This window comes from Sciurus vulgaris (genome assembly GCF_902686455.1).
Source record: "Sciurus vulgaris genome assembly, chromosome: 2".
In the NCBI taxonomy this organism is placed as follows: Eukaryota; Metazoa; Chordata; class Mammalia; order Rodentia; family Sciuridae; genus Sciurus; species Sciurus vulgaris.
In genome coordinates, this window is record NC_136462.1 from 176,420,995 (window position 1) to 176,492,721 (window position 71,727).

The 71,727-nt window shown below is 46.4% G+C and overlaps 1 protein-coding gene across 3 annotated transcripts; it reads right to left on the bottom strand.

Moving 5' to 3' along the window:
* Positions 1 to 1,336: 1,336 nt before the first annotated feature.
* On the bottom strand, positions 1,337 to 43,201 carry STK35 (serine/threonine kinase 35). 3 transcript variants are annotated; one of them, XR_013762028.1, is made up of 4 exons: positions 42,041 to 43,201; positions 40,848 to 41,448; positions 3,924 to 6,338; positions 1,337 to 2,023 (listed from the first exon to the last, which is right to left on the bottom strand). XR_013762028.1 is itself a non-coding variant. In XM_079128521.1 (4 exons), exons 1-3 carry the CDS (start codon positions 42,344 to 42,346, stop codon positions 27,536 to 27,538), a joined length of 1,620 nt encoding a protein of 539 aa, XP_078984647.1. In that variant the 5' UTR covers positions 42,347 to 43,175; the 3' UTR covers positions 6,203 to 6,338; positions 27,499 to 27,535. The 3 variants fall into 3 exon arrangements, 2 of the variants coding, with proteins under 2 accessions (XP_078984648.1, XP_078984647.1); XM_079128521.1 differs by lacking the exon at positions 1,337 to 2,023 and adding an exon at positions 27,499 to 28,248 and having other exon boundaries at positions 6,203 to 6,338; positions 42,041 to 43,175; XM_079128522.1 differs by having other exon boundaries at positions 1,342 to 6,338.
* Between the last annotated feature and the right edge of the window lie 28,526 nt (positions 43,202 to 71,727).

Consider the following 71,727-nt stretch of genomic DNA (forward strand, 5'->3'; position numbering starts at 1 on the left):
GAGAGAGAGGCACAGATAAAATAGGGGGGGGGGGGGGTAAGGCAAAAATATGCTATTGGTGGAATTTATAATTGTGCAGCCTTTTTGAAAAAGTTTGGCCAAAAATATAAATTATATTAAATTTAATATAAATTATATTAAAGCAATCATGTAAATTTCACAATTCCACTGCTTGGTATACACCTATGGAAATTAAAAACTTAAGCCTACACAAAAACTTGTATACCAATATTCAGAGCAATATTCTTTAGCCAAAGAGTGGAAACAATTCAAACATCCATTAACTGATGAATAGATAAAATGTGGTATATCCACACCGTGGAATAACATTAATGAAATATCAATAACAGAGGCTGTACATTGTATAATTCCATTTATGCAATGCCCAGAACAGGCAAATCCAGACACAAAGTAGATCAGTGCAAGCTTGCCAGTGGCTGCCTGTGCCACACCTGGGAAGTGAGTGCTCATGGGTACAGGTTTCTTTTTGAGATTAAAAAATGTTCTGGAATTGGAGGAGATGGTTACACAACTCCCTGAATTGTATGCTTTGAGGGTGAATTAGATCAATAAATCCGTTAATAAAACTACAACTTGTGGGTTGTCCTCTTCAAGTCCTAGGTTACTGTCCATGATATGGACAGAGGAATCCTTTACAGGAAGCTTCATCCCCAGCAGCCACTGCACCCCAAGCCCTGGTCCTGGTCCTGGAAAAGGGAGCAAGCCTGCGCTCTCTTTTCCTCCAGCTCACACATTCCAAAGTTCTGACTCCTTCCTCTGGTGGTTTTATTTTTCCTGGGTTCACAGTTCTTCTGGAAATGCCTTGAATGGTGGGCTCCACATTCACCATCAGCCCTTATGACAGGTAAGCTTCGCCAAGGCTGCAGGGTGCCAGAAAGTCAGGCCTCGCGTTCCCCAAGCCCCAGGAGAGTCCCAGACCTGCTTGTTCTTTTTTTGGGGGAAAGAAACTAGAAACTAGTTGCAATTGTGGAGAGGCTGCCCGCTGGACCCAGGATTAGGTTGGCCTTCAGCTGTTCCAAAGGCAGCCATTATCACCTCCATGTTATCCGTCCCAGCTGGCAAGCGGCACAGATCCCTGTTCTTCCCAGGTCCCCTGTACTCACCCAGCGTCCCGACTTCTCTGGAGGATCGCTTCTCATCAGCAGAGGGAGCACACATCCCACCTCCCAAGCAGCAGGGTGGAGGGATTGGAAGGGCTGGCTTTTAGCAAATTCCAGTCTCCATTCCTCATGGAATGTGGCTTTTGTCGGCCCGGCTACAGGAAATGGGCTGTGTGCTCCTTTCCCCACCCCTAACCCACCCACAATGGCCTGCCTTGCTCAGACACCTTTGCTCTCAGGAAAGGGGCTACCACCTCACCCTGTCAACAGCTGGGCCCTTGATTGAGCCCATTCTTTTCAGAACACTATCCCCAACCCTGCTGCGGTGACCTTTTTTTCTACATTAAAATTCTTCAGGGGTAGGACTTGTATGGACCTGCAGGGCTGGGGCTGAGAGGGCCTTAGGACTGTCTGGAGGTCCCTGGTGTTCTCTCGGGCCTCGGTCCCAATTCAGAACCCCTCCCCCAAGGAGAGGTGGCACGACTTCGGATCGGCTCCTTCACTTCGAGGTGCCTGTCTTTCAGGCGTGGAACCAAAGAACCTTAGGGCCCCTGGCAGTTTTCTCAAGCATGAGAACACTGAGTGGTGAGCATCCTTTTATTTTGCCACCACCAAACAGGATGGTGGCACTATGACATGCTGGCTTCTCCACCCTCCCAAACAGGTGGCAACAAAAGCACAAAAGGCTCATTTTCAAATCACATATGGCTTCTTTGACCCCATCAAATAACTTTATTCACACAAACGTCCCTTAATTTACAAAGCCTCAGTCATTCATACACATTAGGGGGATCCACAGTGTTCAAAGAACTTAAATATAATGTATTATACCAGCCCAAGTAACCAAGTACAAAACATATTCATATAAAGTTGTTCACACGTAGGTCCTAGATTACCAGCTTCTGTGCAAAAAAAGAAAATAAAGAAAAATAGATTTATTAACTAGTATTTGAAACTAACTTTGTGCCTGGCTTAAAACCTCCCTCATGCCCAAGACTGTCCCACATGAATGTTAAGAAGTCATGAAAACATCCTGCCTGCCCTGAAGATGGAAAGAAGTCCCTGGGACACAACTCTTTAAAGCATCCCCAAATAAGCTCCCTTCCTCCTGTGGTCTCTCCTGGAAAAAAATTTTCTGGGGCGGAAGCTCCCTGGGCAACCAATGGCAGTAGCTTCATCTCTTGGGGATGGCTGTGGATGCTCATATGGGACAGTCCTCCGTTACACCCACTGGTTTCCCTTCAAGAGCATGTCTAGGACAGGGGCCCCCCTGTCCTCAGAGCCTGGGCAGGGCAGGGCCACACTGTGCTACAGTTCAGCACAGGAGGGAGGAAGAGGCAGTATCCCTGGGCTTCGGTCTCCCAAACCTGCCAGTCTGGAGAGCTGATAAAGAAGCTTGGCTGTTCTGAGGTTGCCTGCCAGCAGCTGTCTGTGTATCAGACAGCCTAAGGGAGGTAAAACTAATCAAGGGGAGGGATACCAAGAGACCCATCCCGAGTAGAGCCGCTAGTGCCTCCAGATGTGGGGGGAGGAGTAGGGCATAGGGGCAGGGTGAACGGTGGGAGGCACACTTGGTGGGCAGGGTTGGAAGGGGCCTTATGGCAAGGCAAGGGCAGAGTTAGGGTCCCCTCCTTAGGGAGTGGCAGCCTGACTCTTGCTCTTCCAAGTGTCCAAAAAGATACCCCAAGGCTAAAACCCAGACACCGTCCTTTTTAGTTGTCTTCTAAAAGAGGTAAACAGCCAACAGCATATAGATTCCCACAATGCCAGCTCTTTTCCTTTTCTTAGAAAAAGATTCAAGCAAAAATAATCTTATTGCTCCAAACACTGGTTTTCTAGGGTAGGAGACAAGTGATATGTTAAGGAGCCGAGAATCTTGGAGGAAGGGAATGGTGGAGATGGGGAATGTTTGGGGCAAGGCCCTGGGAAGCAGGGAGTGGTCTTAGCACCACAGGCAGGGAGCAGGGGCAGTGAGGGCCCTTCCCTGACCCCGGGCTTCTCTGCCTGCATCCGCTCTGGGGCCACCACTGGCAGTGCCACAAAGGAGGCCAGGCCTTTCCAGAGTTAGCTCTCCACCCAGTGTGGGCACAGATCTCCTCCAGCTGTAAACAGGGTATTTCTTAAGTAAACATTTGATACACTTCCTCAGAAAGGCAGCCATAGTGGGCAGAGCCCATCAGGATGGGAGGGAAGAGCTCCCATTACCTGTCCCAAAGCCCCCGGAATGAGATGAGCCCAAGGCTGGCAACCTCAGTCCCAGTGCCCAGAAAGGGGTCAGGTGGAATCAGTCTGGAAGGAGCAGCCTGCTGGGTCCTCCTGGCTAGAGGTAAGAGGCAGGGAGGAACCTGCTGGAGAGGTGAGGCAGAAGGTGCACCTGTCTGCAGCAGTTTTTCTGTCCTGGGTTAAAGCTGCTTGGAGTGCCCTGGAGGTGGGTAGGGGACGTGCCTGGCTGCAGCCCTCAGGAAACAGGTGTGGGAGTGCAGAGGGTCATCCTTCCCCCGTGGCTATCTCTGGGCAGGAGGGAATGTGAGTGCAAGTGACAGATGGACAGACAGGGAGAAGGAGAGAAGGAAGCCACACTTTCAGCTGGGCTGGCCGGGGTGCGGGGGGCGGGGCAATATATTAAGGCACTATGACCTGTCCTTGCTGCCTCACACTAGCGGGAAATCCGAGCTCAGACCCATGAGGGCTGGGGCCAGGATGGTCTCCAACAAGCCATCCTTCCCACAGATCCAAGAAGAGAATGACTGAGTGCTGTCTTAAGGTCTGGAAACTCCTAGAACTTGGACAGGTCTAACAAACCTGGTGGTGCTGAGGTGAGGCCCCACGGAGGTCCTGGTGAGCCTGAGGCGTGGGCAGGAGAAGGAGGGAAGCAACAGAAGAGGGTGCCAATCCCTGAGGGGGGCAGGGAGAGGCCCTAAGAGATTGCAGGGCCACCTGGGGCTGACCCAAGGCTGCCCACCACGTGGCTGGGTACCTGTGGCAGACAGAGTGGAGCGGCGGGGGGGCGGGGGAGGGAGGGACAGGCACTTGGGGTTAAAGAGCTGGCCCTCGCTTGAGCTGAGGAGGGAGGTCCTACCACCAAGCTGGAGCTGGCTGGGAGTCCCGGAGGAAAGGTGAGGAAGCAGCACCCCTGCCAAGCTGCCTCCTTGAGACCTACAGGGGAGACTGTGACACCAGGCGGAAGAGCTATGGCCCCGAGACCCTGGACAGAGCTGAGGCTGGGGGAAGCAGAATAGATGGGCAGAAAGCAGGCGCTTCAGGCTGGAGCCCCCACCAGGGGCCTCAGAACACGACTACAGCCAGAGAGCCAGGGTGCCGGGTCTGGAGGCTTGCTTTTCCCATCTGCTCATGTACAGAGACCGCTACCCGCAAAGGAAGGCGGGGCGGGGGGCAGAGAAGGAACACACACTCAGTAGGGAACCCTGCTGCCCGACCCTCCAGCTGCAGTGCAGTGTGCTAGGAGGCTGCCTGAGGAGACAGGGGGAGACGGGACCACACGGCCTTCAGCCCAGGAAGGGAAGGGCCTGTCGACCCCTGCAGCCCTGCCTGCTAAGGGGAGGAAGAACCCTGGGCTGTGTGGCTCCATGCTGTTCTGGTCTCCTACACTCCCAGGGCCAAAGGACTGCTGCTTTGCGGGGAAGTCCCTCTTGGTCACATACCAACTGAAATGCCCTCCAGCTGTCTCTGTATCACTCCTCTGCTGGTTTAGGTACAAAAACAATAAAACAAAAACCCAAACAGGAATGACTCCTGTCCCTCTCCCAGAGGCCCAATCCCATGTGGCTGTTATGGATGTGAGAAGGCCTGGAAAAACTTTGGAGCAGCCCAGAGTGCACCCAGACAGAGGGCCACATGGAGAGGAGGGCCCGGTTAAGAGAAGCAGCCCAAGAGGAAGGGCTGTGAGACACTGTCAGGAGCAGAAGGGCCGCCTGGACAGCGAAGGCTGGGTCGCAGGGGTTACAGCCTGGGGTGCCTGAAGGCGGCAATGGCCCACACCTGCACTTAGCAGGAACAGGGTCTCCCCTGTTCTGCCAGACACCTTCCTGCCCAGGGCAGCTCCATTCTCTTCCCACTGGACACATTTACATTGAGGGTGGGCAAAGTCCCTGGGGTGAGGGAGATGGCGCTTGACAGGGTGTCCTGGATGTGACACTGTGGACCCCAGCATACAGGGCACACCCTTCACTGCAAGACGGTGGTTGCTAGTGCAGGGCGCCCTGTTATCATGGCAATGGTCACAACCGGCTCGTGGGGCCTCAGGCAGTCTCTGTGATGGCCTAGAACTTGCAGCACCCCTGGGAAGACGACGATCGGGAGGCAGCAGTGAGGGGTGACCTCAGCAGTGACAGGTGCCCACAGAAGACCCAGGGTGTCCTGGGCAGAGGTTTGGCACAACAGTTTCCTAACAGAGAAGTGGGCTTGTGGGGCTGGGGTCGGGTGGTCAGTCATCTGCAGCAAGTGGGGATGGTCACATGCTACCTCCTCCCTGGGGACTCCCAGTTATAAAGGACAGAAAAGGGGACTGATTCCCAGCACTGAGAGTCCTGGTGTGGCCTGGGGTTCCCAACAGCTTAAAGAGAACCAAACCCACAGTTTAGGCCTCCTTTCTGGAGTCCTCCTGGCCAAGCCCTAGCTCCCTTTTCCAGGTGGTTCTTCGCCTCTGATCCCATCCGAGGGCCAGGGGCCAGGCCAGGACCAGCCCACCAAGGAATCCAGCAGTTTCTGCATCTGGTAGGGAGGTGGCCCAGAGGCCTCCTTGGGTCTTCATGTCCCAATCCAGGAGAAACCCCAAAATTCTCTCTGGGGAGACAGGTCTTCTCCGAGAAGTGAGATGCTCTAAGCAGAACTGGGAGATGTGTAAAAGAAAGAAGACAGAGGTAAAATGAAGGACAAAACCAAAATCGTTCCCTAACCTTATAAAAACGAACAGTGAAATTTATACATATGCCTTGTCCACACTGAATTTCTTTAAAGAAATGGTGCCTGTCCACAGCATAGCTTTCTGCTCTTCTGAAGTCTTGATGGTTTAAATTAAAAAAGGAAAAAAGAAAAAAAAAAAAAAAAAAGCGAAACTAAAAGGAGGGGAAACCAAACAAAAGCTTCACATTGCCGGAGATCCAGCTGTCGGGAGATCGCCAACCAGCCAAGCCATCACCTGTACCCTCTGCCGTCCTGCCGGAGACACGATGGGACTGTGGGTTCCAAAGGATCGACCTGGAAGACAGAAGGCAAGCAAGGAGTGGACACAGGATCGCTGGGCTGGGGCACCAGCACCCCACCCAACCCACTGCGCTCAAGCAGTTTCCTAAATGCTCCACTGCAGTGCCTCGAGCGACTGAAATGATCCTTCCACGGACAGGCATTCTTATTTCTCAGAAAAGGAAACTGAGATGCCCAAGGTCATGATTAAGGAGAGACCCTGGAAGCAGAGGCCCAGTCAGGCTGGCCCCGATCTGATCAGGGTCCCAGGTCCTATTCCCACCCCAGCTTTCCTGCACTGTGAGGGGACAGATCCCACGGGCCTCACCTGCCTGGTTCTGCTGAGCCCTTCCTTCCCGCCCTCCAGGGCTCACTGCGGCGACCCTGGGCATCAGAGTCCCCTCAAGCTTGTGCTATCCTAATTTTAGACGTAAAACTTTTTAAGAGCACCGACACTGTTAGTATTGGTTGTGATTTGGAAACCACCTTGGTGCCAGGAGTAAGACAAGAAACCTGCCCTTCAGGGAACCCAAATCTAATGGAACCTAGAACCCAAAAGCCTACAAAGAGATTGGTCTTGGGCCACCTCGGGCCAAGCCCCGTGATCAGAGCTAAGGCCGGCCTTGTCCTAGCAGTGGGCTCAGGGCAGCAACGCTCCACAGCCCTGCACGTGGAATCAGCTGGGTTCAAGGGCCTGCTTCTGCACGGAACCACTGGACAGACGCATCTTTCCTGCGTGCATACAACCCCCCAGAGGCTCTCCACGGGCTGAGGCCTGCCCGTGGGTCTGACGCCACTGCCTGCCATCCTCCGCGGCAGCCTTCTTGCCCTCGGAAGAGGCAGCGGGGCGGGGGGATCGGAAAATTTACTACCTCAGCCTCGAGCTCTTCCTCTGAAAACTGGGGGCATTTTTTTGAACTGAGTGGAATGACTGGGCTGTACCCTCCCACAGCAGGTTGACATATTTGATGAGCCCGCCCCTTCCCCGCCAGCCAACTGTTTTCAGCCACACTCTCAACGTGCTAGATTTGAACAGGCCGCGGTTTGTTCAGTCATCTACGGTGCTGCGGGCTGGGCGAGGGCATCAAGTGAGGATACCTCTGCCAAGCCCCACCCACTAGCCAACGTGGGACAGCCTTCTGGAAAGCAGCATGGCAATGTACTTTCAGAGTCTTTAGCCCCATACCCTCCAGTTCTGCTCCTGCAAATCGAGCTTCAGATAACACTAAATAAGGAGAGGACTCTGAAGAGATGTTTGCTGCCGTAACTTATGAGGCAATAACTCAAGTCCAAAAATAAGGGATGATTAAGCAAATGATCCATCAACTTGATATACTGCAGAGGAAATGAGAGAGTTATATGGCATTTTGATTAAACCAGAAGCCCGATTCTGGGTTAAGTGGAAAGCAGCAGGTTACAAAGTTGCAAGGCATGAAGTAAGAATATGGTGGGTCCCCAGCTCATGCTGGAGCTTAGACCCCACGGTGAGGTGATGAGGGAGTGAAAACTCAACAACTCAATTATGGGGTTTAGGGCCTTGAGAAGTGATTAATTTAGATAAGGACATTAGAGTGGACCCCCCCCCCCCCCCCCTGATTGGATCCTGGTGGCTTCAGTAAAAGAGAGGCCAGACAGACACATGCTCCCTCCCTTGCCACAGGATGCCCTGTGCTACCTGAAACTGTCAGCAAGAAGGGCCATCACCTGATGATATGGGCCTCTGATTTGAGACCAAATAAATCTTTTCTTTAAACTTACCCAGTCTGTAGTAATGTGTTATTAGCCACAGAAAGCAGACTGATGCACTGTGACTACATAAACCCCACCCCCCAACACCAGCTGACAGCAGAACCTGGCTAGAACCACACCAAGACTTCTTCCCCAGCCTCTGATTTCCAATGTACAACCCGCATCACTCTCACACTTGACCGTTTGTTTAATGAGGGGAACAGCACACTCTCTCAGACACAGGCTCCTGTCTGGGCTCCTCTGTACAGTGGGCAGTGGAGACTTCTCCACACCTGTCATGTGAGAGGTTAGACGGATAATTCCTGCTCCGCTGCCCCAGGAAGGGGTGACCCAGTGTCTCCTTTGTTTTGGGGTGGCTGAGATGCACCGGGAAAGTATGAAAACTGGAAAGAAAAGAGATTCCTCAGGCCAGCCTCCCACTCTGCTGCTCCCGCTCCCCTGCTAGTTACCCTCAACGAGAGCCCACTTGCAAGTCTCGATGCCAGCTTGGCAGAAGACAAATCATCATGACCGTGCACTCCCCGCCAGCTCAGCAGCCACCTCCAGCCCTGGTTTCAAGGAGCTCTCTCACTAGGTGAGGCAGGTTGACCAGACGAGGACACCTCACCATCCGAGCACTAGGGCCTGTGAAGTAAGACAGAGCTCAGGAAACCGTGCAGTCCGCGGTGGTCTGCTAAGACACTCCTTGGGACCTTTCAACTTCCCTTTCCTCCTCCCCAGGTGAGACCTAAGCAGAGGTCAGCGTTCTTGAAAGGGTGGCTGTCAGCACCCTCAAAAGGTAGGTGGCGTGTGGCGGCTGGAAAGCCGTGCTGGTGAGGTGGTGGGGAATTTCAGAAGCCAGAGGCCCCTTTACACAACAAACTACTGGGACGGAGCGTGGCGACAGAAGGCTAGACCCACAGCACAGCACCCTGCAAGAGTTCCTGAGACACCCGCTGGCAATGAGGCTGTGACTACAGGAACCCTTGCTGGGAAGTGAGGCTGGCAGTTCTCAAGGCCCTCCTGCCGGGAGGCCCCAGGACAGCCCAGGTCTAGGTTTGGCTCTCCCCTGGGAAGAGGACCTTGGCCTCGGGTTCCTCTTACATCTCCCATCACAGAGGATACACCTTTCCCAGGGAGCACGGGGCATGGTAGTTCGATGGAGGTGGAAAGGCCCTTTCAACAGTCGAGGGACCGGTGCAGCCACATGATGCTGGGTTATAGCAGCGGCCCTCCTGGGCACCTTTGGCACCATAAACGGTACAGGTTCCAGCACTCATGCGTCACCCTTCACCCTGGCAGATGCCACAATCTCACCTCAGTGGCTACCAGTCTCAACAGGGCTTAGTTTGTCCCACTCACTGGCGATCCTACTGCTGACCTAGTGTGCTCCTGGTACGCTAAGCCACACCTGCTAAGCACAGTGAAACATGGCGATGTGACAAGCCTGTGAGTGACATCTGTACCTTACTTTGTGATTACTGTGAGGATGAATGTGGGCCAGTCTGACCAAGGGCACAAGCCCAGAGATACAGAACAATACAGGCCACATCCCAGAGCAGTAGGCCCCGTGCTTAATCCAAACTTCTGCAGTTTTGTGGCGCAGAGCCTTCCCACCAGGACTGTGTGTGCTTCGAAGCCAGCGGCCACTGGCTCTAACAGCTCACATCTGAGATCCCTAAGTGCAGAAGGCAATCTGGAAGGATTGTTGGCAGATCCTTATCCTCCTTAATTCGGCTCTTGGACTAAGGTCCCAATATATTCCACCTTCTTATTTCTCTAAAACTATCATACAGCAAACATTTATTGAGCACTTAATATATGTCTTAGTAAGCTGGTACAGGTAACAACCTAGCAAGGCAGCCCACAACCCTCTTACACTGCGTTCCTATCACTGTCCCAAATGGGACCAGCTTTATCTACCACCTCATTTCACCCCAGTAACCCTATGTGGCAGGAGCTGTTGTCACCCCCGCCTGACAGAGTTGAAGAAACTGAAGCTCAGAGAAAGGCTGCAGTTTATAAAAATGGTAGAGAACAGGGTTTAAACTCAGGTCAGTCTCACTCCAAAGTCCCTGCTCTTAATGTGTAACTCTGTCACATCAAATCCCTTCCTAGAGAGACAGGAGCTGGAGGAGAGTTTAAAACCCATTTAATCCCTGCATTTATAAATAGAATTACTTAGAAAAGGGCTCTTGGAAGGCTTGGCTTAGGTGCCTCTGTGCAGGTCTGGGACCCAGGGCACAAGGAGGGACGTGTTGCCAACCAGACGCTGAGCAGTCTTCCAGCAAGTTCCTCTGCCAGCTGAGCAGCTGTCTGGTCTGCCTGAGGGGTCTGGGGAGCCAAAATGCTTCCACTAAGGTCATTAAGGGCTTGAAGCACAGAAGCGGGGTGGCGCTCAGGCAAGCAGGCGACAGGAAGAGGGGGCAGATGGGCCCATGCCCTTCTCCTGCCCTGATTCCTCAACCTGCAGGCATGGCACACCCTGGTGAACCAAGGGTCCTTCCTTACTCTTCGAGTAGGGCCTCCCTGCTTTGTTGATGTCAAAGTGCCATTTCTTTGAAAAGGTGTAGGTGAGAGGTAAGTAGGCATTACTTGAAAGATCGATTCCCCATCCCTGGTTTTGTTAAGTCTTGTAACCCACACACAGGATTTAAAAATCTCTGGGAGCACTAGGCCTATAATCCCAGAGACTCAAGAGGCTGAGTCAGGAGGATGGCAGGTTTGAGGCTAGCTCTGCCAACTTAGCAACACCCTGTCTCAAAATAAATAAAAAGGGCCAGGGATGTAGCTCAGTGGTAAAGGGCCCCTGGTTTCGGTCCCCAGTACTGAAAATTTTCTAGGAGCTACAAGTGCATATGAAACACAGCACCTGCACTCCAGGGCTCTATCAGGGAAAGAGCGCAGGCTTTATGGCAGGCACTTGAGGGTTCAATCCAAGCCTTGCCACTTACTAGCCACTTTCATGATCTAAGCTTCCTTTTCCTAATAGAAAATGCAGATGGTGCTATCTGTCCTTTGGGGTCTGCTGTGAGGAGTAAGGAGTCATGGCACCTGGAAGAATGAGCACTAATCGGAACGACCTCGCTGCCGTCAGTGTTCATGGTCACTTTGGTTCTTATGGTGCGGCAGACTGCACTATCTACAACTTATATTGAGTCCGGGCTCAATTCAGGGAATCTCTGTCCTACGTTCTAGCCATGAGGTATGAATGGAGGAATGGAGGTGGTGGGGAAGGCAGCTCTCAGATCCCCATCTGAGGGATGGGACCTCTGCCACACACTGCCACGAGGGCCCCAGGGACAGCAGGTGGGAGCTGAAGTATTCTCAGCATTTCCCCAGAAAGCTTAAATACAACCTGGCTGCTTATCAGGATCTATTTGCTGAAAGTGTTAGCAGAGTAGCCCCCTCCCCCAGCCCCTGCAGGCTTCAGAGTGGCTCAGAGCAACAGAAGTCCTATCTGCTGGTCAAGCAGACGGGGAACTCGAGCATCTGCGATGCCCAGTGCAAGCACAGGTTCTCTCTGCTCTACACATCCCCTTTTATCTATTAAAAAAATAAAAGCTTTTCCTACAGATGAGGAATTTCAGTCTTGGAGCTCACTTAACAAGTTACCAAAGGCTGGTAAGTTAAGTGGATGACTGGGACTCCAACGTGATCCAGCTTCCTCGACTATGCCCTGCCTCTCACCTGTTTAATCGGTTGGCACACTCACAGATTAAGGTGCAGAATGAACTCGAAGTGTGGTATTGCCAGTGGGAGCCAAGAACTCACCTAAATTCTCTTGCAAACCCGGCTGGTGGCACCGTCTCTGCAGCTAGCAATACCTCTTATAAGCTAGACACCCCACGAGGCTTAATAAGTAGTGCCTTCTTTGCTTAAGCCAAAGTCCACATAGGAATTACCCCCACTGTGCAGACAAGCAAGCTGAGGCTAGAGTTATTAATTCTCAGCATATCGTGATGTGAAGTAAACATGCACCACAGGTGAAGAGAGCAAAGATAATCTGTCAGGGTCACAGAAGAACTCCAACCAAATCATACTTCACCTGGTCAACAGACCAAAGTGTCTGGCCTCTAACACGCAGACATCTACACACCAGCCCTGGGGTTTCAGCAGGCCCAGTACCACTGTCTGTTCCCATGGGTCGGAGGGGCTGAGCGGGGAATCAAGCCTCCTGCCATGCCCCTGAGCTAGCAACTGCAGTGCTCCAAGTAAGGCAACACCCAATGATGCCACAGGCAGCCCACAGCACAGCACGCGGTGTCTTGCTGTCAGGGTAGACAATGAATCGGAGGATGCCACTTTCAGTCTTAAGGTCTACAGAAGGGGCATGGTGTTAGAGAAAAGCGGAAGACAATGCCAGTAATTATGAAATCAGACATGGCAGCAGCTTCACAGTAGACCATGACAACCTGGAAGACCAGGAGGCCCTCACTGGCAGCTTGTCCACAGGTAGATATCCAGGAGCGCATCCGGCCGTGTGAGGAGGATGACTTGGTTCGATGTACAGAATGGCCAAGAGCTGTTCTGTCCAGGGCATGAACCCTGGAGTAGGAAGACCCAAAAGCTACCTGTCCACTCTCTCCATTACCTGCTCTGGCCTTTACCTAGTCAAGGCCTCCAAGCCTCAGTCTTCTCAACTTAAAATGAGGAAACATCTACTTCGCCAGGTGTGAAGACCTGGCAAATTACCAGGCAGTGTGGCAAGAAGTACTTAATACCACGCTGTGTATTCTGATCTTACCGCCCCTTAGACGACAAGCTTTCCTGAGGATGGACAGTCTGCTGCTTCTCTTAGGCCTCTCAGGTTACCAAGCAGTGCTGGATTTTAGAGGGAGCTCAGATACTGAGTGAGTGATAGAAACGGCCGGTCAATACACAGCAATACAAAATTAATCCATGAGCTCCGCGGGATCATTCATTCAACATGAGCATTGCAACAAGAACATGGTTACAAATTCCTGCTCTGGTGGAGTTCCCACTTCATTGCCAAGTGCTCTGCACACTCCCACTGAGCATCCGGGCACAGGCGCAGGGAGGGATGCTCCCCTCACCTCAGAAGGCTGGGCCACCTCTCCACGTGCCAGCAGCTGGTAAGGGTCGGACTGGGTCCAACCCAGCTTCACCATTCAGCTCTCCTCACACCTTCAGACTGGGGCTCACAGGAGCCTACTGTTTGGATTCCAGCTCTCCCCTCCCCCTCCCCTTTCAGCAGGAGGCCCTCCCTCAAAGGGGAAGAAGATCTAACTGTCTGCAAATATACTGTTCATGTGGAGCGGGCCCTTGAAATCCAGGAGTGAACAGTTGGCCTCAGACCATGCATATCCCCTAAGTCAGCCATGGTGACTTAGATCAAGAGGACTGGAGACTGAGGTTGGCACTATGGAGTTTCTGAAAAGCAGACTCTCACCAGACTATAACAGCACAGGTACGATTTGAGACACGGCTCCTAGGTCGCAGCACATTCAAAGACACTAAGGTAACACGCAAGAAAATGATGAAGGCAGGCCCGGTGGCCAGGAGACCTGCTTCAACCCCCATGGCTTGCTCTACCTCTATGGAAACTTCATTTCTTAGGTGCTAACTGAAGGACTTGGGACCAGAGCAGGGATTCTTAACCTGAGATCCTTCTAGGCCCAGGGATGTGGCAGGGGTTCTACAAACCCCTTGAAGGATCATGAAATGTAAGTCACATTCACTTTTCTGGTAAAATATCCCACTATTCAGATTCTGAGGTGGGTCCAGGACACAAAGAGTATGGGAAGCCAGGAGAATCGCTGCAGGCTCCTGTTCTGTGAGGCAAAAACTAACCAGGAAGCAACCTGTGGGCCTGAGGAAGGGCTCCCCACAGCCCAAGACAGCAGGGGTGGGGAGATCAGATCAGCGAGCATTTGGCGGGAGGCAGACTTCAGCTCATCTGTCCCAACAGTGGGGCAATGACGTCCCTCTCCCAGCGAATTTCAAATAACCAATGCGCCACCCCACTTAAAGGGATGGGTGCCATGGAGAAGAGATGGCTCTGTGCCCCATCAGCTGACCACTACACCGAGGACCCACACCCGCAACACGACTGGAAGACCCAGCATACGGCAGGGAGTGACCTGCTAAAAGGGTACTAGCAGAGCTCAACACCAGGACAGTATGTCGCCTTTAGCTCAAGGGTGCCAGGGAGTGCAGTCTGGGGAGTGAACATGTCTATGCCGACTGAAGTGAGTGGTTAGGTGGAAGCTCTCAGGCGAGGAGGCCGAGTCACATCACGGCAGTGCCCATGTCATCAGCACTGCTGACTTCACAGGACTTTACGCCCGATTCCCTGGAGTGCGCTGCCAAAAATGCTGGTACTACAAAGTCTGCCAACTGCATCAGAAGAATCAACGGGCAAGACGGAAGATTCCAGATTTGGAGGTCTCCGTGGTAACAGCGGTAGCACTGAATCACCCCATCTGGGTCTGAGAACCTCGACACACTGAAACCTGGTCTTTCTGGCCTTGAGAAGCCAGAGGCCCTGGGGCACTGGGGCCGCCGTTTCCCTTAAGCACCTCGGCTGGTAAACAGGTCCTGGGTGGAACTCGAGACAGCCGAGAACTTTTTGTCCCTAAAGCAGCCCTGAAAATTGGCAGTTAGTGATGTGGATACCCTAACGATTCCCTTCCTCAACTTATTAAGTGTGGGGTTGAAATAAAAGCCGCCGCGGACGGCCTCCCTGAGTCCCTGCGGAGCCGGGTTCAGCTGTGGTGGCCGTGATTAGCAGAGAAAGGGCTCCAGGGAAGCCTGGGATCCTGAGAGCTACCCGAAGGACCCCGTGCCAGGAGGAAGATGTCGCAGTCCCTGTAATTAGCTAAAGGAGAGGTCACTCTTCCATATGGGGACAAGACAATTTGTGGTTATAAAAGGGAAGACTTAAACCAGGTTGTGACCACAGAGTGGCCCAGGCAAAAGGAGACCATACAGACTTCTGGCCAAAGCCCAGTGCGCCAAGAGGAACTCGGCGGGCACGTGCTAAGGGGTTTGCGCTCTCTTGGGGAACGAAGGGTACCACAAACAGGGAGAAACAAAGCGAAAACACTTGATTCGCCTAAGAGGATTTGGCAAAAAGAAAACAGCAGGGTGAGGCTGCAGCAGAGCCACCATTACTGAGCTTCTGTGTACGTGCTGGAGGGGAGGACACACAGTGCGCATAGCCCCGTGCTTCGGACAGGGAAACGCTGGCCCGGAAAAGGCAGATGGCTTGCCCAACTCACCCAGCCAGTAAGTGGCAGAGCGGCCATGTAAACCTAGGCTTCCGGTCCATTAGGTTCAACAGCAAGTCCCGTAACATCCCGACACCACTATGGGAAAATGGGGTTTGGGACATCCTCTCCAGCTGCTGCCTTTCTTTCTCCACATACTCAGAAGGTGGCTGTGCAGTCTCACGCCCTCTGGAGACACGTCCTGCCAGGTGTGACCTCCCCTCGCTCTTACTCATTCACCCTCCTAAAACACAGCCCGGCACAGTCCCTCCCTGGGATCTGCTCTCCCACACACCCCTGCTCTGCCTGCACCCACTCCCCTTTCTCCAAGGTCCGTCCACAGTGAAACATCCAGCCCCACATGTCGCCATCATTGCCAGCATGCCCTTCTCCTAGCTCCTGGTGTACCTGGGACAGTGGTGACCACCCTGGACTTAGCCAGACGGTCTCTCTTTAGGAGCTCAACGGAGAAGAGCCTGGGCTTGCCCTCCAGCCTTTGTGCTGGCACTCGCTGGCCATGTGGTCAGGGCAAAATCACTTCCCCTCTCTGGAATGGGAGTGGGGGGCAGAGACACCCAGGACGCAGGTGAGGTTTAACAAGGTAACAGTGGAGGGTACTGGGTCTGGCAAACAGCACATGCTCAGCAAGTTCAGGTTGGGGGAGAGTAGGGGAGGACACACCCTGACCCCCTCCTCTCCTGCCTACCAGACTGAAGCCTGCACAGGTCGTGTGCAAAACAGGAACAGTGGATGCACAGCCACCAGCAAGCACCATGGGCTCGGTGTGTATTTGTTAAATGAGTGTTAAAAAAAAAAAAACCTGGGGGTTCCTGGGTTCCATAGAGTGAACCTGGTATGGAAGACGAGCTGAAGGAGTGACCTTGAAACCCTTTCCCGCCAGCTGGATGTCAGTTAAGGTTGCAGGGCCACCCCTCAGCCCCTGGAATTGCACTTCACAATCTGGAAGCAACTGACCAGAGACTTCTCCCCTCCACTCCTTTCCTTAACCCCAAATGGAAAGTACTCTCAAATGCAAATTAAAGCAACTCTCAAAATCAACTCCATAGCCAGCAATCATGGTCCTGGTGGTAGACAACTATTTAAAAGTAAAGACAGCCAGATGCTGGCACTACAAAGCTGCTCCATGGCAGAACTACCAGGCTATCCCTGGGACAAGACCCTGCTCAGGTTTTCAGCTCTAAAAGCAAATCAATACAAAACCAAAACGCCATGTTCTTGAGACACTATTACAGCAGCCTGCATATGCAAACTCAGACACAAGAGTCAGACACATCAGTCACCTTCACTTGGATCATCAGTAAAAGAGTAATACACCGCACATTGCAGCCACCGAATAAAGGCCAGGAAGGAAGGCTCGGGTCTCAGGAGGCCATCCCATGCCTGGGAAGGTGCCCTCCATTCAGCACCAAATTTGAGCTTCAACCACCCTCCACGACCCCACTGATCACACACAGCTCAGCACAAACACCCACAGAAGAAAGGAGGGCTTTACTGGTGTCCTGCACCTCCCGCTCCCAAGTCCCTGTCCTGCAATGGTCAGGATCTCTTACAGTTCTGTCCCCACGGCCAGTTGTGTAAGCCACAGACCACAGAGTCATCTTTGAGCCACCCCTTCCTCATTTGGTCTGACAGTCCCCTTAGAAACCCCCCAAACGTACCTCGATCTCATCTGCGCTTTGCCGGCTCCCTGCTTCCACCATGCCTGCCTCCCTCCAGTCCACTTGCCACACAGGGCTACAGTCCCCACGCACACCCACGGTTCCAACTGCAGCTCAACCACTCAGTGACCTCAGAGCTCGGCCTGACCGGGCTCCCGGTCCCTCCCGTCCTCTCCTCGCGGTGTCCGGCTCCTTCTCCCTCTGCTTGGCAGAGGCGTCATCCTCCAGGTCTGTTTCAGGGGCATGTTCTTCAAGAAATTTTCTTTGGGCTAGACCCCTATTTTTTGCTAGTTCCTTCAAACATTCCCAAGCAGTATTTTTTTAATGATATTTCTCTCCAACTGAGGAGGTTGATGCGCCTCCAGGGTGGGGACCAAGTCTGTTTTTTCACCAGAGCCTACCATAGTGCCTGGTATGTAGGCAATCGATAAATACAGAAGGAATGGGCCCTCTTTGATGTGTTCTTCCTATTCCTAGTGGGGGAACAGGGAAAGCAATGAACGTGCACGCATTTCAAGATGCTAAGCCTATCTCCAGTTCCGGCTTGGTCGAGAACCGGCATCTGTGTAGCACCTGCCGCATGCCTGGCATTCCTCTGCTCCTTTCACGCTGGCGTGCCATTTAATCCTCACAAAGGCAATGTCACCATACGTGTCAGCAACCTTGGTTTACAAATGATGCCTTCAAGGCCTAGAGATTGGAGATTGGAGATTGCCAGGGCTGAAGAGGGCAGAGGTCAGTCAGGGACTACCCTCATCTCCATGACCAGAACCTGACGCAGCAGGTGCTCAATATGTGAATCGAGCCAGGATTCAAAGCTATATCTAAGCCTTAGGGCCTACCTGTGTGTCACATGGTGGTGCTTCCCCGTTCCACGTGCCCCTTTCCCTAGGGTGATTCCCTTCCTCCCAGCAGACTCCCAGAGATCCTCTTATTATCCTGCTGGTACTCGCCTGAGATCATTTTAAGAGGTTCCTCATTACCATGGCTTGGAAGTTCACTTCCCCAGGGCTGGGGAAGCCCATGGAGAAGTTAAATTATTTCTCCTCCTCCCAGGAGCAGACCACAGGGCCTTGCCTCAGCCTAAAAGCAAATACACACACACACACACACACACACACACGGTGGGGGGAGGTAAGCAAAAGAAAGCTGTCCCAGGTCCTAGAATCATGTCCACCTCTGAATGAGGAACATGTCAGAGCTGGGGAAAGAGGGTCAAGAGTGGTCCTCGTTACCTTGGTTCTCTCAATCAGAAAACCAGGGTCACAGAGGAGGAGTGACCTGGTCGAAGTCACAGGGCCAGGTGACTAGAGATCACCATACAGAATTACAGAAGCCAGGGTTAGAAACTTGCAGCCCTCCTGACTCTTAGGCCTCGCTCCAAGCTTTTCAAAGGCAAATAAGTAAAAGATGAGGCAAGGGTCTGCACCCTAAGAGGGTGGCCTGCTGGGCCTTTGCTGTTTTGCAACTGTGCGTACAGCCGCAACATCTGAAGGGCTAGACACAGTACCCCTCCTCCAGATGTGCTGCACAAAACAGGCCTTTTAACAAGTTCCCAGGTAATGCTGCTGCTGGTCTGTGGATCACATTTTCAGAAGCAGTGGTGTGGTGTTTTCTCAGACACTGTTGGGGAATGGAATGGAGGGAGGTTATGATAATGGCTCAGAGCCATCTTCCAGATAATGGGACAGAATCTCAACCTGTTCAATAGAAAACACCTTATTTAAGACACCCTGGGTTTCTGGCACTGGCAAATCAATCCTTCTTCCAACCTTTGCCATGTTTCACCCAGGATCAAGGTGGTAGAAACTTCCATTTAGTCTGCCTATGGCATCAATCCCAATTCATTCCAGGAACAGGTGGGAAATTGGAATTCTAGCAACTGCTGCAATACTGCTACAGGACACGCTCAAGAGAAGGCACAGGACGAGTACTCCGAAGCCTTTCTGCGTCATGGCAGGCTGGTGCCCAGCCCCTGAGATGCTCCAGGCAGAGCAGAGATTGTATCACTGGTGACATCTGGATTTCAGTTTAGGCACTTGGCTTCAACCCCAGAACAAGTTTTATTAAAGGTAAAAGTCACTCTGTTGTTTGTTTGGGGTGTGGTAGACTCAAACTCACTTTTGCTACCCCATGCAAACCAAGGGTTCCTTCCAAATATTCACCAGATCCAAGCAGGCAATCTGGTTACTAACAACAAATGACTCTTAACTTGCGACTTCCAGTTCTCTTTATGTCTGGTACTAGGGGCTGGGCCTTGCTGGTAATGCCCATGCAGTCTGCCAAAATCTGACGGCACTAATACTCCTACCCCATGCCTCAGATTTGCCCCAGACTTCAGTGTTCTAGAAGGGCATGTCTTAGACATGTCTGAAAACAAGAAGGGAAAGAGGGAAAAAAGGGTGTTGCATGTAGTTGTCAAGGGTGTCCTTTTCTCAAAGGACAGAAGGAGATGCAGAGTGAGTCAGCTGGCTTGCAACGTCTTGGTCATCCTCCCTTTAGAAGAGATAATCAATGTTAAAATCCAACATGAGACACCCAAGGTGACGTGCTTCAGCACCGAGCCTCTGAATTCTGAAAACAGCCACAGTGCATAAGACTTCCTCCCTGGCCCCACAGCGAGACCCTTATTGCAGGAACATTTCCATCTTCGTCACTATGCCCTATGGGGTGCCTGGGTGGCTCTAATCCACTCCTCCCAAGTCCCCAGACATCACTTTCTTTAACAAAGAAACAAAATACCAAATGCTTTCTGACCTGTGTATGATGCAGGCTGAGTTATAGCTTTCCCCTGGCACCTCTCACTGAAAGTGAAATTCCTTTAAAGTTGGGAAATTCATTGCAGTGTTTTATGGTATTGATTTATTTTAAACTTGGTTGGCAGTTTTAAGGCCTGCCATACCTCTGAGCCCCAGAAATGTGGGAGGAGGGCTCCATTTTCTGATTTTGTAATGCCACAGAGGACTCACAAGTAGGAATGAAAAGGGGCGAAGAGCTTATGTTCTGCCCCAGTTTACTGAGACGGAAACTTGGGTGCTCTTCCCCAGGCGTGGGCCCACTGTCCATCTCTACACTTAGAACAGCCACTTCCTCCTGCCCGGAGCAAAGCCTCAGGATGCATCCTGAAATGTGACCCCCTCACACCTCACCTGGCAGGTCCAAGGCACCACCAAACCTCCTTCAAGATCCAGCCACAAAAACCCCCTGTTCTCCAAAGGCTTCCCTCTATTCTCCAGTCTCCCTACAGAGACATAATCTACCTCTGGTCTCCACTACTAAATTATAAGCTTCCAGAGGATAAAATCATCAGGGCCACCACTGGGCAACTGCCTCCAGATACCAGGGGAGCTCCTGCCCCCCAAACCTGACCTGACCCCAGAATTTTTCACCCTGGGTCTGCAGGCAGGTCCCTCAACCACAGCGGCAAGACTGATGTCATCCCTCATTTTAATTAGGATTTAGTAAGGGGGCTGAAAGGTCTGTGAGTGAGAAACATGGCAACTCCGGCCCTCTTGCTTGGGGTCCTCATCAACCTTAAAAGCTCTTCCTTGAGCAGGACTCAGTGGCATATGCCACCAGCAGTTCTAGAGGCTGAGGCAGGAGAATTTCAAGTTCAAGGTCAGTCTCCAACTTAGTGAGGCCCTGTCTTTTTTAAAATAAAAAATAAAAAAAAAAAAAAGGTACTGGGGATGTGGCTCAGTGGTTAAGTGCCCCCTGGGGTCAATCCCCAGAATCAAAACCGAAACAAACATGAAACGTCTTTGGAATAGGCTTCTGCCAGGGACCAGGGACTAGAGACAACTACGATGCCTTCTGCTCATAAGAGCCCCTTCCTCATGACTGAGCGTCAGGCGCTCCTACTGTCAGCAGTCCCTCCGAGCCGCGTGCTTTCCTCCAGAGCCGAGTGCGCGCTTCAGTACCTTTGGTAATTTCCGACCTCTGTTTGTGTGGTTTCTCCCTTCTCTGCTGCTGTGACCTTTCCTCCCCTGCCAATGTTTGGGGCTTTGTCATGCGGGCTCACCTCACCTGGAGTGGCTGGTGGTCTGGCGGCAGTGTGGTGAGGGGAACCCACTACCTGCCTCAAAGCACAAATCTGTCACAAGGTGCTCTTCGAGGAGGCAGAATGGAAGAGTGGAATCTCTAGTCAGACACACCTAGCATCAAATCCTGACTCTCAAAACCCTAGGAAAGCGATTCCTGACTTCCTTATCTACAGAATGAGAGCAACGAACAGAACAGTTAGGCAGATGGTACGTGATAACAAGAAGTACAGTGCTGAATTTAACAAGTGCTGCAGATTTAGAGTCAGGGCCACTGCCCCCACGTTTCAGGGGACCCTTAAAGCAGGCTTTGGTAATCAGAGGTGATAATTGTCAGTGGGAGGGTCCCTGGGGTGAGAGGAAATGGGAGATGGAGGAGCCCTGAACCTCCAGACAGCTCTGCTCACAGCTGGATGATTCCATGCCCCTCTGCCTTGCCCACAGGGATACAGTCTCGGCTGGGTGGAGCCAAGGATGCCAGGGAGGGAGAGAATGTGAGCAGCATCTGGGCCTTGCTGTCAACAGCCCAGGGGCAGGCCTGTCCCCTCCCAGATGCTTTCATGTCCTACAGAGCTTCAAGGGACAGATGATCCCAGGGGCCAGCAGCCCCATTACATAACTGATAGCTCAGCTTCTTCCTGTTGATGCAGCAGCAACAATCAAGAGATGGCAACAGCAGCCACAGGAGAGCTGCCGGGGCCTTACGGAAATACCAGCCTTCCCACCTACAGAGCAAGACTCCAAACACCAGCAGAGACAAGACCCCAGGGACAGTCTCTATAAAACAGCAGTACAGACAAGACCCCAGGGACTAGTCTTCACCAGGGTCTTCACGGTTGTAGATGAGCTTCAACTTCCTGGGAGAAAACCAAACACTGTCTTTGCTCATTGTCCCTCTCCTCTGGCACACATCTGTGAAGTGCTAGTGAGACAGAGTCAGGTAAAGTTGTGACCTCCCACTGTAGAGACAGGAACTCAAGAGAGATCAGGGAATAAAGGCTCAGAAGTTCTAGATAGGCCTGGATCAAAGAACTGATAATCAATGGATATATAACCCCTGACCTCCAAAGGATCTCTCTACTTTAAATAAAGCCCCTGTTCTTAAGGATCTAATAATCTACTTTAGGGCACAGGGAGGCATGTCCCTCCTCCCACCCACCTTCCCCCAGGCAATTCAACACTAAGCTGGGATCAGCTTCTAGGGCACAGAAGCAGTCACCGACTGCAGCTCTTGATAGCTTCACCTTTCCTGGAAGCTTGCTCGCTTATGTGCTCCTTCGAGCTACCTGGTGGCTTAGCAGCAGATTGAATCTTCTCAGAAGAAACTACCTCCTGCAGGAAACCTACTAAGTGCCAAGTGCCTCACGTCTCTGTCAGTCATCTCAGAATGCCTGGGGCTGGGTGTGCAGGAAGTTCAATCTAGCTGATGTGTAACTCTTTGCTGAATTCAATCATGAAACATTTAAAATTTATCCAGGATTTAGAAATTCAATGAGAAAACACACCACACTGGTTAAAGCCAGGGACTCAGACTTGGGTTCCAGGGTAGCCTTTGCCTCTTCGTAGCTCTGTGACCTACAACAAGAAATTAGGCCCGATTTTTTTCTGCAACACCAGACTACCACCAAGATCACACATGGAGCAAAGAATATTTTCTGTGACTCTTCAGGTCACATGAACATCTGATTTCCTTCAGCAGCCCTTAGCTGCCTACTCCAAGGAGACGTCATTCGAGGGCTTGGATTCAAAAGGCCCTAGTAACAGAGGTTTGTATACTGGACAGCAGACTTGGCCATGAATGCAGTGTCCCTCATCCCACAACATCCTCCCTAGTAACATGTGGGCGGTGGCACCTGGAAGATCAGTTTGGCTGGCTTCCGGATTGGGGTAATAAGGCTTGTGGCTGGCTGGTAAGATCCATTAGGAATTATTAAATGTTTTCCAAAAGTGACAGATAAGGGAGAGATAGGACCTATCATTATGTAATAGTTAAAAATAGATATAATTTTCTGGAACAAGTAACTAGACAAGGTGGCCGTGGATACAGCTTTGTCCTAAAAGAAAAGTTCTTTGGTAATCCTCAGAAGCGAAGCTACTACAGTGCAGGTCTTCAGAGTGGAATGGAGTCTTTTCACCTCAGGCCACGAGCTCCTCCAGACACCGAGTGCACAGCAGTGTGCACCTAGTGTGAACAGTATTTAATCCACACGTTTTATAGATGATTCTTGCACAACCGTTTGTGACTCCAATAATCTCCATAAGATAAAAATGACCGATTCTATTTTAGGGATGATAAAACCAAGGCACAGAGAGGTAAAATAACTTGCCTGAGGCCACAGAGTCAGTAAACCACAGAAATGGAACTCAATCTCTAGGTTGTCCCAAGTCAACAATCCTTTCAGGGAAAACCCAAGTTTCCAATCCAAAGTGCATTTCCTTTCCTTTCTGTGAAGAGTTAAAATCACTGACCCTTGACTAAAATGCTACTCTGCAACCTGCAACCTTGGAGCTGAGAGGTTTCTTTTTGTTAGTACTGGGGTCCGGCGTACTTAATGTACGTAGCTAGTTTGAGCTGTGACAAGTCCAACTGGAACATTGGCTAGGAAATCAGGACAGGCAAGTTCTGTCTCTTCTTTTGGGACCTCGCACTATCGCCTCATCCCTAGTTTTCTAGCTACCACCCACTTGCTGGCTCCTCTTCACAGCAAAATTCCTCAGAAAAATCCATCTTTATTACTGGCTCCCTGGTTTATCTGCGCAGCTGAACCTTTTCAGAATGTAATAGACACTGTTTGCCTTTTTCACTTTCTTCGTCTCCTGGCTGTACAATGGAGTTTTCCAGAAGTTACATGATGAGTGATATGGTGCCCAAATGTATTGCAGAACCGTGAATCCAGTTAACTATTAAGGCAGACATTAAAGAGATTTGCAAACATACACAACTACCCTACTTACTAAATGTTTCTGAAAACTTATTTTTCATAAAATGTTAGCTATGACATGTTATTTATTCATTCAAGAGGGATATTTAATAACATTTCTCAGTTTTAATTTTTAACAAATATCCACATGTAATCCCAAACAAAAGTTCCCTGGAGTCTACTCCCCAAACTTTGAGAGTCACTGGTCTATTTTCTCACTATCTCCAAACCCTATCTTCTCATGCCTGCTCAAATCCATTCTAGTTAGGGGCCAAAACCACCCAAGATACCAATCACTTCCCATTTGCTAAAACCAATGAACAGTATTCAGAGTGGTCCAGAGCTTCGTCCTCTGGACTCTTCCCCTGAACTCCAGACTCAGCCAACTGCCTATTCTAGACCAGTACTTGAATTCTAAAATGGTGTGCCAAACTTCAGAGGATTAAACCCAGGCAAACCCATTTCCCCAATTCTCCCCATTTCACTTGATGGTAACTCTCTCCTTCTAACTGCTTAGTCCTGAATCTTGGAGCTATCCTTAATTCCTCCTCTCACACCTCACATGTCCAATCCACAGGAAATCTTGTTAGTTCTGACTTCAAAATAGACCCCAAATCCAATCACCCCCTCCCACCTCCACTGTTTTGGGCCCCCATCAACTCTTACCTGGATTATTATGGGGGCCTTCCATTTCGCCTCTCACTTGCTTCCCCATGGCTTATTTTTAGCACAGCAAACACATCTTTCAAAACATGAGGTATCGCACAGCAACACACACCAATGGCTTTCTATTTCACCCAGAACAAAAGACAAAATGTTTACCATGGCCTACAAAGCCTGTGCTGTTGACTCCTGTTACCTCGGCTTCTCTTTTTCTACCCTCAACTCTTGGCTACTCTGGCAGTTAGGCCTTTATACTGGCTGTTGTCTGTCTGGGATGCTCTTTTCCCAGAAGTCCTCGACTCTCTCCCTCAACTCCTAACCTTTGCTCAAAGGTCACAGTCTCAAGGAGACTCACCTTGACATTCCACCCACTTCCCAACATTCCCTTTCCTCCTCCACGGGCCCTTTCTTCAGATCACCTGTGTTTACTGCCTGTTTTCGGAACATAGTATAAGCTCCTCAACTGCAAAAATGTGTCTGCTTTTTTCACCAGTGTATTGCCTGTGCCTGAAATGATACCTGGAAAATACTTTCCCAATAAATACCTTGAAAAAGTAAAATTAGCTTTTCGGAAGGGGGTCTGGATTCAACGTTTTCAGCTCAAGCCTGATTCTCTAACCAGCCAGATCCAGTTCATCTACAGGACAATGAAAGGGAAGCTTCTAGCACCACAGTTCAGCTCTGCTCACACAGACCTAGGCCCAGCCCACAGTGCACTGCCCACCTAGCACAAGGGAAGCCAGTACAATACTACCAGTACGGTCCTACTCAGCTGTGAATCACAAAGTGAATCAACGAAATGGCCTGGGGCACTTACCTGTGAAGTTCCTAACCTTTCCTCCTCTTCTCAAGGTCACCCCTTTCTCCTAGATAAAGGAATCACTTCTATTTAGCAAAAACTCCGCCCTGTAAAGCAGCTCAAGTCCCAAGTGTGGATATACAAAGGGGAGCCCTGATCTCAATTTGCTGTGACAACCTCACAATCCTATAACCCAAATTCAGATCCTCTTCCAATGACAGTGCTCCTCCTACACCAGGGCAAACTAAGAATTCTAAGAGGGCTTTCAGAAGCAGAAAGGACAAGATGCAACTGGGGAGCAACAGCATGAAGTACAGCTCAAACACTGGCTGGCCAAGCCCCCAGTCTCTAACATGGCGTGACCATGGGCTTCACTTTGGGGGATGGTACTGTCTTACTCAATGAATGGCAGACAAGTTGGCCTGGCACCTGAAAAGGTGCTCAGAAATATCCGTAGACGGAAGAATTAAACCTAGTGCCTCGCTCAGCACTGACGTTAACCAACTCCTTTCAGTTCAAACCAACGCAACCTAGAGATCTCAGAAGCATGGGAAAGGGGAGTAAGAACTGACTCTGAGTGACAGGCCTGGGCTGGATGGTTCCTGAGGCTTCCTCCTTGGACCCACTGGGAACAGCACTAGCCCCCAACCACCTCATCTCCAAGCTCATCAAGGGTGGCTCATTTACAGCTTGCCGTACTGATGTTGAGGGGAGAAAGTGGGGCTGCTTGAGTAACATGTCTCTTCCCTAAATTTAGTGGACTCTTGGGCAACCACTTAACCCCCTTGCCAGGCTGTCAAGGTGAAATGAAATGGCACACGTCAAAATGCCACACACACACGCGCGCGCGCGGAGGTAAATTCTGATCTATTTCCCCTGCCAGCACCTCAGACTCCTGTCTAGGCACACAACTTTGGACCTTCCGCCTCAACTTCCATGCACAGGTTCCTTCTCCTGGCAGGTCCCTGTCCTTCCTCACTAACTGAAGTTACTCTCATCTCTCCAATGTGCCAGGATTCCTCTAGCACCAGGTCCTTTGCAGAAACCAATCCTTCTACCTAGGATGCTCCCTGCTACCCCCAATTCCCTATTCTTGCCTCTGGATACCACACCCGTTAGGTCAATTCCCCTTAATACTTCCCTCATTCACTATAAACAAATGTGACAAATGTTGATCAATGCTTTGCTCCCTAATTAAAGCTGCATGAAGATGGGGAAAGTGAGATTTTGCTTATCATGCTCCTCCAGAACCAGCAGAGGAACAATATTTCTGCTAAGCAAGAAAAGACTTCCAGCAGCAGGGTGCATGCCTATAATCCAAGTGATTAGGCAAGCTGAGGTGGGAGGATTGCAAGTTCAAAGTCAGCCTCAGCAAATTAGAGGCCCTAGGCAACTTAGTGAGACCCTGTCGCTAAGTAAAAAATTAAAGTGGCACAACGGTAGAGAGCCCATGGGTTCAGTCCCTGGTACAAAAAAAAAAAGAGAGAGACTTCATTACTATATTCTTTATAGTGTCTAAAATGGAGACAATTTGATATTTAAAGTAGGAGAAAGGTTGTATTATGGTCTATATAATGGGATGTCATATAATCGCTGAAAACTATTTTTTTTTTTTTGTGGTGCTGGGGATTGAACCCAGGGCCTTGTACTTGTGAGGCAAGCACTCTACCAACTGAGCTATATCCCCAGCCCGAAAACTACATATTCCAAGTATGATGAGGAGGTGCTCAGACCAACATGGAGTAAAAAGAGCAGAAGACCAGTGAAAAGAGCAGTCAGATGACCCCTAACCGCAGTCAGATCAAAACAATGTAGAGACAGATAGACCTAAACAATGTAGAATCAGATGTGTGAACTGGAGGGATAGGATTGGTCATGCTTACTCCTCTTTGCATTTACTACTTGATGGGGTGTTTCTTATAAAATTTAACCCAAACACAACGTCCTCCCCGAAGACTCCCCTATGCTTCCCAACTTATGTTCTAATAATCCCACCTCTCTCTTCATCAAGAATTAGGGGCAGATAATAAGCCTTACTTCTCATCAACCCTGTCTTCTCCCCAACTCTCCAGAGCCCACCCAGAGCCCAGGGTGACAAGAAGGGAGCACTCACCTAGTTTAAAAACACCCAAGATGGTCAGCCCTGAATTTTAAGCAGCACATGTGACCTGGTCCATTCTGGTTTCAAGTTCAAAGGCATCAGGCCGGTCCTGTGGGTTAGCAGCTAACATATCTTTCAAGAGCTGCTTGATCCCCTCAGACATGGAAGTCCTACGTTTCTGAGGGATGTGCAACTCCATCTTTGGGTTTTCTAGCAGCGCCTCACCAACAGGGACGATCTCAGTCCCCTGTTTAATGTAGGTCCCCAGGAGCTCTTTCTTGGTCTCAGAGTCAATGAAAGTGATTCTCTCTATCATTGCCCAGATGATAATGCCCAGGGCAAAGATGTCCGCCTTGGCCGTGTAGTGTCCCTCCCAGACTTCAGGGGCCATGTAGAAGTCTGAGCCACAGGCTGAGGACAGCCAGTATTTATTCACATTCACATTTTTGTTGTCTTGATTGCCCTCTTTGCCTCGAGGTGCCAGCCCAGCACAGACCTTGCTCAGTCCAAAGTCCGCCACCTTGAGGATAGGGGTGCCGGAGCGTTCTGTGATGAGGATGTTGTCTGGTTTTAGGTCCCTGTGCACGATGTGGTTTTTGTGCAGGAAGGCAATGGCGCTGGTGAGCTGTAGCATGAAGCTTTTGTTGGTAGCTGGGTCCGGCCTCCGAGACAGAACGTATTGATTCAGGTCTCCACCTTCACAGAACTCCATGACAAACCAGAGATAGCAGGGCTCCTCGGCATAGCCCAGGATCCTTTCTCCTAAACCAAAGGACAGGAAAGAGCTCGAGTGAGATGGACGTGTTCACATCACTTTTGAACCAAAACAATGCACTATGTTAAAAATGATGGTGGTGACAAATAATTCCTCCAATTCCTGCACAATTGGCATCAAGCCAATGTAGACATGCAGGAGTGTTTCTAACCACACAGGCTAAGTCTAGGTATGACACGGAGCAGACTGGTGTCAAGCACCTGGGGTGTAGAATCAAGAGGCCTGGGTAGGAGCTCAGGTTACTGCTACATGGTTGACTGGGAAGCCATTTTTTTTCTTTACTGCTTCTGAACAGGGAGCATCAAGCACCCACACCTCCCAGGGCTGCTGGGAAGATGAGACAAGGTGAAGCACAGGAGCAGACTGCAGGGTGTTTGCTGCTTCTATTATCACTATACTCTACACCAGGCAAATGACCCTCCCTTCTTTCCCGACTTGTGTGAGGGCTCCATTGATGTAGGAAGAATGGCACAAATTATTTCAGAAGCCCCCTCCAACTCAGCAATATCTTCCGCTAGCCCACCACATGCCCACTGCAAGTCAAGAGGGCAACACTGACCTGACTCTACAAAGTTAGCTTAGTTTCAAGGGGGCAGGTATCTGCAATAGCAACCACCATAAGCTGTGGGTCAGCAGTAAGGTCAACCTGCATCAACAATGAAGAGTGGGCAGGACCTGAATTGCCCTTTAAAGGACAGGCAGTGGACCAGCAGGAGGAAGGAAGAAGGTAACTTTAGGCTGAGATGGCACAGACAACGGGACTCAGGAATGAACAAAGTAGGAAGGGGTAAACAGAAGTCTGGAGTAGACGTGTAAGGCAGAATTTAGTTGTGTGGGCTTGAAAGCAGGAAAGCTGAGGACTGGTATCTCCAAGCAAATCCCAAAATTCTTTATAAAGCAACTGACAGCACACTGAACTTTTACGTGAAAGTTATTTGATGACAAGTGCCCTAAAAGTTGTCTAAGTAGGCAGATGTTTATTTTGCTAATGAAAATTTGGCTAGGGTTACAACTGTAGCAACTTGCCCTGGGTCATCTGTAACAGCCAGGATCTGAAAACAAGCCTTCAGGTCCCGGTATGGTGTAGCCACCTTCCCAATGACAGGAGCTGAACCTCCTCTGCCAAAGGATGATTTTTACTAGTCATTGATTTTACCATACCTTACTACATAGACAATCAGTGATCCAGATGAGTCGCTACTACCCCAAACAACCCTGAAATTACCAAGGCTCACGGTCTACCAAAGCCAGAGGTTGGGGAGTTCCAGATTGAGCCTCTGTGATTTGACAAAAGCTTTAGGTTTTGACTATAACCTAACATACCTCACTTCTTCTGCAATTATATAATTCATTTGTTTCTATTACTCACAAAGTAATACAGGTAGAACCAGTCTAGGGCAGATGGCTTCTTCTTCTTTTTTTTTTTTTTTAAAGATCAGTAGTTTCCCCTCTCGTAATCCTCTTTCTAGGTCACTGGGAAGCAGGCTGAGGCTCTCTACCTAAAATCACTGCAAAATGAAGCAGCGACCTAAAGCCCCAATCTATCTAGACTCAAGGAGAGAGGAAGAAAAAGAAGAGTAAGGCTTCCTGGTGGTACAGCCAGAAAGGAAAAGATTAAAAGTCATCAAATTCCTTCTGCAAAGGCCACATCAGAAAACAGTGAAACTTCTGGTGGGAGAATAAAGGGTGGGGAACGATGATTATTTTATATACAAAGCTGGTAACTATGGCAATGGAAGAAAAAAAGAAAACAAGTCTGCCAAACAGACCATAATGTAGGTCTAGGTCACAAGAATCCAGGGAAAGAAAATAAGGGCCAAAAGAGTGCCTGAAATTAGCCCGTGGGTGGGGTAGAGGGGACCCCTGGACCGAGGGGCCTACTCTGAGGAGTGAGCGAAGTAAGCTTAGGAGGTGCTAAAGGAGGGGCTGGGTATAGGGAGGAAAACACTGGGTGGAAGCATTCTCAGAAGCTGAAATGGCATCAGTGACAGAATGGAAAACCTGGGAGTACAGCTACTTGTCCCAGAGACAGAACTACTCTGAGTACACAAGGGCCTTGGGTTTATTTCAGAAACTGAAATAAACCCCCAGCTGCGCACCAGAAAAATGGAAGAGGTTAGAATTTTGGCCCTTATGTAAGGCAGATTGCCTGCCTGGGTCTCCTGGCTACCTTATGACCGAAGGGAGGGGACATGGACGGCACCCCACACTTGTGCTCTTCTGTGGTAAAGCAAGCCAGGGTGACCTAAGAGGGGGAGCACAGACCCAGAAGCAAGGAGTCTGGGTGCATTCCCCAACTCTCTCCACTGGCTTGTGGGTGGATTCTTAGTTTGCGGGGAAAACTGAGGTATGAGGGAAGATGGCTACAACCCTGGTCCCTGAACCTGAGCATCAGTCTTTTTTGGTGGCCCCATCTTCTCATTGATCAAATTTGAAAATGACATCTACAGCACATAATCACCATAAATAAAGTCACAGACTACATGAAATACAATTATATGAAATTTTGCAGAGGACAAAGGCACTTTGCAGGAATCACTGATCATGACTAACATTCTCGTTGCCACCAAACCCCAACCCAGTCCTTGGAAGTCATGATTTCAATAATCTCAGGGGTATAGACCCAGAATCAAGTTCTTGCATGTGAGGCAGAAGATGACTCTTAGATCAGAGAATGAAAGTGGATAATTATATCACATTTCTTAGGCGATAACAACTAAGACCTAAGTTCTAGCTAGTTCAGGCCACTTTTACTTGGGGTGGTCTCTCTACCTAAAAAGACCCCTATCTCTGCCAAATGTGAGCCAGAAGGGCTAACTGTGACCACCAAACGAGCCTTCAGAGTTAAGTCCTCAAGATACAAGTGAACGTCCACCTAAGGACAGCCCAAAGGCCACTCTACTCTTGCCAGACTTCCCAGGGAACCTCCTTCTCTAACCAGACAGGGCCCTAGTTTATTTTATTTCAATTTTTATTAAATTATACCAGACAGCTCATTAACAACCCATGGTTCAGCTTCTATTTGGTCATGAGAAATGCTAGCTCACTTTGCAAATGGGTTAGATTTCTCAGTTCTCCAGCATCCCCAGAGGGACGACCTGAGTCATTTACCAGGTGTGTACTGGGAAAGAGAAAATGGTCAAACTCTCGGGGATTACGGAACACTGGTTCTGAAATGACACTAATTCCTGAAGACCAAAACGTCACAGTGGTCCGAGCAGGGACTGATGGAGCTCAGGCCTACCTCAGAGCATCCAGCGGGTCCCCAACCAAGCCTGTGGTTATTTTCCCACTTTCAAGACGTACTATTGGAATAGGCAACTTCTATAATTCCCATGTGAAATTTAGTATTTTTTAGCTGATAGAAACAAATAAAAACTTAGGTTTTTATAATTCCCTCGTCTGGTACAATCTGACGGGCTCTAATAAAATTAAGAGTGAAATGCCAGGAGCAGCGGCACCTATAATCCCAGAGACTCAGGAGCTGAGGCAACAAAATGGCAAGTGCAAGGCCAGCCTGGCAACTTAGAGAGACCCTGTCTCTAAAATTTTTAAAAATTTAAGAAAGGGCTGGGGATTTAGCTCAATGGCAAAGTGCCCCTGGGCTCGATCCTCAGTACTGGGCGGTGGCAGGCAGGAGGGGGGGGGGCATTCAGAGTTAAAAACTGAGCTTCTTTTCCAGAGAGGGAGAAAATATTGAGGATGTTACTTGGAAGTGACAAGAATTTGAGAACATGAACCCGAGTGCTCACTGGGTTTCAGACACAATGTCATTACATGAGCCATCTTATCTCACCGCCTACTGCACGTTTTCTAGGTGATGAAACTAAGGGTGAGAAGAGCTAAGTAACCTGCCCAAGAGCACTATTGGGAGTTTGGTAGGATCTGAGCCACCACGGCCAAGTTCATCTAATAATGCTGCCTCCCAGTTCACAGAAGGCCGAACCATGTACTTTGATTAAAGAGGCAGGCCCACAGAAGTCAGGTGGCCACAAAACAGATTTCATATTTCAAAATATTCTATGTCACAGTTCACAAGGAGACAGAAAACGCAAAAAACAAACCCTCCAAACCAAGTAGGTGCAAATAAACTAATGAAATCCTTCAATAAAATGTGCCCTGCTTTACTGAGAAACTGTAGGCCAGCAGGCTCCATGTGAGGACAGCGGTGTGAGCTTTGCAAAAGCATGCACCTCCTGGGAAGATACAAAACACCCTGGAGTTTATAAGCCAATGAATTCCCAAGATATCCCCAGAGGTAGGATGTCCAGCTTCTTGTCAATTCCATTCAAACAGTTTCCGCACACACATGGCTTGTCAGACTCCAGGGATGAGAGATGAGTTAAGATGCAGTCTCTGCCCCTACAAAGGCTGCTGGTTGGGAGAAGCATGATGTGTACAACTGTAAGAGCCAGCAAGGCCCCGTTCTGCCTGACGACTGGGGACAGAAAGGGAGAGAAAGGCAGGCTGGGAATAACTAAAGAGACCCTTCAGCTGTCTTTCCCAGGAAGGTGATGTGAAGGCACAGCTAAGGTCACAGGAGTCCAGGGAGTCACAGAAGAGATGCAGTGCTGGGCAGGGTGAGGCTGGAGATGTTCTGGGGCAGACTGAGATGCTAAGAAATGGAAATGACTCAAAAGTCTCAATTTATTTTAGAAAGATACACTGCTCACCGAGTGTTAAGAAGTCATCAATTTTAGACATGGCATTTAAGCTCTTACAGACTGTTGACAACATACCATGGACTAAGTCAACTTCTCATTTCAGAGCTGGTAACGGGAAGGAGTCTGTCTTAGATAATTGATGGAAAAAGTTCTCTCTGGAGGCATGAGGGGCTGGAGATGGAAGACAGGTGAGTAGTCAGGAGACTCGTCAGAAGGTTCTCAACCAAAGGGAGGGAAAGGGATTTGAGAGAGACTTGGAGGTTTAGGATCAACAGAATTTAGTGTCTTATCTGATAGAAACCAAGTCAAGAGAGTACTTTGGCCAGTCCTCTCTTCTTACTCCAGACTCCCATATATTCTGAGTAACATCCTTCTTTATAGCCTTAGTTCAGGCTCAAAAAATAAGCAACTTGCCCATCTATATAGTCCCAGAGCTGGTGAGGGGCAGGACCTAGAGTCTCCACAGCTCGGAACCTCAGGATGCTCCACTACTGCCTCTTAGTGCCCCAGCAGAATCTCACACCCGGGTGTTCTGATCCCCTGCAGGCACAAGCGCCTTGTGAGCAGACTGATGCATGCACTGAGGAATCTGATGTTCATCAAGGCCCTGGTGCTGATGGTCCAAATACACAACATGCAGATTCACTTCTTTTCAATAGAACTGATTATGATTTTTACCTAAATGTTCTGGGATAATAACAACTCAGTAGTATGTACCACGAGTCTTAAAAATGCTCAATCAATTTGATATAAAAATCCCATTCTAGCCAGGCATGGTGGTACACCCTGTAATCCCAAGACTCAGGAGGCTGAGGCAGGAGGACCACAAGTTTGGGGCCAGCCTTGGCAACTTAGTGAGACCGTATCTCAAAATAAAAAGTTTAAAAAAAAAAAAAAAAAAAAAAGGGTCTGGGGACATAGCCCAGCAGTAAAACACACCCTGCGTTCAATTCCCGGTAGCGAAAACTAAATAAAAAATAAAAATCCCGTTCTAAGAATTTATACTAAAAGTACCAAAAGTATTAAAACAACAACAACAAAAAACCCTACCACCAACAAGACACCCTAAATACCCAGAACACCCAGAACTAGTATTCCACATAGCATAATAAAAGTAAAGGATTGAAAACAACTAAAATGTCTAAGAATGGTAACAGTTAATTATGATATTTGCCACTTGGTTGAATGCTTTCAAGGGTCATGTTATATGTCAACAGAAACTTAAGAAGTCAAAAGTCATAACATATCATAAACAAGTTTTAATGTGAAGGGGAAAAAAGAGCAGAATATTATAAAGTTATGTTAAAGAAAAAATTAGAGATAAAAATGTAGTTTGAATAAGTTATGACTAGCCTTGCTTTAATTAGTTAAGCATTGTACGCTAAAATCTTTTAAAGTGGTTCACCTAAAGAGCAGTCCTGACAGGCTGAAGGCAAGCCCCTACCATGTCTTCCCAAGAACAATGAGTATTTAGACCAATTCTGCTGCCCAATTTCAATGATTTGAGGCTGTGCCACGACACTATATAAAAGGTTGGGTACCATGTCAACACCATGGGGTGTGCCCAAAGGACTTCCTAAAATTAGTTAAATAGATCTGTTTTCAATGGCTGCCAGACAAGATACAGTGTCCTACAGAGGCCAAGAATGAAACTGCAGGCCTGGTATCAGCATTTCCCTCTAGCCCCTGCTTTCTATTATGACCCAAGATCCAAAGAATCTGTTTCACTTTCCATAAACTGGAAAGAACACTGCCATTAATGGGCTCTTGCAAGGCTTGTGACATCTGAAGCACCTAGCATAGTGCCTAGACCCAGAGCAGATGACTACTGGGTGTTAATTATTTTAAGGTCTCTGAACACCAGTGGCAGTCGTCCAATGTGACCACATTGGTCATAAGACAGCATATCAAGAACTGAGCAACTGCAGAGAACATCTGTTTATAAAAGGAGGGCTCTCTCCTTCACTAGTGTCATACTGGACAAGTTATTTGACATTGATGCATCTCCATTTTTCTCATTTGTAACATCAGGTAACAAAAACACTAATTTCTCAGGAGAGGATTAAATGAGAAAATGAACATGAAAATACTGAGGGACAAGCAATCACCACTTGGAACATTACTGGGAATCTGGGTAAAGTGTGTATTCTGCCAGTCAAGCAGAGCGGGAATAATCCATGGCATTCCTGGTTCAAGAATTTCTCCAGTGGCCACATACTCAAGCCTCTGCTTTTGCCAGGTCATTTCTGACCTTTACAATTCATCCCTCCCTCTTCCCTCTCGAGTCTACATTTCCAGCAGCTGGTTCCCTACAGCACTCTTCATAGGTTGCAGTGAAGTCACATGTGCTACAACACAACTGTCTCCTCCATTAGACTGGGCACACACGGAGGACTGAAACCAAGTCTGAGGGTTTCCCCAATATAGTGCATGCACTTAATAGGTGTTCAAGAATGGGTGTTATGAGCTGGACAGATTTATAAAACGAACATGAAAAAAGTAGAAGTGAAGCTGAACAGTGAGTCGGGATCTTGAGCCGACTTTCCATTTACCCTTACCTGACGCTTGTCGGTGATCAGGTGATCCCTTTTCTTTCATTACTGTGAGGCTGATGATCAGCAAGGGGGCCTAGGGACAGCTACTCCCTCTTGCTGGCCCATTGTGTAACATGTAAGGAACAGCCCCGCAAACTAAACAGTGACAAGAAGAGCCCAAGGAAATAATCTTTGTTCTTGAGATTTGCAGAACTGAAAAGCACCTGGAGACCAGGTGTCTGATTAGGATCAGATATGCCTCGCTCTGCAAACTGCCTGTGAGAAGGTACCCACCATCTGTGATCACCCATCTCCTCCAGACTGCCCCCTAAATCAGCTCCTGGGAAGCTGACCCTTCATCAAGCTCGTTGTAATAAACAAAATACTCTACCCATCACCTGCGTCTCCACTGACTTAACTTCAATCAAGCATGCAAAGAGCAGGAGCCTGTGTGTGGTAACTAAGGCATGCAGAATGTGTAAATTAAAGACAACTAGGTCAGGGTCCAGAATTTGAGTCACAGAGGAGGGTTCCCAGTCTGAAGAATGCCACCAAAGGATAACATCAAGGTGAACTGAGTTCTACTAGAAGTTAGGCTCTCCTTGAGAGTTTGCACTATAAAAAGCCTTACCCAATGCAACCCCAATTAACCAAAGCTCTCAATTAAGTAAGAGTCGTTTCTATCTCCTGGGGCTGTTACCTAAAAATTCCCAATGCACACAGAAAGCGAGCAGTGCCACAAACACTGATTAATATATAATTAAACAAACTAACTATTAGCCTCTAAATATGATTATGCCCATTTTAAAACCAAGAAAAACAGAACAACTCAGAACTTAAGCCACTTGCCCCAACTGTCCAGCTCATAGCAGTTAAGAAAGCAGACTCAAGTCAGAATGCCTGTGCTGGTCCTAGCTTGGTTACTTGCTTAGCTGTTTTACGGTGGACCATTTCATTAACCTGTTGCTTCACCTATAAAAGATAATCAGTGTTGACTTTCAAATGTGGTTCTAAGGGCTATGAAGTTAACAGGTAGAAAGCAGAGCACCTGGCACATATCAGCAAGTTTTATGAACAGGGTGAAAAATGGACTAAAACTTGACTCCAAGTTCAGTGTTCTATTGTAACCTGTTAATTTACTTATCTGGCAGGGTAGCCAAAGATCACCTTCCATCCAGCCCAGTTTACCTGGGGACTCTATAAACCCTGAAGGCCTAAGCTACAGTAGAGAATTCAAAAATGCTTTCCAGGAGCCTGGGCAAGGGGTGGCCCTGCCCTGTAAGCTCCCACAATTCCCCACTCAACAGTCTAAACGAGCTCGCAGATACCCAATCCACTGCTAAGACCCTGGCTTCCCCCATGTCAGTTCTTTCCTCAGTCACTTGTGTTCCCTGCTCCCCAACACCTCTAACTAAACTCCCAGAGAGAACCTGTTTTCCAGGCTGTCACCACTCATGACCTAGCATCGTTCTGTCCCCCCGGGCATGTGTGTACCTCATGGGGCAAGCTATGCATAGACCCTTCTAGTATCACAGCCCAGATCATGGTGGCCATTCTATTGGTAAGCAAGTAAGGCCACTTCCCAAGGACTTAGGTTCCCACCATCTCAAGCTACCTAAAGAACACTCGAGTCATAAATATCAAACAACTGGTAAAGTAGAACTAGTGTCTTACCAAGACGGGGATAGGCTAAGATTCCAGTTTCCAAATATCTAGTTTTGTCAGTCTTGAGAGCTGATCCTGATTTTACTTTGTGTCTGGGGAGGGGCTCCTCACTTGCTGTTTGTCAGAAGGATTTAGAGGGACAGAGTTTCTGAGTTTGCAGCCAGGCTTGCCTGCTGTCTTCTAAGTGGCAGGGATCTTGAACTTTGTTTTAGGTGCAATCGAAACAGGGCCATGTAGCAATGGAAAGCAAGGGATGCCTTAATTCCTCTTTTATGTGAAAAGTACTTCAAAGCTAAACAAAGACACAGACACCAACTCATCAACCAAGTAAGTTATAGGACTGTTAAAAGTTGGTTTTAAAAAGTCACTCTTTAAAAGGCTGGTTTCAGTGCTGCCACTAACTCATTTTTGGCAAGCTCTGTTCTTTCTGAGCTCCAGTTTCCTTCCTTGTGAAACTCAGGCCATAGTCTTTTGACTCTATAGCTTCTGTTCTCTACAAAGTGCTTCTGGGTAGGACTTGGTTGGTCCTGGCTTAGAAAGGAAAAATGTGATGCACGAAGTTTACCAAAGCAGGACCGGTATTAGACCAAGAGCACTGTAAAAACTTTTTTTTTTTTTTTTTTTTTAATTTTGGGTCATTTATACATCAAGTAATTTCCTGAGACTATAGTCATGCCTTCTGTGCATTCACTAGACAGCTGAGATGACAGGGAGAAAAAATAACCAATCCACTGGCCCAAGAGTAAATTTGACTGTACTCTGATCTCTGCCTATCCTCAGCCCAAGGGTTCCTTTTTTCAAGCCCACCTTCTCCCCTAACTCCTGATTATCTCTAAATTCTACAATAATCTCTACAGTGCTAATGACCTAACCTGCCATCATTTCCTCCAGTGATCTCGACCACCATGCAATTCTTCTGCAGTCTTCAAACTCTACAAGTAAGTTAGCAAGGAGATTATTTTGGGAGTGCAGTGGGGGTTGTACTACCCCTTCAAATACCACTGTAAGGGCCTGGTAAAAATATGGGCATCTGCTTCCATTGAGACTTCAGGGCAGATTATCATCACTGTGGTCTAATTTCAAAATCCTTCTAAATTGCAGGAGATGGAGCAGAGGGTATCTGCAAAGGACTTTTCTGTTTAAGGAGCTCTGAATTAGGTCATCTCTAGGGTTCCTTCCAGCTCTAACTTACTGGACAGGAAAGGTAGGCTGTAAACCCTGATTAAGACCACTAAATCTTGGAAGCTCGAGTCAGGAAAACTTAACCTGGAAATACTTGGATCTTTGTTCCCCACTTTAATATTACATAAGCAAAATGATTGTTTGTTTGCTACTTGGTAAATTAAACATGGACAATGAAGCCTGACTGTCATTTCCATAAGTAGAGAAAATACATTTTCTTCATTGTTATCCTGAGCCCAGAATACTGTAGAGGCTCAAATATTTTGAAGACTCTAAATGAGTAAAAGGGACAATATTAAGTATGTGGCCTAAAGCAAAATACTTTATTTCTCTAGTTTTAGATTGCAAAGGCAGGATGAAAACATCAGAGATTTTGTCAAGTTGGTGTTGCTAACACAGGAAATAAGATGTGGTCCACAGTCAAGTTGGGAAACTTCAAGAACATGAATCTCAGTACCTCATGCCTATAATTCCAGCCACTCAGGAGGCTGAGGCAGGAGGACTGAGTTCAAGGCCAGTCTGCACAACTCAGAGAGGCCCTCTCTCAAAAAAATAAAAAGGTTTAGGGTAGGGTGCCCCTGGGTTCAATTCCTAGTACCCTGACCAAAAAATAAAAAATAAAAAAAAATAAAAAATTGGGGGTTGGTGGAAAAGGGTTCAGAATGCAGCCTGAAGTTACTGAGGCAGTGAATTCCTCCTTATCTGGAGCACTTATTGACATTCCCAGTGTACACAGCAACTCTATGACCTTACAGATACAGGCATGTGCCTCACAGGTTTTAGACAACTTATCCCATGTCCTGTACACTAGTTCAGGACTGAATATAAGTCTAACTCCAAAGTCCACAGTATTAACCACTATTCTCTGCTGCTCTTGATCACTGTAGGAGTCTTAAAAATTCTTCTACCTGTAAGAAAAATTTCCAGGTATTTATATTTTGGGAGAGTAAACAAGAACTGTAAATTGAGGTTAAAATTTCAAAACTGGCATCAATGAACTAAAGATAAAAGGGAGTGTTCAGCAAAGCAAAATTCCCACATCCCACAACAGCCTTGAAGTATGAAATCCAGACCATTCATTAACCATGGTGAAACACCTGAGAAAGAATGACTTAAAAATAAGTGATACACTCCTAGATCACAGACAAGGTAGAAGCAATGTCCCAAGAGTCTTTTCAAAACAAAAGCATCACTCTGGGGGAATGATGGACTTTTTCAGAATGAAAGGGGCAGGGACTAACAAAGAAACAAGTCTACTATGGAAAAGGGCCCCAGGTGATATGGTTTGACATCCAGTCCACCGTCAACAAAACAAGTAAGTTGAAACAGAACAAGAAGTTCTCTTGGCATAGGCTAATGGGATTCTATAGTAAAATTGGGCCAAAGCTCCAAGAAAGACTTTGGGACACCAGCCTACCCAACCACAAATCCTACTTACTCTTAGAAATTCATTCTTAGGTAGAAGAGTAGTATTAACTCATTTTGAAAGGACTCAGGCCTTGAAAGACAGCTCTGGGTCCACATTACTTAAGTATGAGAGGCACATGAGAACAAGGAGTTATAGTCCAACTTCCCTTTCAAGCTGATTAACCTTAATCAAATTAAGTTCACCTCTAAGCCTTAATTTTTCTATTTATAGAAATGGGACAGAATTTACTTATAACATTATTACCTAAAAATCACTTCAGTGCTCAGACCAACCCTGGGACTCAGATTAGTAAATTTTCCCCTGGATTCTCCAATCTCAGGGAGTCTCCTCACACTTTTCTAGACCACTGTTCTTTTCCTCCATGAACAGATCCCTGGTTACTTGTTCTCCCAGGGCTGCAAGTTCCTTGGCCTCACAGAGCCCAATTTTCTTCATAAATAAAATTACTTCCCAGATTCTGAGGTTAGGAAAAAGATTAACCATGTTAAAAGGCGGGAAAAGATGTCTGGTGGTTTGTTATGGGACAGTTCTAGGTCCACCTATGGGAGTTATTAGTCTGCATGCCCCAAAAGACTAAGACAGAAAGCCAGCCCGCCTTCCTGACTGCTCCGGGATGAAGGGCTCAGAGGAAAACGCACACTAGAAATGCAAGAGTTTTGGGGGTGGAGCTGGAGATGTCAGGAAACCTGGAACCAGAGAGGGGGCGGGTGGGTCGGATGAAAGTGTCTTTTTGTTTCAGAGGGAAAAAAGAAGAAACAGAGGGTGAGGGGGCTCCCCATGCAGTTCTGCCAACAACTCAGAACAGGACCCCTTCTGCTCCCCATCAGATCTTATGAGTGCTAGACATTTAAAAATAAAGCGGCACGCTGACTACTTACTAAGATAATGGTCAGCATTTAAATGAGCTCTTGTTATGAAAAAGTCAGTTAACATTCGGAGCTGGGGCTGATCTTGAGCAAGGGTAAGAGGGCCCCAATGCCTGGGCCTGCGAAAGGAGGGTGTGTCTGTGCCCAGGGTGACAGGACCAGGGCCAAGGGGGCCCGGGAACAGTTAGGACCCAGCGATCCGGAGGGCGGGCGTCCCGGCCCTGCGAGCGCCCACTGTGTCCCTACCTTTGAGCGAGGTCTCCACCAGGCGCAGGTAAAGCTGCGAGCTCTTGTTGCCGTGACTCATGCGCTGGGCTAGCCCGTTGCGCTGCAGGACGCACTCCTCAAACTGCACGACGTTCTGGTGGCGCCGCTTGAGGCTGGTCAGGGCCCAAAATTCAGCCAGCGCCAGCTCCACGTTCTCGGGGGCGTCGCAGCGGATCTTCTTGACCGCCACCCGGGCCCCGCTGCGCCCGGCCACTGCCTCGTAAACCACGCCGTAGCTGCCGCGCCCGATCTCGGCCAACAGGCTGTAGCGCGGCCGCGCAGACCCGCCGCCACCCTCTGGCCGCCGCCTCGCCAGGTAGGCCTCACCCGGGACCTCGGCCGCCACCGGATCCATGGCTTGGGCCGCCGCCGCCGGCCTCAGCTTCGCGCTGGGCGCCCGCGGCACTGGGCTTCGCCTTTTCCGCTCCAGGCTTTGTGTACCTCTGCGGGCGCCGTCCTCCTCCCCCGTTTCCATGGCTGCGGGCGGCGGGGGGAGCAGCAACGGTGCTGCCCGGGCCCCCCCTGCCTCATCCCTCCGTCCGGCCCCGGGACGCGGAGGAGCGGGACCTTGGATTGTGACCTGCGGGCGAAAGAATCAGTTAAACGACCAGGCCGAGGCGGGGAGGCAAGGAGCGTAGGCCGCGGAGCGTCCCACCTCCTCCTCCTCCGGCCGCCGCGGCCCCTTTAAGACGGAAGCCACTGCCGCGGATTGAACCGGGGGAAGGGAGGGGAAAGCGGGAAAGACGGAACCACTAAGCAGTGGCTCAGAGGGTGAACCGGAAAGAAAAGCAAAAACTATCCACTTTTTCCGTTAAGTTATCGGTAGGAATCGGAAAAATAAGAACCGGCAGCCTCCACGATGTATGAAAAGCGCCTTGAAGGAGGGATTCTGCCCGTTCAAATATTTTTCCCAGCTCTGTCCCCTTGGAGATCCCCCTCCCCGCGTCCTGCCTTGTGTGCTCCGGGGTGTAAACAGTCCATTGAATTAAGACCTAGCAGAGCCCGAAGGATCGACCCAAGTCCCCAAGGGCAGCGGGTGGAGGAAACGGACCAAAAGTTCGGCCTCTCCGAGTGAGACAAACCAAAGACCCCGTTTCCCGCCGCCAGCGCCGAGGCAGCGGGCAGAAGCCCCAGAGCTGGCTCTTGCCTTTACTCCGCCGGCCTGTCCTTACCTGGCCGGCACCGTTCCACTTCCGGGCGGCCCGCTTCCCCCCTGGGGCCCTGGCCAGGGGATGGTCCGCTCCGGGCTGGGGCTGCCTCCGGGACCGAGTTGCGCGGGAGGCGGCGGCCCGAGTCAGGCTTGCGACAGGTCCCACCGCTGCGCCGGTGGTGGCAGCGGCGCTCGCGGGGGAGGCCCAGGCTTCCAGGTTCCCGTGGCCCTCCACGTGTTCGCGCCAGCTGAGCCCTTTACATAACCTCTTTATATAAGCTGCACCTCCCGCCGCCGCTCGGGTCAGCGGAGACTCCTGGTGGCCCATCCCCCGGGAGGCCAGCACAGTTCTGCGCCGCCCGGGTCTTGCCAAGGTCGACGCAGCGGCCTCCACCCAGCGCACCCGGGACGCTAAGCCGGGGCCCAATCACCGGCGAGAACACCCAACCAACAAAAAATACGCGCCAAATTCCCGCGATTCGCGGCGGCCTCAGGGTCTACGCAGCCGCCTTCGCACCGCAACCGCCTCTCCTCTCGAGAACTGCGTGAGGACTAACCGCCCGCGGTTGGTGCCTCATAAATACTGATTGGGTGATTGGATTCGTCAGTTTGATTGATTCACAGCTCGGGCCTGGGAACCTCACCGACTGGGTTGGAATGCTCACTGTCACTCCTGCGCAGCCCAGTGATCTTGGGCAAATCATTACCCGTTCCTGATCTTGTTTCCTCCGCAGCAAAATAAAGTGGGCCTGCCTTCCCAAGATTGATAGGACCAAATGAAAAGTGGTGGTTAATCGGGTGTGGCCCGACAGTGCCCCAAGGAAGCTCCATTTAGGCATGAATTTTTAAAAATATTTTGTTCACTGCGTGGTACTCCATTCTCCAGTAGGTCCCCCGTATTTTAGTTGAAGTCTTCAGATATTTATCAAATGTGCTACGTACCATTCCAAATCTCGGAGAAAAAAAAGCAGAGACAGTCTCTGCCTTAGTTGAAGTTCTTCACCCCTGGAGGAGACAAATCACTTGGATTATTTTGGGCAAGTTAACCAACCTTCTGTCGTTGTTTTTCATCTGTAAAGTAGGAAGGAGAGTTGGAAAAATCAAAGTGCTTATCCCCGTAAAACACCTAGACCAGAACAGGTCTTGCACACAATAAAAATCATTAAACGCACAATGTATTACAATGTAATTTTAGCCAGAGATAAGCGTGCCAATAAAAAAAAAAGTTCTAGAGTTCCCGGGAGCTGTGGCAGGCCACTTCTGATAGTGTGTGGTCATCAAAAATCTCTTTTTTTTTTTTGATAAAATGTCAAATATATACATAAATTGTAAGACTAGTAGAGAACTCTCATATACTTTTAAAAAACATTTTTTAGTTGTAGATGGGCACAATACCTTTATTTTATTTTTTTATTTTTATGTGGTGCTGAGGATCAAACTCAGGGCCTCACATGTGCTAGGCAAGCGCTCTACTGTTGAACCACAATCCCGGCCCGTCTCATACACTTTTCAACCAGAAAAATATGTTGTTATCCTTTGTCATGTTTGCATGCTCTCTGTATGATACACACGTCCTTTTTTTCAAAATCAGAGTTTCAGACATATTCCTTTATTCCTTTATATTTTTTCTGGATTTGCTAAGAGCAAAGACACTCTCATACAATCTCAGTACAATGATCGAAAGCAGGAATTTTAACTATGAGAACATTCTTTTAATAGACCATTCATATTTTAAGTTTTGCTAATTGTGGCATTAATGCCTTTTATGGCTATTTCCCTGGATTGCATTCAGGATCACTTGTTGAATACAATTGTCAGGTTTCTAGTTTGCTTTAATCCTGGGAAGGCAGTTAGCTACTCAGCCTTCCTTTGTCTTTCATGACCTTGACATTTTTGGAGAATACTGGCAGGTTATTTTGTAGAATGTCACTAAATTGGATTTGTCTGGTATTTTCTCATAAGTAGATTCAGACTGTGCACTTTTTGACAGGAATGCTACTAAAAGAAAGTTATGTCCTTGGTGCCTCACATCAGGAAGCACATGACATTGGCTTGTCCCAACATTGGTGATATTAACCTTGATCACTGGTTAAAGTTGAATCTGCCAGGGTTCTCCACCATAAATTTGCATTTTCCCTTTGTAACTGTTAGGTATTTTTATAGGACTATATTTTGAGACTAAATATCCTATTCGCCACTAGATGCTCATCCACTGGTTTTAGCATTCATTTATGATTCTCATTTGGATATATACACATTATATAAACACTGTATATGTGTGTGTGTGTGTGTGTATGCATGTACACACAGAAAATGTACAAGAGAATGTGGCAAAATATAACTATTTTTATGGGTGAAAAGTATGTGAGTTTTTTGTTATTCTTAAAATTTATGTGTACATTTGAAATTTTATCCAAAAAATAAATAACTAAAAACTTGAAACAATTTTTATTATGATGGTTGTGAAATGGTGATTAGGGGGCCCTTATACGAGTTTTCTAGGGCTGCCATAACAAAATACCACAGACTGTGTGGCTTAAATGGTTCTAGAGCCTAGAAATCCAAAATCTGTGGGCAGATTTGGTTTCTACTGAGGCTACCTCCTTGTCTTGCAGATGGCTGAATTCTTGCTGTATTCCCACATGGTCTCTCCTCTCTGGGAAGAAGGCTCCTCTTTCCTGATGTTTCTACCAACAGCTTCATTTTAATGTAATCACTTCTTTAAAGACCTAATTTCCTCAGTTGGCCACTTCCTAAGGTACTGGGGGTTGCAATTTCAACATATTATTTTAGGGGGACACAATTCAGTTTATAACAATCTCTTTGGAATATGACATTTGAGCTGATACCTAAATTTCAAGAGGCCAGCCATGCTAAAACTAGTGGAAGTTCCTTCTGGGAATCGGGAGTAGCAAGTATAAAAACCCTGAGATAGGAACAAGTTTGATGGTGAATTTCAGCCACCCAGTGAGAGTGTAAGATGATACAACACTTTGGAAAAAACAGTTTGGCAATTTCTTACAACATTCAATATATATATATATATTGACCCTATAGTCCAGCAATTCCATGTCTAGGTAGTTGCCCAAGATAAATGAAAACAACATTTACAAATAGACTTGGTTAAGAATGTTCATAGCAGCTTTCCCCATAAGAATTCCAAACTGGAAGGCACTCGCGTGCATGTTTATCAACCTGCACAAATTGTGGTTATTTCCATATAATGAAGTGACGAAGTATCGATACTCAACATCAAGCACAAAAGAATACCTACTGGATGATTCTATATACAATCTTTTTTTTTTTTTTTTTTTGGCACTTTACCACTAAGCTATCCCCAGCCCTTTTCTGTTTTGTTTTGAGACTGTCTCATTAATGTTGCCCAGGCAGGCTGCAAATTTGTGATTCTCCTGCCCCAGCCTCCCAAGTCACTGGGATTACAGGTTGTGCCATCCTGCCAGGCCGTATGTGCAATTCTTGAAAATGCAAATTAATTTATAGTGACAGCAGGTGAGTAGAGGGGTGGGGAAGGAGGGCTAGAAAACAAAAGCACAGGAAACACTGCTGGGTCTTGGGTAAGTTCCTTATCCTAATTGTTGACAGTTTCCTGGACAATGTGAAAATTGTCCCCTTAAGTAAGTTTATGTACATCAATTTTGCAACTTCATGTCAATAAAGTTATTTTAAAAAGGAGAGAAAAAGAGTACACATTATATGTTTGTATTAATATAAAGTCTGGTGACAATGGCCTTTGGTGGCAGAAATCATATCAGTGGTTGTCTTTTGGGCAGGAATTGATGACTGAGTGGCACAAGGTGACTTTCTGGGTGATGGAATTTTATTGTATGTAAATTATACCACAATAAAGTCTGTCTAAAAGGTGAAAAAGCAAAACAAAACTGCAGCTGTGAATGCTTGTGTCTTACTTAGAGGTTCCTTTTTTTTGTGTTGGAGATTGACCCCAGGGTGCTTTACCTCTGAGCTGCATCCCCAGCCTTTTTATTTTGCAATGATGTATCACTAAGTTCAGTTTCTTAGGGCTTGCTAAATTGCTGAGGCTGGCCTCAAATGGGTGATTCTCCTGCCTCAGCCTCCTGAGTCACTGGGATTATAGGCATGCAACACAGTGCTCAACTACTTAGATGTTCCTCAAGACAGAGATTGCATTGTGCAGCCCTCACCCATGCCTGCCACCCCTCATTCCACAGGCTGAACAAGACCTGGGATCTTTCTGGCTACTTTCTCCACCTGAATTTTGAGAGATCATGTATGAAGTTCTGGGAGATTTATTGTTTGTTCTTTATTTTAGGTTTGCTTACATTACAGACGTAACCTATACTCACTGTTATGATTAATAACCAACACGTTTGAAAGTTTTCTATCCACCAAAAGGATTAACAAAGAATTCTCGTGACAATTCTGAGAAGTAGTTACTATTATTAGCTCCATTTTACGGATGAAGAAACTGAGGGTAGAAATTACTCAGCAGGGGATGGACCTAAGCCTGCAGGCTCTTCATCCCCCACCCCAGCTAACCCCTCCCTCAGGTAAGCAGAGTGAACATTCATAAAAATCTCTCTTCTACAGTTTTCTCTGACCACAAATATGGCTGCCTCAATATCCTGGAATCTCAAATGGTGCCAGGTTCTTGACTAGAGCTCAGTATTTAGTGATCAAAAAAATAAAGGAAAAAAGGAAGAGCAACGAGGAGGTTTTAGGCCCTTCTGGTGGGCCTGGGATGCAGAGGGGAAGCCCTCCACCTGCTGGGTGCCTGTTTGCTGTATCCAGGGAACCCTGTGGATGTCAGACCGTTAGTAATGCTCTTTATACCAAAGGAATCACTGAAATCGAATTAGACCATGGCTAAACCAAACATAAGACAAGTCGTTCATTCAACTGACATTATTTTTAACCCTTCCTATGTGCTAGGCAATTTTAGAGTTGATATAAGGGGGAAAGCAAGACCAACCTCAGTGATTGCCTTTGAGTTGACATAGAAATTAAAGTATTGGAATTATGTAATTCCACATAACTTTATTGCCTATGAACGACAATAAAGTAGGCAAAAGGATGACCAGGGATGGGGAAAGTGCTATTTTAGAATGGATGATTTAGAAACTGGCTGCAGTGACCCATGACTGTAATCCAAATGATCCAGGAGGCTGAGGCAGGAGGATCACAAGTTTGAGGCCAGTTTCCACAACTTAGTGAGACCTTATCTCAAAATAAAGGACTGGGTAATTAAAAAAAAAAAAAAAAAAGGATTGGGAAAAACTCTTTAAGGAGGTGACCACTGAGCAGAAATCTGATTTTAGTAAAAGAATATGCCAAATTCATATCTACTGGAAGAACATTCCATGCCAGAGGCAAGAGCAAGTGCAGAGGCCCTGAATGGGAAGGAGCATGCATAGAGGCTAGTGGGGATGGAGCCGAGTGAGTTGGGGAAGAGTAAGGGAAGAAAGGAGAGAGGGATATGGTGGGGTCCCCAGAAGAGGCAGGGCCATGATAAAGACTTGGGTTTCCTGAGCACCCACCATCTACAAAGACCGTGGGAGGTGATGTGGCTGGATACCCTTGCCACTCCTTCCACGGATGAGACAGCTGAGGAGACTCAGATTGATTGTTGTGTTAAGAACTGCCTCATGTCAGGCATGCTGGCACACGCCAGTGGCTCCAGGAGGCTAAGGTAGGATTGCGAGTTCAAAGCCAGCCTTAGCAGTTTAGCGAGGCCCTTAGCCACTTAGCTAGACCCTGCCTCAAAATAAAAAATAAAAAGGACTGGGGATGTGGCTCAGTGGTGAAATGCCTTGCGCTCAATTATCCGCCCCGTGGCCCCTCTATGTGAACAGCGCCAACCCATCCAGTCCATCCCCAGAGTCTTCGCCAGAACCCAAATCCTCTGCAATTGCCCGAGCTTTGCCCTCTGTCTAGGAGCAGTAGAGTGTGAGGCAGTCGCTCTCAAAGGACTTGGGCGGCGGGGAGAACTGCCCCAGATGAGAGGGCAGGGGGTGGGGGTGGGGCTGGTAACCCTGCCCTCTTCTCCTTCCGCCTGATTGACAGGGCTGAGGACACCCAAAGGCAGCCAGCCCTGGGGTGGTTCCAGGGCAAAGCAGCAGGCTGTGACCTTGGAGAGAAAGGAGGGGCCGAGCGGAGAGGGTGGAAGAGATGGAAGCGAGGCGGACAGTGCTGAGGCTGCGCTGGGCATCTTGAGGGCCTAGGGGGACCGAAGAGGGAGGGTGTGGGTGGTGAGATGAACTCAGCACCACGTGGATGGCGGTCGTAGCTCGGAGCTGAGGGTAGGGGAGGGCTACGGAGGAACGTGCGATACAGGGGTACAGGAGAACTCCTGGGTGCAGAGGAGCTGAGGACAAGCCTGAGGTGGTGCCACGTGGGGATGACAGGAGAAGGCCTGGGCAAGGCTTCTTGAGCCAGCCTGGAGAGCTCCCCTCCCGCAGTGAGGCTGGATTTCACTGGGCTCCAAGAGAGAACTAGAACGTCTCATGATGCCTGACACCGTGCTGATCAAAACTGTGGGAGAGCACGTGTCCCTATTTTCTGCACAGGAGGCTCGGAAGTTGTTACATCACAAATGAATGGAATAACTGGGACCTGAACTCTGGCAGCCTTGGGTTTGGGGATCTGAGCTCTTAACTTTTCCATCGGTGCTTCTCAAGCTTGTGTCAATATTGGTGTTACCTGGAGGGTTGGTTAAAGCCAGATTGTTGGGCCCCAGCTGCTGAGTGGCTCATTGGGTACATCTGGGGTAGGATGTGATCATTTGCAATAACAGTAAAATCCCGGGTGATGCTGACGTTGATTTGCTACTCCCTGGGACCACACTTTGAGAAGGATTGCCTTACACTCTACTGCCTCTAGACTTCAAAAAACCTAAGGCAATTGCAAAGGATTTGAGTTCTGGCAAAGAATCTGGGGATGGATTGGAGCTGTTTACATAGGACACTAAGCAAATAGGACATGAGGTGATTATTAAAGCCAAGGAACAAAAACAATTTATAAGAAAAACATCATGATCATTATAAACTACAGGGCTCAGCTGGAAATAATATTACATTGTCATAATGTAAAACAGCAAATTGGTTTGACAAAAAATGATGGTATAATTATTTGGGGAAAATTGGAGAGGTGTGTGAGTATGTGTGTGGAGAAAGAGAGAGGGAGAAAGAGGGGAAATACTATTTCCTTATGTTTCATAGCTGTGAGTTGATAGGAAAGGTCTAAAATTTAAAAATCAAGAAGTGACAACATAATCAGCTCTGGAAAGGTAGCTACAGAATTAAAGTTAAGCTTCTGGGATGGGCTTGGGGGTGGGAGAGGGCCTTTGTGTTACAAGTTCTGATAGTCTCTACAACTTATGATAGTCTCTAACTCTTAAACATTATACATATGTATATATATATTTTATATACGTATATTTATTATATATTATATATATGTGTATATATATATATATATATATATATATGTTACTTGAATTAAAATTGGCACTAAAAATAAAAGTGTGTCTGGGCTTTAGGCACCATTGAGGCATACTGTCAGCTTGGTGGCGCTCTTCAGCTTCTGGCCAAGAGGTCCATCTGTTGTCCTGGTAACACCTACCTGCATCTGGAGGACCAGCAGTTCTACCCTTAACACAGTTGGGGAGCACTGAAGTAGAGGCATTGTCTCCAGTAGACCCTCAAGAGAGGGCTTCTTGTCCATTAATCGAAGGTCCCAGACACAGCCACCCTGTCTCCAAAACTTCGCAGATTGTTCTAATTTCAAATGTTCTTGTTGGCTGCTGAAAAGTCCAAGAAATTCCAATATGTCTTCCTGTCCCATGTGGGAATGGCATAAAAATTCCTTGTCAGAATGTGCCTCTGAATATTTGTTGTAGAAAATTGGTTGTTAAGTTCTTAGGAGTTGTTTATGATTTCTGGAAAGATGAAGAACTAGCAGGCAGAACTAGCGTGGTAAAGTACTTAATTCTGTGACAACTGGGACATTTGCAATAAATTATTGGGGCGTCTGGTTGAAATATACACAATCCAAGCCCACTCGTTGATCAAAGCATACAGCGACGCAACCTTTTAGGAAGGCAATTTGATAACTCAGTGTTCATTAAAATACTTAAAAATTCATACATTATGATCCAGCATCCTTTAGAGAGACTTACTCAAGTATGCAAAAATATATGTGCAACCAGTGTTATTATTGTGGCTATTTGTAATAATAAAATATTAGAGATACTCAAGTGCCAACATCCAGGGATTAGTGACAGAGACTTATACCTTCAAATACAATATAGTTATCAAAAAGAAGGAATTGCCCTGTGTGTACCATAGGACAAATACTCACAATATTTTGTTACACAGGAACATAAATACAAATGAGGATCTATGGTATGACCTCATATTTTATTTAAATAGGCATACCTAATTGCTGACCTTTGTTGAGTTATAGCTCTGCATTTGGGGTCATCGTAAGGGGGCTGATAGGCACTAAGTTATCATCCCAATTGGTTTTAGGGTACGTGTTACTCTACTTTTCATAGAAACCGAGGCACAAAGATTAAGTGATTTTTCTCAAGGCCATACCACTAAAAAGTGGTACGATTAGACTCAAACTCAGGTATAGTCAATTCCAAAGCTCATGCTCTTGACCTATCACTTGATACAGCCATTAACGTGCCAAGTTTTGCGTATCTAAAACGTCTGAATGAATAGTGTTTAGGAAGCCAAAGAAAATTCCCTAGGTGATTTCATGTTCAACATAATTGTGTATGTCTTAAACTTTGTATATGTGTAAAATAACATAGGTATTAATTTTTAAGTACTTGTTGTAGGTATGAGAAAACAACAGTGTTCAGTTAGAACGCTCTTCATCACTGTCTTCGTTCAATGAGTACTTATTACTCTCCTCGGGATTTGTAGGAGTGAGGACTGAGCTGAAGGGAACCCAGTTCCTGTCATGGAGGAGCTCATGAGATCTCCGCAAGGGTCTTACCCAGCTCCGTCACACTGGGATTTTGCTTCAGATTTTGGTTGACTGGGAGAAATGTGGCTGAGCTCTGAGGAGTCAACATTCAGACTGTATTTCTTTCTTTCTTTTCTTTCAGAGTTGGGGATCGAACCCAGGATCCCCCACACGGTAAGTTAGCTCTAACCACTGAGCCAGACTCCCAGGCCTGCTTCTTTCAGCCAATGGAACCGAGGCCTGTGCGGGGCCCTGGAGCTATCCTCTATCTCTATAGAAGTTATTATTGTTTAACGAACACTTACAGTGCTGGGTTTAGGTGCTATGTGAACGGGGGTCCTGGGATAAATAAATAAATGAGCCTGCTGTAAAAGCTCACCGTGTTGATACATAAGGGGTGGGGGAGCAGGTCAGGGAAGAATGGAGGAAGGATGAACTGTGTAGAGAGAAATGAGGGGTGGGGAAGGGTGGGAGGAAGGAAAGACAATGGAATAAGACAAACATCATTACCCTATACATGTATGATTACACAAACAGTGGGACTCTACTTTGTGTACAATCAGAGAAATGAAAGTTGTACCCTATTTGTGTACAGTGAATAAAAACAAAATCTTATAAATAGTTAAAAAATTTTTTTTGGTGTAACTTTTTTTTTTTTTTTTTTCTCTCTTATGGTCCTGGGGATTGAACCCAGGGCCTTTGTACATGTGAGGCAAGTACTCTACCAACTGAGCTATATCCCCAACCCCTTTGGGTATAACTTCTAATATTCTATACCACAGCAGGATAACTACAGTTGAAAAGAATTACTTGACTATTTTAAAGTAGCTATTTTAAAGAGAGGATTTTGAATGTCCCCCCCCCAAAATGATAATTATCTGAGGGGGTATGTGCCAATCATTCTGATTTGATCATTACACATTGTTTACATATATTGAAACATTACACTGTACCCCATATGTGTGTACACTGTGTGTCAATTAAAAATAAAAATATATTATTCATTTGTTTATTGGTGCTGGGGATTGAACACAGGGTTTCACACATACTAAGTGTGTACTATACCACTGGGTTACACCCTCAGCCAAAATAGGAACATATTAGTAAAAACATCCCCCTTGGTGATAATAATGATAATAACTAACATTTAAGAAGTACTTACATTTTCAAGGGCACAGGTTCAATCCCCAGAACCCCAAAAGAAAAGAAAAGGCACTGTTTCAAACACTTCTTACATATACTAATTTATTGAATGGTTAACCCCATGAAGTAGTATTATTATTGTATCCATATTACAGATGAGGAAACAGGCACAGAGAGTTTAGGCAGCTTGCCTAAGATCACACAGCTAGGAAGACAGCGGTCAGAGGATTTCAATCCAGGAAAAGTACTTCAAAGAGCACCATCAAAGAGCCCGGTTTGTGGTAGAACAGTAGTGATCACAGTAGTGTTAACAACTGTCACAAATCACACAGCTCTGTGAGATTTAAAGTGCTTTCACGTACCAGACATGCCTTTGCGTTGGGTGGTCCCAAACATGAGGTGTTTTTCTGCATCTTCACTGACTCAGATGTTAAATGGGGTAGTGGCCACCGTGCAGATCTGTGCTGGCAGAGATTTGAGAATGAGGTTCCCGGGCAGCACATACCTGGATGGAAGGCAGAGTATATTTTCACTTTCCCATTTTTCACAGTGAGAAGATTGCAAAAATGAAATTCTTTTTTTTTTTTTTTTTGGGGGGGGGTCAAGTGGAATATATAAATCCTTAAGATGTAGATAAAATAATCAAATGTCTATGTGTGATATTTGTTATCTTAGGTGTGCATGCACAGAGTTTGATGTTTTTTAGAAAAATTGGGGGTTTTCCCAGTCTCAGCTCACAAAATAATTTCCTTCAATTTCTTCCTGAGCACCTGGGGTCTCAGTATCCTTAATTACCACTGGAAATGGTTTCTGCATCGCTCAGATCACTTTCAAGGTCGTCTCATTTCCCCTCCTATCTACATTGTGATCCAGCACTTTTCGAGCCTTGATGACAGTGCCACTAGAATATTTCATCCTCGATGTCCTTAAGCGCAGGGCAGATCGTCTTTCCATTTCTCTTAGGGGTTTGCATTTATGATCCTAACATTTAATGCATTGCTTTTTTTGGGTTCATTCTTCTTAATGTACTTCTTTTTAAAGTCCTCTTTCATAAAACTTGCAAAAGACTTGCATAACACTTGGTTGTGAGGCCAACCCCCAGGGTAATGACTTAACATCTGGGTCAAACGTTGTTCACTTTTATTTTTTGACCACTTTCTCCAGGTGACGTCTAGAAATTGGTCTTCCCAAACAATACTTCATCATTTAAAGTAAGGTTCACAGAGTCTGGGGAATAGGAAAGATTCCGTGAGTCTCTGCAAGAACTTAAGTCATTTTGGAGGGGCAAACCCTCTGCCTTAGATCCAGGTATATGTCGCATGTTCACCTCATGGATTAACCACAGCAAGCCTGATGCAGATCTGCACAGTGGACACTATCCCCATTTAATACACCAGTCAGTTGAGACTTAGAAGGTGACTTACCCAGGGTCCCTAGTAAGTGGCAGGGCCAGGGCACAACTCAAACCCAAGTCTGTCTGACTCTTTCCTCTGGTGTCTCCTGTGAATGTATTGGAAAAGGTTCTAAACCGCCTTCCTAATTCAGATGGCTGGCCCTCCTTAAGAACAAGCGGCTGTATTGACAAAACACCCACACTGATTAATTTGTTATTCTTTTATTGCCTTACGGTTGCATAGTTGTCTGCAATGTTTCATAAAAAATGGCCAAGTGATTTGCAACTATAAAACACAAATGCTTAATTTTAATTTCTGGGTTTCTGTTTCAAATTCATTGGAAAACTGTAAGTAACACTACAAGGATGAGATCTGTGAAGATTCCTGGAAGCTGCTCTTAAGTCCTGAAAAGGTGTGTTTGTTCATGCTTGTTTTGTTCTTGAAAAACAACTCTTTAAGGCACAAAGTGGGAAGAGTCGGTGGTGCCATCCGTAGAAGGGTAAGGTCCCTTTCCATGGTGTGCTGGAGTGAGACACACTGCTCCTGACAGCTGATGATGAACATCCCTTGCCAGCTCCGCTCAGTGACGTCGTTCTTACAGCATCAACAGCCACATGGGACTGTTTATACCACAGGAATTGGCAACCCTACAAGTCAAGGGTCCTTGTGAAAAGTAATCTTCCTTCTTAACCTGGACCTCCAACCCAGTTCTGGTCTTAAGAGGCAAATGCTTTCTTGAAATCCTTCCAGAGATGTGCCTGGCATATACAAGCCTAGGTACATACATATTTACATATTTTAAATGGTAAATAAACCATTTAAACTGTGGCTTTCTGTGTGTGTGTAATATGCTATCACAAAGGATTTTATATATAATATATATTATCTCAGGGATATATATGTGTGTGTATGTATATATATATATATACACACACACTTATATAATTTATATAATATTTTATGCATATAATGTATATAATCTCAGATTATTCAAAACGGGAGCTTATATATCTGGTTATTTTATTTATTTTTTTTTATATTCTGGTATTGAGGATTTAACCCAGGGACACTTAACCACTGAGCCACATCCTCAGCCCCTTTTCTTTTTTTATTTTGAGACAGGGTCTTGCTAAGTTGCTTAGGGCCTCGCTAAATTGCTGAGACTGGACTCGTACTTGCGATCTTCCTGCCTCGACCTGAGTTGCTGGAATTACAGGCGTGTACTACCATGCCCAGCCTAAATCTATTATTATTATTATTATTTTGGTACTGGGGATTGAACCCAGGGGTGCTTAACACTGAGCCACATCCCCAGTCTTTTCATATTTTTATTTAGATACAGGGTCTTGCTGAATACCTTAGGGACTCACTAAGTTTCTGAGGTTGCCTTTGAAGACACAATCCTCTTGCCTTGGCCTCCCAAGCCACTGAGATTACAGGTGTGCTCCACCAGGCCTGGCTAAATCTAAGTTATTTTTAAGGACTGTCCATTATTCTATTTTTTAATGTACCATGCTTTATTTAACCAGCCTTGTGGATGACATTTAGGTTGTTTCCTATCTCTTCCAGTACAAACAATGGGCATTGCTATAGTTTCCATCTTGAATATCCACCATAGACCCATATTCTAAAGGCTTGCTCTCTAGGGTGGTGCTACTGGGGGGTCGTGAAGCCTTTGGAGGTGAGGCCTTAACGAGAGGTCCTTAGAGGAGCAGTTTGCTCTGCCACACAGTCTTGCCATAATGTGTTACTTCACTGGAGTCACTAAGCAGTGGGTTTCTTAGTCTTGGACTGAAATCTCTGAAACTATGAACCAAAATAATTATTTTCTCTTTATAAATTAATTATCTCGGGTATTTTGTTATAGTAATGGGAAGCTAACAAAGGCTTTGAATAACTTTGTCTTGTTGGGTGTGGTGGTGCATACCTGTGAATCCCAGTGACTTGGGAAGTTGAGGCAGGAGGATTTCAAGTTTCAGCCCAGTTCTGCAACTTATTGAGAACCTGTCTCTAAACAAAAATTTTAAAAGAGAGGGCTGGGAGGTAGCTCAGAGGTAGAATGTTCCTGGGTTCAATCTCCAGCACCACAAATAAATAAATAGCCTTGTCTTTTGTATATAAACACGAGTGTTTCTGTATGCTCAATTCCTGGACATGGAACTATTAAATCAAAGGATGTGGGCACTTTAAATTCTGATTTGCTTAAATTCTGATTTAGTTTTGCCAACTTGCCCTCTAACCAACTGTAAATAAATTTCTGAGTCCCCATAGCCTTGGGACATTGTCCAACTTCTGATCTGCACCACCCAATAGTCTTCACACCTTGGACAGGTAAATGACTCCCATTAGTGTCATTGATGGAGAAACCCAGGAGCAGGGAGAGCAGGGCTTTCCGATTACCACCCAGATCCAGGCTTCTGCACCCAGAGCAAAGAAATGGCAGGTCCAGGTGGAGATTGGCACTGTCAGCCCTGCCAGGAAGTGGCGAGTAACCCCTGGGCATTGAAATCCTAAGAACTTGCTTGGCAGGCTCTTTAGCATCCTTGTTTTCCTTGAGTGCGATTTCTCAGGAACATGAGGATTGAGAGGGTGTGAAGCTCTAGTGCTCTGGAAGCTTCAGCACGGTGTGTTCTCTGTTGCTGTGACAGACTCAACCTTCTGAGATACGGATATCATCTCCCTCTACTCCAGATCCCTAGAACTTTCTGAAGCTCCACCTTTCTCAAAGATCCTGGACCAGACAACAACAGTATCTGGAAACTGGTTAGAAATTCGTAATTTCGGACCCCACAGAAGACTTAATAATATCAGACACTCTGGGAGGGGGGAGCCCAAATCCGGGTTCTTCAGGGGATACTGATGGGTACTCAAGCCTGCGATTTGACTGAATTCCAATAAGGTCGTGGCCCCTCTTCTACCCCCAAGTCACCTTCCCACTCTTATTTCTTTCCTCTTTCCCACGACTTCTGAACACACACCTCACTCCTTCTCAAACCTCCCTCTACTTTCTCACCTTTGGGCTTGGGGCAGACATCCCGAGTTGTCCCCATTTCTCCTGGAGCAATGGAGGTCCACATGTTTAAATGGCATTTCCTGGCCTCCCCTGCAGTTACGTTCCGGCCCATGTGATATGAGCAGAAGTGCTGTACAACTCCTTTATTTTTTTAATTTTCTATTTCTTGCAGTACTGGGGATCAAACCCAGGACCTTGTGCATCCTTAGGCAGGTGCTCGACCACTGAGCCACATCCCTAGCTGGAGCGTGTGACTTCTAAATTGTGCCCTTAGAAGGAAGGATCATGCCTTCCCTCGCCCTTTTCTGTTTCCCTGCTAGAAAACAGACATGCTGATTGTGGATCATGCAAATGGACGTAGGCTGGGCTCATGAGCATCTGAAAGCAAGGAATATGGGCTCCTGATTCTCTGGGATCACCATGGGAACCATAGATTAGGTAAGCCTGGCTCATGGTAAAAGAAAGAAAGAACTTCAGTTTCATTTTGACCAAGGTTACTTTAGATCTGTGCTAACACATTCGACTCTCCATCTTCCCTAGCACAGTAACTTCGTGTGCTGTCCTGTTTACCTGGCAACCCCTCTCCCTTCCTTTACAGGACCAAGTCGAATGTGCCTCTGTTCCCTGATCCTAGAGGGTTGATTTCTCTTCACTGAGTGCTCATCCCTCTTATAGTTTCCATGGCTGGCAGGAGTTGAGTCAGGTCATTTCCCAGGAGATCGGGGGCTCCTGGAGGCAGGGGCCTCTCTTGGTTATCCTGGAATATCTCTGCAGGTCTGGCTTAGCGTCTGACACAGAGTGGGTAGCTGCAAACATTTTTCAGTGACAATATTAAGCCATCACCTTTCCTTTTCTGTGTTCCTTACTAAAGTAAGCTCTGACAAATATTTGGGATGAGATCTGAGAACCAGTTCATAATCTGAAAGGGTGGCCTGAGATTCTTTTCTGCTTCCCAGAGCTGCAGTAGACCAAGTGGTCTGAGACTGGCCACTCATGGGTTCCCTGTGGACAGCCTAGGGAGTTAGGGGTATGAGAAGATTAAAAAATCAGTAGAAAATAATTTAGTATGTCTCTGGGTGACCTGCTAAGTCCTTTCCTCCTGGGCTTGCTCTGAATGGTGTGCAGAGGCCTCAAGGGCAAGACACGTGAGAAACAGTGACACAGGAAGACCTTTCTCAAAAGGCCACTCTGTCACTGCTTGCCTGCCCCGGGAGCCTCCTAGCTTCTCAGAACAATGTTTGTTCCGTCGGACTAAGCTATATCAGAACAGTCTGACCTTTATTCTGACTCAGATCTGGAAGTCTACAGCAATGTACTGTCAAGCAGATTGGCATGCGCGCACTGTCTCTCCCTCTCTCCTCCTCTCTTAGCAAACAAGCCATTCACCTTCCCTTGTGCCTTAGCTATTTGTTGGGTATTAGCTTTGTGCCAGGCACCGTACAAGGCACTCGATGAAAAATATACTCTTTCTGTCCTTGCTCACTTTCAGGAGCACTTGGGGACAAATTATCACAATGACACAGGAGTTTCCAACATGTGGCTCAGGGATGCACCGGGGGCTGGAGAGTCCTTGAGGGTATCTGTGAGGCTAAAACCATTTTTATTCTTATTTGATTATTTATTTATTTATTTATTTACCTACTTATCAGCAGTACTGGGGATTGAACCCAGGGATGCTCTACCACTGAGTTACATCACCATTTTATTTTTTATTTTGAGACTCACTAAGTTGCCAAGGCTGGCCTTGAACTTGCCATCTTCCAGCCTCAGCCTCCTGAGTTATAATCCAGGATTATAAGCATCTATTACCATGCCCAGCTAAAACTATTTTTATAAAAGCCCTAAGACATTATTTGCCTTTGGTCCTAACCTCAGAATTGAGTATTCTGCATACACACCACGAGAAAACACTCCAGCGGCTACTTGATTCGGGATGTCACAACATATTATAATATGGAAGCAGATATGGGAATTCAGTTGTCTATGAAGCCAGATATTAAAGAGTTTTGCAGAAATGTAGAATAATCTAACTATTTTTTTTAAAAAAATACAATTATATTTCATAAAAATGGAGAGGCCAGGCCAGAGCACTTATTGGGGACAGGACAGGTAGGCAGTTTAGGATTGGTTTAAATTACTGCATAATTGGTTTATTTTAAAAATAAATAAAAACTTGAAAAATGTTTCCATTTTAATTTCTAATATAGTAAATATTATTGCAGTTCTCAATACTATTTTTAAAAAGTCACTTTTTTTTTTTTTTTGGTACCAGGGTTTGAACCCAGGGGTGCTTAACCACTGAGTCACATCCTCAGCCCTTTTTTTTTGTATTTTATTTAGATTAAGGATATCACTGAGTCGCTTAGGGCCTCACTGAGTTGCTGAGGCTGGTTTAGAACTCATGATTCTCCTGCCTCAGCCTCCTAAGCGGCTGGGATTACAGGCATGCACCACCGAAACCACCGAACCTGGCCAAAAAGTCATCATTTTGAGATCACTGTGGACTCATGTGCTTTTGTAAAAAATAACACAGAAAGATCTTGTGTACCAGTTTTCCCCCAAATATCCTATATGACTTTTGTACAATAACACAACCAGGAAATTAGTATGGATATAATCTACCCGCCTTATCCAGATTTCATGTCTTACATCCATTGGTGTGTGTGTGTGTGTGTGTGTGTGTGTGTGTGTGTAATCTATACAACTTTATTACATGTAGATTTATATGACTATCATCAGAACAGAACAGTCCATAACAAGGATACTTTAGGCTTTTTGTAGCAACAACCAAATCCTTCTCTCCCTTCTCCCTAATCCCAGGTCTCTCTATGTATATAATTTTGTCATTTCAAGAATGTTATATTAACTGGTGCAATGATGCATGCCTGTAATTGTGGTCACTGGGGTTGCTGAGGCAGGAAAGTCACAAGCTCCAGGTCAGCCTTGGCAACTTAGCAAGACCCTGTCTCAAAATAAAAATTAAAAAGGGTTGGAGATAGAGCTCAGGGCTTGCCTGGCATGTGCAAGGCCCTGGATTCAATCCCCAGCACTATAAAAATAAGAAAGAAAAAGAAAAAGAAAACATACAAAAGAATGTCATATAAATGGAAAGATGCACTATATAACCTTCGTATTTTTCAGTAGGGGGATTGAACTCATGTGCTTTACCAGGTTTAATTTTGTAAGAAATTGACGTAGATTTTTTTTTTTTTTTTTTTTCTGAGTGGTTGTACCATTTTATACTTCAGCCAGCAACTTCTGAGTGACCCATCTTCTCCATTCTCATCATTTCCCTCATTCTCTGGGTTGTCACCAGTGTTCTGAGTTGTCATTATTTTACCCATTCTGAGGGTGGCTGTGGATATCTCGTTATGGCTTTGATTTGCATTGTCCTAATAACTACTGATGTTGAGAATTTTGTCATATTTATCTGCCAACTCTACAGTTCCTTTACAGTGGGATGTCTCTTCATGTCTTTTGCCCATTCTAATTAGATTGTCTTTATGTGAGTTTTGAGAATTCTTTATATATTGTGGATGCCAGTGCATTGTCAGATATGTGGTCTACAAACATTTTCTCTCAGTGGTTTTGTCCCTTCCATAGGGTCTTCGTTAGAGCAAAAGGTTTTAATTTTGAAATATCTATTTTCCCCTTCTTCCTCCTCGTCTTCCTCCTCCTCCTCCTCCTCCCCTCTTCTTCCTTCTCCTTCTTCTTCTTCTTCTTTTTTGATACCAGAGATTGAACCCAGGGGCACTTAACCACTGAGCCACATCCCCAGCCCTTTTGATTTTTCATTCTGAGACAGGGTCTTGCTAAGTTGCTTAGGGTCTCACTAAATTGCTGAGGCTGATCTTGAACTTGCAATCCTTCTGCCTCAGCCTCCCAAGCCACTGGGATTACAGGTGTGCACCACCACACCTGGCTTCTCCTGTTTTTTTCTCTAAAAAATTTAGTCTTATATTTTGCATGTAATATCTGATCCATTTTGAGTTTTTATTTATATTTGTTTGGTAGAAGGTAGGAAGCTTAGGTTGAAGTTCGTATTTGTCTGTGAATGTTGGTATGGTTTCATGTGTTCAAAACTTAATTGTCAACCATACGTTCATGGTTTTTGAGAAGTGGGACATTTGGGAGATAATTGTTTTTATTCATGGATTAGTGCAATAATGGACTATGGGTTATTGAGGGAGTGGCTTTATTATAAAAAGAGAGCTCTATGTCACACATGCATGCCCTGCTTACCATGTGACACCCTCTGCCATGTTACAATGCAGCAGGAAGGCCCTCACCAGATGCCAAACCATGTGCCAGCATCCATGTTTCGGATTTTCCAGCTTCCAGAATCATGTATTAAATAAACTTCTATTCTTTATAGATTTCCCAGTCTGTGGCATTCATTAAAGCAACAGAAAACGAACTAAGACGAACGTCAATTACTTTTAGGATCAAGGATTTGAGGACTTCTGCAATAAGTTGTGTGAACTGCTGCATGTCAAGTATGTGTGAAGCACTATGGGAAAGCTGTCAAGCAAAGCAGTCCTGGAGGGCTTCTTAGAGGAGGTGCATTTGAGTTCTGCTTTGGAGGATGAATTGGATTTTACCAAGCAGAGGAGAAATCTTGTTTTTATCCCCCTACCTCTGGTCTTCTATAGCCAGTGGTATAATTGGTAGTGAGGTTAATTTTAAAGCAGAGAGTTGTGGAAAATAAATAGAAGAACCTAAGGGGTAAGGCAGACTGGTTAAAATCCTTCTTAACTTGCTAAACTTCAGCTTTCTTATCTGCAAAATGAAGGAAACCATTCATTCTTTTCAAGGAAACTGTGAGGATGCAATGTGATAAGCATGGGACCTGGCACAGGGGACTGCTCAGTGAAGGGTGACCTTTCCTTCACCTTTTCTCCAGCCTGTAGTCTCTTCGTTGGATATTCACCCTACACCGATTTTACTCTCTTTCCCCCATATTATTCTCTTTCCCCCATATTTCATTTTTTATTCCCCATATTGTTCTTGATAAGTGATTCTGACATTTTGTGCACCTAACATCACAAAGCTGATGCCCAATCTGAAGTCACGGAGGACTTCTTAAAACACGGGTTGTTGATCCCACTCTCAAGGTTTCTGATTCATAGGTTTGGGGTAGGACCCAAGAATTTGCTTTCATAACGCGTTTCCAGGGGCCGATGCCACTGTTGGGCCAGGAGCCACACTTTGAGAAGATCCATTCTCCATGGCTCTTGTGATAATGGTCTCAAAAAATTGCGCTGAAGGACTTAAAATGTTCTAATTCTCCACGTAAACAGATTTCAAAGGACGTGGCTTCGGTGTGCTTTGCAAAATCCATGGAAACTTCATGGTGGGGTTGGCTTCTGGTTTTAAGATGACCGTTCTGTTGATCTTGCGTTTAATTGACGTGAGAAAAAACACACAACATGAAATTTACCGTCCCAGTCATTTTTAAGGGTCGAGTTCAGCAGTGTTAAGTGTGTTCAAGGATGACTGAGTTTTGTTTCTACCATCTCATTAAATCCACTCCAGACAATAAGGAGCCCATGCGACAGAAATACCCTCTCCGTCTTTGATGAAGCCAGTGGACATTGCTGAGTCTGCAACACTAAAAATGAGGCAGAAATTGAGTGGGGAATGGCGACCTTTTGGCAGAGTGGAGGCAGTCAACCCTGCTGCCTCGGAGGGGCTATATTGAGGATATAGCCAGTTCACTCTAGAACTCCAGAAAAGCTCAGGTGAGGGAAAGCTGAACACCCAAACCAGGAGTTCAACTCACAGTCTTTTCACGGGGCATCTGGACCCCATGCAGTCATGCATTTGTTCCCCAGGAGTCCCCCATGGTTTAATGTCCAGGGAATTTGAACTTGACTTTCGAGGTTTAGTGACAGACAGTCACAGAATAGGGGAAGGATTAGAGTTGGGGGCCTGAATTAAACATAGTCATTAAAAAGCTAGGTTCTGAATGATGATACCCCCAGCCCATTCCCAGCCTAGTTCCAGAACATTCACACCTAGGCTCATTATCATCACATCTGGCCCCTCACAGGGAATGGATGGGAGCCTTTTTCTATCAAGAAGTTGAACAGCCCCAGAGAAGGGATCTGTGATCATGACCTTTGGGAGCTGCTCAGCTGGACGCTGAGCAGCCCTCCAGTGAAATCTGCCAGTTGTCAACCCTCTCCCTGCTTGTGAATTCCCAATCAGTTTTACTTTCTTCCCTTTGAAATAAAGATTATCAGTCACTTGAGGTAAGTTTACAACCCAAACAAGAGAATCGATGTTTTGCTGCGACTGCTGTTTTGGCCTTCTTTGGACCTGTCTGTGCATCTGCAAATGAAGGATTGACTTCCACAATGGATTCTTCACCTGGGGCCATTGTGCCCCTTGGCAGTGAATGCCAGTATCCCTGTATGTGCGACATGCCAGTATTTGGGGTGGTTTTCAATATTAAGTCTTCTGAGAGAGTCTGAGATCCCCTAAAGGAGGGGGAGCCCCTTCCTGACTGGGCCTGTCAGCTGTCCCCCTGGGTTTGCTCTTTGGCTGTCCTTCGCCTTCTTACTCTTCCAGGCCTGTACACATGCAGGGACTTTGGGGCACCTCTTCCTTTCAGGTGGAGCTGATTTCTACTCTTCCTTCCAGACTCATCTGAAATACTGCATATTTCAGGAAGTCTTTCCTGACCCTTAATCTCCCATGCAGGTTAGGGGACCTGTTGGTGGATACTGTCCCCTTCTCCTTTAGAGGGATGTGTCTTCTGCCTTCGAGTGCAAAAGGCTGTCTTCTCTCAACAGCATGGCTGGAGAGCCGGTGAATAACCTCCCAGCGGCACCTACACTCCCAGTCTCAGGATGAAGCACTCGTTAATTTGGTCCGAGAGCTGGACTGGGTAGGAGTAAATCAGCTCAGTCCTTTGAATTACACTTCAGAGATCAGCAGAAGGCAGAGTGAGCTGACTGGAAATGAAAAAGGGAAAGATAGGACAATTATAACTCTTTTTGCTTCTGTCCTCAGGCTACCTGGTGGGGCTGGGTTTACTGCGGCTCTTCTGAATTCGAACTTGGTAAATGGAAATCAAGGTCAAGACAATACTTTGACCTTCAGAATCAGCACCAGATGCCAGACACTGTCAGGACAAGGGCATGAAGGCTCCAGGTGGGTTTGGCTCTAACCCATGCAATAGTGAGGAGAAGATACTTTTAATTTGGGGAGCCCCCCTGCCCCTGAACTCCTTTGCTATATTTAGAGAATTCCCCCTATCATGAGTCTTAATGAGGTATCACTTAAGATTCTGGAAGCTTCAAAGGAGTCATATTCAATTTCCCAGGCTCCCTCACAGCTACAGTACGGACATGTGACCTAGGCTCAACCAATCAGGTATGCAGACCCACATTTTGGAGAGAAAGCAAGTGACCCAGGAAATGAGGGTGGCGAGGAAGTCTTGCTTGAAGGGACAGCAGCCACAGGAAATTCGCTGCCACGGGAGTGGCTGTGGGCTGAGGCAGCCTCAGGCTCCCCGGCAGGGCAGCTCAGCGGCGCATTCCGCCACGTCTAGAGCTTCCTCAGGCCTGAGCTGCCCTCCTGGGCCAGTTTGTACTTAATTTTCAGCATAGTTCCTGCTGTCCTTCGACTTTGGGTTTTTCCAAAAGGAGAGCCTAAAATGAGAACTTTAGAGTATGTGGGAGGTGACCCCAGAAAGTACAGATGAGGAAGAAAGGAGAATGACAGAGGGAAGGAGGAAAAGTCTACCAAGGGCACATCTTCCAGGTGCGTCTTAGAGAAAAGGAGGCTCAGCTCCCTGTGGGCTCCCCGGAGAATACTAACATTTATCCACTGGGGTCCCCCCACCATGGGCTTGCCTCAGGGGACGGTATCTTGCAAGCACTTCTGGACTGTTTCTATGCATGGACTGAGCAGGATCCTGAGGTTTCTAGAAAACCTGAAGGCAGAGAATCAGAGATGGAGACAGTCCCCGAGGTAGGACGTGATCAGTGTGAATACAACCGCTCACTGCCATGGTGGCCAGGCAGCTGTCGTGTGGGGCGCCCACAACATCGGTTTCTGCCCCTAACCTTATTCTTCAGTTCTCCTGGCAAGTCTCTGCGCCACCTTATGTCTTCCCAGCCTATTTCTTTCTGCTTCTATTAGTCAGAGTTGGTAACGGTGGCTGGCAGTCTGGAACCTCATGGATATGGAAAGAGCCAAGACAGCTGAGGAAATCACCTGGATACCCTTCTCCCTCCTGCCCTGGAGATACACCTAGTCCTGGACCGGAAGGTTCTTTGTCCTGAGTCCCTGTCACTGCCCAGGTTCCGATCACCCACTTAGCTTCCTGGCTTGCTTCTTTAATGCCATTTTCTTCCCCTACATTGCAGTCAGGATCAACTTTCAAAATTCCAAACCTGGCTTTGGTAGAAGGCATGACAATTCTTTCATTGGCTCCTGTCCTTTAGGCAGGCTGAACTATGGTCAAGTCTCAGACTCCTGAGGTCCTATGCAGGTCTGTTTCTATACAGAGTTTCATTCAAATCAGTGTAGTTGAACTCAGCAATGGAACCACCTCACAGGGTTGTTGTGAAGATTGACTCATATGTATATAGTGCCTGGCATACAGTAAGTGCTGGTTTCTTTTCTTTAGATTTTTTTTTAATAAGACTTTATTTTTAGAACATAAAGATTAAGTGAAGGTACAGAGATTTTCCATATATCCTCTGTTCCTACATTCGCATAGCTTCCTAAACAATCAACATTTCAAACCAGAGTGTACGTTTGTTACACTCAATTGATCTACATTGATACGTTATCAGTCAGAGCCCATAGTTTAATCTAGTGTTTACTCTTGATGTTGTATATTGTGCAGGTTTAGAAAAAGCTACAAAAACGTGTATCCATACATTATGGTGTCATATGAGGTAGTTTTACTATCCTAAAAATCTTCTATGCCCTTCCTTTTCATTATTCCTCTCCCCCCAAACCCTGGGAACCACCAATTCTGGCACTATCTCCGTATTTGCCATATAACTGGAATCATATAATACATAGCTTTCTAAGATTGACTTCTTTCACTTAGTAATAGACATTTCAGTTTCTTGCATTTTTTTTTTTCTCATAACTTGATAGCTCATGTCTTCCTAGTGTTGAAGATATTCCAGTCTGGATATACCCCAGTTTATTTACCCACTCACCTACTGATGAACAGCTTAATTGATTCCAAATTTTGGCAACTATAATGAATAAAGTTGCCATAAACATACCTACGCAAGGTTTGGTGTAGACTTAAGTTTTTAATTCCCTTGGGTAAATACCAAGGAGCATGACTGCTGAATCGTCTGGCAAGGATACATTTAATTTTATAAGAAAGGGCCAACTGTCTTCCAACGTGTCTATACCATTTTGTATTCCTATCAACAATGAATGAGTTCCCACTGATCAACTCAGTATTTGGCTTTGTCAGCTTGGAGATTTTTACCATTCAAATAATATCTAATTGTTTTAATTTGCAATTCCCCAATTACATATGTCATGGAGCGTATGTTTATTTGGCATCTTTATATCTTCTTTGATGTGGAACTTGTTCAGGTCTTTTGCTCTGGGTTTTTTTTGGTAGTTGTTGTTTTGTTCTTGTTTTTGTTTTTTTTTTGTGGTATTGGGGATTGAGCCCAGGGGTACTGAACCACTGAACTCCATTTCCGACCCTTTTTACTTTTTATTTTGATACAGAGTCTCCCTAAGTTGTCTAAGCTGACCTTGGGTTTGTGATCTCCCTGCCTCAGTCTCCAGAGTAGCTGGAATTACAGGTGTGCACCACCATGCCCAAATTTTGCCCAGTTTTTAGTTGGGTTATTGTTTTCTTGTTGTTAAGTTTTGATCTTTGTAGGATGATAGTCCTTTGTCTAATGTATCTTTTGCAAATATTTTCTCTGCTCTGTGGTTTTTCATTTTCTTGACATCATATTTTGCAGAGCCATTTTTTGGTTTTTGTTTGTGCTTTTTGTTTTTGCAGACTGTTTTTAATTTTGATCAAGTCTAGCTTGTCAGTTTTTTCATGGATCATGCCCTTGGTGTTATACTAAAAAGTCATTACTATACCCAAGGTCATTTGGAGTTTTTTCTGTGTTATCTTCTAGAAGTTATAGTTCTGTTTTATATTTGTATTCCTATCAACAATGAATGAGTTCCCACTGATCAACTCAGTATTTGGTTTTGTCAGCGTGGAGATTTTTACCATTCAAATAGTATCTAATTGTTTGAATTTGTTTATGATATACTCTGAGTTAATTTTGGTGAAGCATGTAATGTCTGTGTCTAAGTTCATCATTTTTTGCATGTGCATGCCAGCATCGGTTTTTGAAAACTCAATTTTTTCTCCATTGTATTGCCTTTGCTTCTTTGTCAAAGATTAGTCAGCTAAATGAGATTCTATTTCTGGGCTCTTTGTTCTGTCCCATTGATTTATTTGTGTATTCTTTCACCAATACCAGACTGTCTTGATTATTGTATCTTTACAGTAAGTTTTGAAATCAAGTAGTGGCAATCCTCTTGCTTTATTTTTCTCTTCAATATGTGTTGGGCTGGGTGTGGTGGCACATGCTTATAATCCCCGTGGCTTGGGAGGCTGAGGCAGGAGGATCGCAAGTTCAAAGTCAGTTTTGGCAACTTAGCGAGGCCCAAAGCAACTTATTGAGACCCTGTCTCAGAATAAAAAATAAAAAGGGCTGGGATGTGGCTCAATGGCTAAGCACCCCTGGGTCCCATTCTTGGTGTCAAATAAATAAATAATAAAGGGTATTGTGTTGGCTCTTCTGGATCTTTTGCCTCTTCATATAAATAGTTTTTTGATTTACACAAAATAACTTGCGGTGAGTTTGATGGACATTAACTTTAATCTATAGATTAAGTCTAAAAGAATGACATCTTGACAATATTGAGTCTCTCTCTCTGTGTGAACATGGAATGCCTCTCCATTTTTTTTTTTTTCTTTAGTTCTCCTTTTGGTTTCTTTCTTCAGAGTTTTGTAATTTTCCTCATGTATTTGTACCTGAGCCATTTTATTTTTTGAGTATTAATGTAAATAGGTGGTATTCTAAATTCCAAAACCTAATTACTTGTTGCTGGTATATAATAAAGCAATTAATAGGCCTTCTTAATGAAAACAGAATGCTCTGGTGTATTTCATGATTCTTTTTCCCTCTCCTGGAGGAATCATAAGGGGGTTTTTCTCCAACACTCACTGTGAGAACCTAGTAAAGTTCCTGGAGTTAAAACTCAAAAGTATGGGGGTCTCTCATGACTGGGTCCCCAGAGTTTTCAACTCTCAGATGTACTTATACTGAGCCTTCAGCAATTTGTCAATTACAGTTCAGATTCTCTTACCTTGCCACTTGTTCCCAAGAGAAGTTTGTAGTCAGGAGTTTTTGCTCCAGTAAGTTGTGGTTCTCTGTATCCTTCTATCTCTCCAGTTTGGGGGGCATCTGTTCATCCCGTGATCTCACTTCTCTCGTAACCTAAGAAGAGTTGTTGATTTTTCAGTTTGTTAACTTTCTGCTTGTTGTTGGGATGGGATGGCCACTCTAGTTCCTTATGTGATAAACTGGAAACCAGAGGTTGATTTTTATTTCCATTCTTAAAATTATGGTAAGTACATAACATAAAATCTGCCTTTTTAACCATGTTTACGTGTCTAATCCAGTTGGACCGAGAACGTTCACATTGTCAGGTAACCATCACCACCATCCATCTCCAGAACGTTTTCATCACCCCAAACTGAAAACGAAGCAGCAAACACTAACTCCCTATTAAGCAAGTGCTAGCTCTTACATTATTATGGATGTCGTCATTATTATTATGCAGTGAGCAGCGGCAACTGTTCTACCAGAATGTTGAGCATCATTCAAGTGCATGTTTGGGGTGGAGCGTCTGACAGATTTTGAGAAGGGGGATAATGAGATCAAGGTGTGTGTTATAGATAGAAGGATCACTAATGGAGAGAGACTGTGGCTACAGCCTACTGACGCTCCTTCAAGATACAGCTAAGCAAACTGCTGTAAAAGCTGGTCCTAAATGGAAACATTCATCAGGGTAAATGTCCTGGGTCCACATTGACTTCATTTCACTGGTTTTGTTTTATTGTTTCATCTGCCCAGCAATGGAACCTTGAAACTCCCAGAGAGATGAATGAGAAGATTCCAAGCGCTAATCTCATTTCCAAATGTAATTGGTGTCTGAATTATGAAGCTCTCGGCTTCTAAAGGCTACATTCACAGAGCCATCCATCCCTCCCTCCATCTAAGAGGGCCAAGGTGTCACGGTGATGCATGTTCACGGTCCCAGCCACGGAGAGGTAGTGGAGTTGGTGCAACCTTTCAAGAGGGTAATTTGGCAATAGGGATCAAAATTTTAGATTTGCAGAGACTGCAACTTGCAGAACTTACAGAAGCCCACCAATTTCATTTCAAGGATTTCATTTATCCCAAAGAAGTAACTGGACACATTGGTAAAGACGTTTATGTAAGAGTGTTCAGTGCAGCCTTATTTATAATGGTGAACAATTAGAAAAATTTTAAATGTCCAACAATAGGGGACACAACACACCGATTATGGTATATCCACAAAACGATATGCTTACTATGCCACCATTGCCAAAGATAAGATGGAGCTGCAGGTAAGGAAAGACGTCCACAGCCTTCAGGCATATCCTGCAGAATGTTCTTCTAGTTTACATTTTCCCAATAGAATCACTCTTAGTTTATAATACCCAAGTTTGATAATGTGTTTCATATATATATGTCAATAATAATGCCTTTCTTCAGCAAATGTATATATTGGAAAACATTTATATTTATATCCCTACTCTTAAAATTATCTTGGGGACAATGTTCTCATTATATCCCAAATAACATTGACAGAAAATCAGAATTGCATGTAAAAATGTACAAAAAGTAACTGAGGGGACTCCTGCCCTTCCGTAACAGGGCTTCCCGTTGGCTGGTGCAGTGGAAATTGCTGGGTGAGACTTACCAGGAAGAGATGGAGCCGTGGGCTCACCTCCTTCGGCCTTCTTACTCTCCCTGTCCTTTCTGTCTGGAACATGGATGGGTTGCCTAGATGGGCAGCAAACTTCACCTAACCAGGAGGCTACACAGCGCGGAGATGAAAGTCTTCACACTGCGGCAGAGGGAACAAAGGAAAGAGGAGGCACACCTGGGACTCCTTGTCACGTGACCCACAGAAGCCTTTTAGTTATTTATGCCTCTTTTTTTCCCTTCCAGTCTTGTCCTATGCTTCTAAACACAATCCTAAAGGAGTTGTTGTTATCATTTTCCATTTTTCTAAAACCGAATGATAAGAACATTTCATGTACTAATAAACAATAGCTGAATGAGTTTAATAAAAGGAAGATAGAAAATTCGACCTTGAGACAACAAAGGGATTGGGCTTCATGGCCACTGCTGGCAGCAAGAGAGGCTCTGGTACCCTGCACAAAGCGAGCGCTTAACAACCTTTTTAATTGTATGTAATCTGGAAGTGACGTCAGGTTCTTTATATCCTAACACAGTAGATTGTTTTTTATTTAAAGGACCTTATGTTTTAAGAGTGCTTTTTGGTTCACAGAAAAATTAAATGTAAGATACAGAGATTTCCACATGCCCCCTGGTCCACACATGCTCAGTCTCTTCCATTACTCACACTCTCTCCAGAGAGGGTATTTGTTAGAATCCGTGGACCTCCACTGATCTAGCGTCATCGCCATGGATTCCATAGTGTACTCTTGGTGTACGTCCTATGGGTTTGGACAAATGTATGATGACACCATTATAGTATCAGACAAAGTAGTTTCCCTGCCCTAAAACTCTTCTGTGTTTTTTAAAAAACTTATAAGCATATTTCTGAGATTTAGTAAAGTTTTAAGACATTGGTTGGGTTTTTGACTGATGTGTGATGCATTATCACTTTTGCTATTTAATATAATGTGTTTCTTGTTTAATATAATAGGTTTGCTACTATCATTTTCACCAAGAATGTGTTTTGGAAATGCTTCAGTGATAGTAAGTGGGAGAACCTGAACCAAGTTCAAAAGCATATTATAAGCAAATTTTATATTGTACTAGCTGGGAAGCTTGTGGTTGTGTATAGCTCCATTGGTGAAAACATAAATAAAATGTTATTCCACTTAAGAAGGTAAGAAATAGAATGCTTGCAGGGTCAGCAGATTCAGCCTTACAACGTATCATGGAGTCAAATCCTTCCCCTATTTCTGCTCTGCCATCCCCAGGGCATTGGTTCTTCCTCTTAGTCTCATTCCTTCTTGATCCCAAGATGGCTGCCATTGTTCTAGGGCTGCCATGTCATTGACAATATATGAAGGCAAAAAAGATCTTAACCTCATCCCTTTGGAGATCGAGTAAAAGTTTTCTTAAACCTCTGTTAAATTTCCGCTCATGGCTCACAGCCAGAACTGGTTGTGTTAATCTGTTTTCCATTACTGTGACAAAATACCTGAGGAAAATAAACTTAAAGGTGGAAAGATTTATTCTGGCTCATGATTTCAGAGATTTTGGTCAATGATCACTAGGCTCTGTTGTTTCCGGGCCTGTGGTGAAGCAGAACATTATGTTGGGGAGTGTGTGGTGGAGCAAAAAAGCTGCTTACTTCACAGTGTCCAGGAAGGGGGGTACAGGGACAAAATATCCCCTTCTAGGCCATGCCCTTGGTGACCTACCTCTTCCAACTAGGACTCCTTCCTAAAATTTTCGCCACCTCCAAGTAGCCTGTTAAGTTATGAATCTGTGAGTAGATGAATCCATTTAGATGAGACCAGAGACCCCGTGATCCGATCACCTCCCAGAGGCCCTGCTCTGAACCCTGCTATACTGGGGACCAAGCATTTAACACAGGAGTTGTTGGAGAACTTTAAGATCCAAACATCACACGAGTCGTGTGTCCCATTCTCAGCATAGTCAGCGGTAAGGGGAACAGGAGAATCACAAAGAGTTGAGGCCAGTAATCCCAACCCCAGCGGTGTGTTGGAAGTACACGCAAAGTCTTCCTGCCTGACCTCACAACAGACCGACAGTTTATAGGGCATTGTCTCCGGGGTAGGACCTGGGCTTTTTATGTATTTTAAATTCCCTAGATATTTTTCATAGGTAGTAGGATCGGAACCACTCTTTCCACTAGACACAG

Bases quoted from the DNA above. Each gene is read 5' to 3' on its own strand.
- STK35 (XM_079128521.1), bottom strand. From the start codon at position 42,346: ATGGGCCACCAGGAGTCTCCGCTGACCCGAGCGGCGGCGGGAGGTGCA. The intron at 41,449-42,040 runs GTAAGGACAGGC...TTTCGCCCGCAG, and splicing joins AGTGGAACGGTGCCGGCCAG to GTCACAATCCAAGGTCCCGC. The intron at 28,249-40,847 runs GTAGGGACACAG...CCTTTGGTTTAG, and splicing joins GGTGGAGACCTCGCTCAAAG to GAGAAAGGATCCTGGGCTAT.